Here is a 72,089-nt window from a genome sequence, read left to right on the forward strand (position 1 = left end):
TTACTATACTTACAAAATAAACGATACAAGATTTAGTAGCATACTCTAAATCAATACAGGTATTGTATCCAGTCACTTTGGCAGCAGTAGTTGAATTATAATGAAAACATTTAACTTTCTTTTTCAGAAATTGTTTGAACACTTCCTTTCAATAGTTTACAGGGGCTTTTCCAGCCATGAGTGCAAGGTTTTGTAGTGTATCTGATCAGATAATTAATTTTCCCAGCCTTCTAACAGAGAGAGGCAAACTTGTAGCACGTGATGAACACTTCATTGTAGCTCAGTTAAGGATATGTGGTTATTTTTAATTTATATATCCTATTCTCGGCCTATCATCACAGATATGTTTAAAAAAAAGTACAGTTTATTACGAACGATATATGCTCCAGTGTTTGGTTAATTCAGTGTATCAACACCAAATGAAGAAACCACTGAACCTGACGGCAAATCAAATGATGATGCATGTACTATAAGGGAACATATAAAAAAAGAGTTTAGTAATTGTAAGCACTGAAAAATATTTGACATAAAGATACTGAGAATTAATTAACTGTAATGATCCCAGTTACCCCACACAGTGGTAGAAAAGTGTAGTCTCATCATCGAGCAAGAACTACTGACAATAATGCAGTGTATGTTTTATTTACCATAACCCACAACAGCCTTGGACAGCACAGTGTTTAGCTGGTATTAGAAGCAACCACGTATCCTGTTTCGGTTGTACATACCCCTTGTATTATTGGGGATGTATTCCCAGCTGTACAACACCCAGAGGGGAAACCTTTTTTTGCCTTTTTTTTTTTTCTTTTAACCTATTGAGGGCTATCAAGTCAGTCAAGCAAAATTACAAAGGTCCATTTAATTTAAAATAAACACAATAACCTTTTCCTGAGTAAAAAAAAATTCAGTATTCCATCAAATACTCTCTTTCTCTCCTCAACTTTTTAATAACTTAGTCTATAATGAAAAAGGATGAGGCATCTAGAGAAGAAAACCAGCACAGTGACTATATATTTCTATTTTACAGACACAGCTCTCCAGAGTTTTATAGATTTTGAACCCATTTGCTTCTTACTTTGGCCAGCTTAGTGTATTTGTTCTAGAGATTAAGGAAATGCTGAAATCAGTTTCTGCTCATGTTCCTGATGAACAGAGAGAGCTTCATTATATGGCAAGGAGTAGAGTTTGGACTTGCTGCACAATGGAAAGATTTAACGTAACAGAGAAGGCAAGTACTGAAATGTCACATACACTGTTTAAATCAGTCACTTCTGCAGGGCTCAGATGGAAAACTATTAGCAGTTTGCTGTTGGGCTACTGCTAGAATTACTAGTGCTGCAGAAATTATATTTATCAACAAAATGGCTGCAGAGAGAGAGGGGGGAGCATGAACCCAATTTTGATTTAAACTGTCAAAGCTCAGATTTATCAACCAGGCATGTGAACAGAACCTAAGATTTCAGAAGTCAAAAGAGTCAAACAATTCCTTTTAGAAGTTACATGCCTGCATGAAAAAATAGTTTTGTAGTGATGGTATAGGATAGCAATGTCAGAGAAAAATACATATGATTATTACAAAATAGTCACTGAAAGATTATGTAATATAGTCATCCATTTTCTCATTGATAAAGTGCATTTATCTAGCCTGAGAGTAAGTTCCACATTGATAAAGGAATGCTAAAGCACTTCACCAATATAGATTACAGGAAATCCAGAGCTGTCCTGAATCCTATAGCCAGTTGTCTCAGCAGAGACTCAGGACACTTCTGAGAAGAGCATCCCTCTGCCGGTCCAGTTGAGGTACTCCATTCTAATTCAGTACATCATTGGCAAGGGTCACTCAGCAAATCACCTGTCCAATGCTATCTGAAGATTCCCACATTGATGGAAAGAGCCACTTCCGGTTTACGATGCTTAGTAGCTACCTTCCCCTCAGAGAAAACATCGTTCTGTAAACGCTGTGCTTGTCGGCTATAAGAAAATCACATGGTGATATTAGCATTCAGCTGTAGTGCTAATAGTGTACTTCTAGGAAGTTGTAAATCAATTTGGAACCTGATTACTACTTTGACAAAGATGACACTGCACTCTGACACTTGCTAATTGTGTATTTAAGTGTGCCCCAGATGAACAAAGGGCTGATTTTTCCATTGCTCTGTATCTTGGGAGGTCAACCTGTGCAAAGTGGGTGAAACATGCTACAAAATCAGAATGGACACACAAAATGCAAGCTAGGGGAGAAGGGAAGGTTACTTACATGTAACACGAGATTCGTCAAGATGTGTGGTCCCTATCTGTATTCCACTGAGGGTAATGCATACATACCATGCACCTAGAACTGGATTTTTTCAAAGTGGCAATGTCTGTTGGTCTGTGCACGCGCCCCTGCATTACCTCGTGATTTCGCCCGAGGCGATAAAGGATGGGGCAGATCGACCACATCTTTAGTTCCTTCTCTACCTACCATATCCACAGCAGAGGGGAAGGAGGCTGGGATTGGAATACAGCTAGTGGCCACACATCTTGAAGAACCTCCAGTTACAGGTAAGAAACCTCCCTTTCTTCTTCAAGTGATGGCCCCTATTGTATTCCACAGAGGGTGATTAACAAGCAGTACCTAGTTTCAAGGAGGGTGCCAGGAAGAGGACGGAACCATGAAGGGGCGGACTGCTGCATCGAACACGGTATCAATCACAGAATCATGCACTAGCGCATAATGAAAAGATGTGTACCGAACTCCACCTGGTTGCCTTACATAGGTCCGCAAGGGGTACGTCCTGGACCGTGGCCATAGACGATGCCTGTGCTATTGTGTAACGGGTCCGGATCCACCTTGTGGGGACTATCCTGATAGTTGATAGCAGAGCGTAATGAATCCTGAGACTCACTTCAAGGTTCTCTGGATGGAGATGGCCTGCCCTTTAGTTCTCTCTGCTCCAGCAACAAACAATCTGGAAGACTTCTGGAATGGTTTGGTTCTTCGCAGGTAAAAGGCCAGAGCCCTACCAAAATTGAGGGAATGAAGCTGCCATTCCTCATCTGAGGTATGTGGTTTGGGAAAGAAAGTGGGTAGGTGTATAGGTTGATTGAGGTGGAAGCAGGAAACCATCTTTGGTAGAAACTTGGGATGTAGGTGCATAAGGAGACCTTGTTCTTATGGAATGTGGTGAATGGGGGATCTGCCATCATAGGCCCCAGTTCACCAACCCTCCTTGCAGAAGTAATCGCAACTAGGAAGGTTACTTTCTTAGAGAGAAGAGAAAGACAGCTAGGCCAGAGGTTCAAAGAGGGGCGGGGCTTCCAAGATCTGGCAAACAAGGGGTGGGTGAAGATGGAATGCCTTTCCACAGGAGGCTGGAAGACACTAATGATTGCAACGTGCACTTTGATGGTGCTGAGGGCAAGCCCCGAGGCCTTTAGAGACAGAAGGTAGTTCAATAGCACAGGGATGCCCAGGACTTCGGGGGCATGACCTCTATATTGGGCCCAGGCAACGAAATGAGACCACTTGGCCTGATAGGACTCCACAAGGCGATCCTTTCTGCTATTGGAGAGGATATCACGGACTGTTGGCAAGCAGCCTTGTGCTAGCAGAGGCGTCCATCCAAAAAACCAAGCTGTCAGGTGGAGTGCCCTTGGATCAGGGTGTCTGAGTTTGCCATCGTGTTGAATAAGTAACTTGGGGAACACTGGTAGTGGGAGCGTGGGATGCTTTGACATGCAGAGAAGAAGAGGGAACCAGAACTGACAAAGCCAATATGGGGCAAGCAGGATGACTGTCGCCCTCTCCCGTCTGAGTTGGCGAAAAATGAGTGGTAGGAGTGGCAGTGGAGGGAAGACTGTTGTTCCAGTCCAACTAGTCAACGATCAGTGCGTTCCCTATACAAGTGGGTACCAAGACCTCCCCTGGAGCAACTGGTGTTGGTGTGAGATGCAAAGAGTCTCTGGTCAGAGTTCCCCAGAAGCTGAAAACATCCATGAACTGCATTGTGCAGCACCCATTTGCGGTTGGTTGCAAAGTTTCTGCTGAGAGTATTGGCAATCACATTCTGGGTTCCTGCAAGGTAGGCTGCAGCCAGGAGTATATGATATGACATGCACCATTTCCAGAGGCGTACCACTTCCGCATACAGTGCTGGGGACCATGTGCCACCTTGCTTGTTTATGTAGTAAACTGCAGTGGTGTTGTCAGACATGGCCAGGACATGATGAGAACAGACAGCTGTTAAGAATATGTGGCATGCCTTGCATACTGCTCGTAGTTTGAGAATGTTGATGTGCATCCTGGCTTCTTGGGCAATCCAAGTGCCTTGTGTCATACGATCTCTCATGTGGGTGCCCCAGCCCTCGGATGATGCATCCGTTATAATTGTAAACACTCGGTGAAGACAGGAGGAAAGGTATCCTGGAGCAAACCTGGAGTGGGTTTGTCCACCACTAAAGGGAACAGATGACTTCCGGTGGAATGGTGAGAGGGATGTCCATGTATGGGCACATGGGGGAGTAGATTGTAGCCAGAGTTGTAGATAGCGGAGGTATAGATGAGCAAAGGGTGTGATCTACATACACGCTACAATGTTAGCGAGGAGGGAAAGGCAAGTTCTGGCTGAGACAGAGGGACTGAAGTCACCAAAGATGATCAGGTCCAGTAAGCGCTGGAACCTGTCTTTTGGCATATAGGCATGTGTGGAGGCTGCATTGATGCACGCTCCTATGAATTCTAGGAATTGTATATAGAGCAAAGTAAATTTTTCTACATTGATGCTCATTCTTAGGGAAGAGTAAAACAAGTTGGGATGTCAATTCCTGAGCTTCTTTTCTGGACTGTGACACCAGCAGCCAGTCATCTAGGTACAGAAAGACAAGGACTCCTTGTTGCTGGAGGTGACCCGCTACCATAGAGAAAAACCTTTGTGAAGACTCATGGGGCAGTTATAAGTCAAAACGTCATGGGCAGCAGGTGAACCGTGGGCTCAGGGAAGCTAGTCCCTGTCCCTGCCTGTCCCTTCCACCTGAGGCCCCGCCCCACTGCCCCACTTCCCCTGCTGAAGCCCACCTGAGGAGTGTAAACAGGATTCGCTCCTCATGACTAAGCCTGCGACTCTTTCACGGAGATTGCAGAAGTCATGGATTCTGTGACTCTCCCCCCCCACCCAAACTGCTTCCCAGAGTCTTAGGCACGTGGGGGGGGGAGGGGGGTGGAGTTTTGAGGGGTGGGTTCTGGGCAGCATGAGTGACATTATTGGCCTGCTGGGAGGATTTGAGGACTGGCACTGGCTCAAGGTAAATTGAGTTTGGAGACCCCTGCTCTAAACTAGCTTGGAATTCAAAACGATCCTGGTAGCTTATCTGTGGATTTTACCATCTGTCCATAGTGTAAGAACTCGTATATGGCCATTAGCACCAGAAGGTTCGAGATCCAGAACTGGAGGTTGGCTGAAGAGAAGGTCCAGTCTCTTGCCCTCTTGGTCAGTTGGGGTGGAGCGTGGGTGCTGTTGTATAGCAAGCTGCATAGGAGCCTGAATCACCAGGGAGTTGGGCAGAGGAAGAGAGAACAGGGACTCGCACTCTTTGGGTGGGACACAGTACCTTTTGTCCGCCCCTTTCGCAGTTGGAGGCACACATGGCCAGGGTCTGCCACACAGTGGGTATAGGTTGCAGAATGTCCTCATTGCTCAGTAGGGCCACTCTGGCCAGTATCGAAGTATGAAAAATGTCTAATAGGTGGCACTGCTTGTCCTGCATCTCTTCCCACGGTATTTCAAGGGCATGAGCTATCCTATGTAGTAGGCTCTTGAAATTGATGGTAGCTGGCTGGGGGAGAGGGGGAGATTGACAACACAGTCTCAATCCAGGGATGTTGAGGGACTTCCTCTGGATCTGCCAGTACGGCTGATCAGGGCATCATCTAATCCTGGTTCTGAGCATCTACTTAGCGAAGAACAGGTTGGTGATATGGGAGAGTCCTCCTGTATTGAATGGGACAGTTCTGAAGGCAAATATTAGGGCCATGAGCGCCAATATGGCCAGCCTGGTTGATTCTGGCCATACTGTTACAGCTGTGTAGTCCAGAGATACCAGAGGCTCCTGGGTTAAGGTAAGGGAGGGTATTGCCATGGGACCTTCTGATAGTCATGTCTTCATTACGGAAGTGGCGGGCCATATGTAATGTCTGGGCCATCAGACTCCATGGAGGAATTGGAGTCCTGCATCAATGGTGGTGCGGACGGACCCAAGAGTGTCGTATGAACACAGCCAAAAGGTGGAATATTGTGTACGGAGATGGGCCCCTCTTAGGAGGAGAGAATACTGGGGCACGCAGAGAGTGCATGTCTCCCATTGTCAACAGTTCATGAGGCCCGGGAGTGGTTGCAAGTCTCCTTTGAGTCAACCGCACCCGATAGATGGACAGAACCAGGGCCAGTAAGATTCACTGGTTCCAAGACCGGCATTCACTGGATGCCGGTGGAGCTGGTGCCCGGGTGTGCTGATCCATAACCAGGACCGGTGGATCTGGCGAGCAATGCAGGCTTTTGTCACTCTTGTGGGTCTTGGAGCATGGTGCCCCTTCTTGGCCAGAGCTCATGGACAGCAGAGCACCTTTCTTAGACCTGGAGGAAGAGCTACTGCCATGTTTATGTGCGTGCGTCAGTGACTCATGGCTCGACTCTGGCATGGGTGCATAGCACTGGTACTGGTGGAGCCAGTCTGGGGTTCCGTGGCAGGAGGTGTACTCTTGGAGTGTTCAGGGTGATGTATGGAGGGGAGGGAGGATTCCCCGGCCCGGGTCTGACTATGGCCTGATGGTGACCTCCAGGAGGTACTTCTTAAAGTGGAGGGCTCTGCCTTCCCGTGTATGGGCAGGGAAGGAGAGACAGATGCTATATCTGAACATAGTGTGGGCTTCCCCCAAGCACTACAGACAGTGCTGGTGTTCATCGTTGGGGGAGAACAAAGAAGGGCAGGAATCCTGGCCTCTCTGTCATACTCCAGTACTCAGAGGCGGGTTGCTGGAGGCAGGGAATTTTTTGGCGGGGAACCACCAAGGCAACGTTCTGAGTTTGGAGACTTGAAGACTTTCAAAAACAAGAAAAGTACTACATAAAACAACAAAATCCTGACTACATAAAGAATAGAAACATTTTTTTGAGAAAAGTTTGGAAAATGCATCACCAAGGATGAGAGGACAGCTGAAGCTCCAACTTGGACCATACGGTAGTGAAAAGGAACTAAAGATGCGGTCGGTTCACCCTGCCCTTTATCACCTCAGGTGAATCCACGGGGCAATGCAGGGGCACATGCACGGACCAGCAGACACTACTACTTTGAAAAGCTCTGGGCACATGCACATTACCCTCAGTGGAATACACCAGGGACCATCACTCGAAGAAAAACTGAAGCCCCACATGTTGAATGGGTTCATGGTGCAGACATAGTATTAAAAACAAGAAGTTTTTGAATTACTTTTATTCAATGCACCTCCTTTGGTCCTGTCAGGACTGACGACTGTTACTAGGCGTTGACTATCCTTAGTTACATCTTCTGCCTCAGACAAAATATCAAAGCACTAAAAATCTGTGAAAGCTGGTAAACCCCTTTACATATCTGAGAACACAAAAATACTGTAATAAATACCTTTTCTTTTTTTCCATTGCAAGCTGCCTCTGCGTCTCCTTTCCAATATCATCTCTCACAGTACTGAAGTCCTTACCATCCTCAAGTAGGAGATTCTGTTGCCAGAAGGTATTGAGTGCATTAGTTTATTTTTAGTTCTCATAATATATTATATCAGCCTCTTAGTAGTTTAATATAGTTCATTTGATTGAACATTTTTTTTAAAACTTACAATCTTTGCACCAAACCACCTGGGTTACTGAATCTGAAATAATACAGGGTGGTGGGATCCCCACAGTACCCTACGCACTCTTCCATTAGGCTGGTAACGAGCATTAGGAGAGGCAGCAACAGGAACAGTGCCCTGTCCCCACTCTCACACAAAGTTGTGACAGATGTTTATATGCAGTCTCTGTCATACCCATGCAAAGGAATACAGAAGAATGAGGCAGAAATCAGGACACAGTGGATATTATTACTGTTGAAGCTACGTGCTTGTTCATTAATACAACTGGCTGTTAAATCCCAGCTATTTTCACAATTGTGTTAATTCTTAAGTTTACCTTTACACCGATAATGTCTCCATCTTTCAGGTGAAACGGTGCTGACTGCAAACTCTCCTGTTTTTTCTTCCGTTTCCTCTTTGAAATTTGCTGGGTCTGAATAAAGCCAAAGTATCAAAAAAAGTGTTCACATGTCCTAAGCCTAGAGATTTCAGAGATTCTTAAACTGATTTTTGTTGGTTTCACCTTCTAAGGTATGAGCGGCAAAGAGTCCTGTGGCACCTTACAGACTAACAGATGTATTGGAGAATGAGCTTTCGTGGGTGAAAACCCACTTCGTCGGATGCATGTCATCCGACGAAGTGGGTATTCACCCATGAAAGCTCATGCTTCAATACGTCTGTTAGTCTATAAGGTGCCACAGGACTCTTTGCCGCTTTTACAGATCCAGACTAACATGGCTACCCCTCTGAACCTTCTAAGGTATAAAATTCCTGGGGGCAGCTGCTCTTCAGCAACTGAAGAGTCTTATTTATTCTTAGAATTGCATATGTACCTATGTCAACAAGTTTTCCTCCAGAGGTCCCCGTACCCTCATTCACCATGAGGTTTCCCACTTATCCTTCCTCTTCTCCACACACATACTTTAAATTTCCCACATCCCTCCAACAAAGGAGGTCTAGATTACACTGCATTTATAATCAGTTAACTACAAAAAAAACCAGGAGTACTTGTGGCACCGTAGAGACTAACAAATTTATTAGAGCATAAGCTTTTGTGGGCTACAGCGCACTTCATCGGATGCATAGAATGGAACATATAGTAAGAAGATATACATATACACATACAAAGAAGGTGGAAGTTCAGTATATTGAATCTATTTCCCCATGTTAAGTATCCTCACACCTTCTTGTCAACTGTCTAAATGGGCCATCTTGATTATCACTACAAAAGTTTTTTTCTCCTGTTGATAATAGCTCATCTTAATTAATTAGCATCTTACAATTTGTATGGTAACTTCCACCTTCTCTGTGTGTGTGTATATATATATTCTTATAATAATAATATATTCTTATTATATGTTCCATTCTATGCAGCCAATGAAACGGGCTGTAGCCCACGAAAGCTTATGCACTAATAAATTTGTTAGTCTCTAAGGAGCCACAAGTACTCCTGTTCTTTTTGCTGATACAGACTAACACAGCTGCTACTCTGAAACCAGTCTTATTAATCTCTCCTAATAAGGAAGCCATTCCGTACCCCTAATCGTTTCTGTTGCCAGTTTCTGTACCTTTTCCAAATCCAATATATCTTTTTTGAGATGGAGTGACCAAATCTGCCCGCAGTCTTCAAGATGTGGGCGTACTATGGATTTATATAGAAGTAATATGATATTTTCTGTCTTCTTATCTATCCCTTTCCTAATGATTCCCTACATTCTGTTAACTTTTTTTTTATTACCATTGCACATTGAGCAGATGTTTTCAGGAGAACTATCCACAATGACTCCAAGATCTCTTTCTTGACAGGTAACAGCTAATTTAGATTCCATCATCTTGTATATGTAGTTGGGATTATACTTTGCAATGTGCATTACTTTGCATTTGTCACCACTGAATTTCATCTGCCGTTGTGTTGCCCAGTCACCCAGTTTTGTGAGATCCCTTTGTAACTCTTTGCAGTCAGCTTTGGACTTAACTATCTTGAGTAACTTTGTATCACCTGCAAATTTTGCCACCTCACTGTTTATCCCTTTTTCCAGATCATTTATGAATATGTCGAACAGTACTGGTCCCAGTAGACACCCCTGGAAGACACCACTGTTTACTTCTCTCCATTCTCATAATTTATTCCTACCCTTTGTTTCCTATCTTTTAACTAGAGTACCTGGCAATGCTTTCAGGATCATCTAATGATCCTTAATTTAACTTAATGACAAGTCTTTTGTTTGTTATCTTAATCACCCTGCCTCTGTTCATAGACAAACTCCTTGCCACAAAAGTGGAAGCTGTGAGCAGCACAGAATTCATCACATATCACACTCAAGTTGTGTTGCAGTTAAGAGCTCTGTCTGGGGTTAGGGTGAGCGATGTGAGCAGACCTCAGGTATGAAATGGCGTGGGGGCTCATAAATGGCACCCCGGTTCTACTGGCATAGGATGTAACTGAACTCTTATTGTCAATATTGTCTTATTGTCCACTGAAATCAGTAAGAGTTGGATCAAGCCCTTAAAGAATAACCAACCCCATTCACTTCCAAATCCACCTGATGGGTAATACTGAATGAAATGTGTGTTCAAAACTATTTAAACTTTCCTACTTTACTTTTTTATTAACAGTCTCTGCACAAAGTAAAATTGTTGGCATCTGTCATTCCAGTCCCAAATTAGTTCCTCTGTCATTTCAGATCTTACCCAGCTGGAGACTGTCATCCACTCAAACTTCTCAGGGAAGTATTTTGCAATTTCGATTTTCTCCACAGGGAGAGAATAGTGAGCAGCAAGTCTATGCCTCAGTGCCCATGCTGTGCATTCTTTGGAGATATCCCACACCAAATCCACAGAGTGGTAGTAATCCCTCTCCCCAGGTATGCCCATCTGCACCCGAAGCAGCAAGTCACTGGGGCTGTGATCAGAAAAAATAAAATAAGGGGTAACAAAGTTCTTGCGAATCAAGCTTCCAGGAGCCATGCACATTCCTGATCAATTCTTTTCCTTCTAAGGAATAGTTCTGCTGGGAAATAAGAAGTAAAATAATCTGTGTGTGAAATAAATATCCTAGAACAAAGCACTGGCTGGAACCCTGACTGAAAGTTTTAAGTTAAGAACTGCTAGATTAAGTCTCATCTAGTAACGTACATCAATAAAATACTAATAGGAATTTGTAGTACTTACCCCAGATTCTCTTCCTTCTGTAAAGGCTCAATACAGATTTCTGTTCTGCCTCCCAGTTTATATTCACTAATAAAGAAAGACAAATGAGTTTTATTAAGATTACACCTTGGTTTTGTTTTTTTAATATTTAAAAATCATGTGTTATAATTTGACAAGTTACAGTTTAAAGGGATGGCAAAACTATCTTATGTTGAGTTGGAAACTAAAGTCATAGCCTGTTTGAAAGCAACACGAGGAAAAAAAAAATCCAATCAGGTGCATACTGCATTTCAAAAATTCTAAAGAAAAAGTCAGCATAACCAATAAACGTAACCTGATAAAAAAACAAAAACAAAAACATGATATTCCAGATGAAAAACATCTAATTTATAACAGTTACTCAACTCACAACACTGAAATTACCAGGAATGGGTTTTCTGTTAATACTGACTGAACTGGTATATTTCTCCACCAATCCATCTCACAATCCAGTCATGTAGCGTTGCAACAGACTGAAGGTTGAGTGTTCAATTAGAAACCTACTTGAGTTGTTGCTGGTTGTTTCGTAAAAGCTTGCCTGGGCGCTTACTTTCCAATGTCCAGGCTCTGAGAAACTCGGGTGATGGGACACTGAGCTCCTGGAAGAATGGCAAGGTCATGGCCTGAAAAAACCAAACATCTCTTCAATAATTTTAGTTGCCAAGATGTAGTAATGCCACACAATGTAACCCATTTGACTGATCCTCTGTGCAGTATTTAAGCAATTAGAAATATAGAGAATGAATTTACACAGATCTACTTCTACTCTATTGTCCACTTAACTACTGTCTGGTGTGGACTACAAGGGGCGGATTTCCTTTTCAGCCCCAAAACAAATCTGAGTGAACTCCCTCCCCAACATTCCTCAGTTTAACATATAGTTTCTGAGATTCTTTGAAAACACTTACAGACTCGTTTATATTTTGGTTTTAAAAGTGAATGAGATGAGACATGATCACTCCAGCCAGATGCAGAGTAAGCTTTCCCTACTCTTCTGCAAAAGGTATATCAAATGCACACCGCTGTTTCCATTCTGAGTTGGTTTCTTTGATGTGCATAAAGGATGTAAATGTTCAGCATGGCCTTTCATATTAGTCGGCCATACGAAAAGCGTTTGGCTGAAACCAAGCTGTTCCAGTCTAACCTAAAAGTGACATGTAATATGGAGCACAGTTAAGATGATAGTCACCCTTCCCCATGCAGTGAAAATGGAACAACCAGTTGGGTGAATAATGTGCCCTTTGCAGTGGAATTTATAAAAATCTATTCAGTTAGTTATGTTTTCTTGTCCAAAAGCTTGCTACAATTGTTAAGGCATCAGGAATAATTACTAAAATGCATCTTAGATTCCACTCAACAGGGCCAAATCCACATCTTCCAAAATGACATAACCAGGCCTTCTTAGCACCAAAAGCATTTATTGAATCATTAAATTCAACATATGAAACAAAAAACTAATACAGGAACAATGTAGAAATGGAAAGTGGTTCTTTTGATAGTGTTTGTAGAGGTGTGTGTTTCTCTTATTTATCACTTTTACAAGAACAAGATAAAAGTAGGCCTGCAAACCATAAAAGGTAAAGTTCAGATGAAGTGCAGCATGACGCTAGCAGCTGGGAACATGTAAAAGGTAGAATGGCAACTGCAGGAAACAGATACTAGGAAAATGTCTGAGCTACATGCTCATATTGCCTGTTGGTACTTACCACTGAACATGGCATATAAGCAAATGCCATATCAGAACATACTGGAGATGAGGGGAAAAGGAAATAAAAAATATATATTAATATAGCTCACTCACAGAATCACAGTAGCATGGTGATATACAAAGAATAGTATCTAACCTGAATTTTCAGATCCTCCAGAAAAGCTTCTCCAGAGATTTCCACATTGCCTGCATAACAAAGCCCGATGTCTGACTGGACATATGTTGGGGAATCTTTAAAGAGATCAGTAGATACAGTCAAAGAAAAATGACATTATATAACCACATGTATTGTTCTATACAATCATAGAATCATAGAATATCAGGGTTGGAAGGGACCTTAGGAGGTCATCTAGTCCAACCCCCTGCTCAAAAGCAGGACCAATCCCCAATTAAATCATCCCAGCCAGGGCTTTGTCAAGCCTGACCTTAAAAACTTCTAAGGAAGGAGATTCCACCACCTCCATAGGCAATGCATTCCAGTGTTTCACCACCCTCCTAGTGAAAAAGTTTTTCCTAATATCCAACCTAAACCTCCCCCACTGCAACTTGAGACCATTACTCCTTGTCCTGTCCTCTTCTACCACTGAGAATAGTCTAGAACCATCCTCTCTGGAACCACCTCTCAGGTAGTTGAAAGCAGCTATCAAATCCCCCCTCATTCTTCTCTTCTGCAGACTAAACAATTCCAATTCCCTCAGCCTCTCCTCATAAGTCATGTGTTCCAGACCCCTAATCAGTTTTGTTGCCCTTCGCTGGACTCTTTCCAATTTATCCATATCCTTCTTGTAGCGTTGGGCCCAAAACTGGACACAGTACTCCAGATGAGGCCTCACCAATGTCGAATAGAGGGGGACGAACCCGTCCCTCGATCTGCTGGCTATGCCCCTACTTATACATCCCAAAATGCCATTGGCCTTCTTGGCAACAAGGGCACACTGCTGACTCATATCCAGCTTCTCGTCCACTGTCACCCCAGGTCCTTTTCCGCAGAGCTGCTGCCTAGCCATTCGGTCCCTAGTCTGTAGCTGTGCATTGGGTTCTTCCGTCCTAAGTGCAGGACCCTGCACTTATCCTTATTGAACCTCATCAGATTTCTTTTGGTCCAATCCTCCAATTTGTCTAGGTCCCTCTGTATCCTATCCCTGCCCTCCAGCGTATCTACCACTCCTCCCAGTTTAGTACCATCCGCAAATTTGCTGAGAGTGCAAACCACACCATCCTCCAGATCATTTATGAAGATATTGAACAAAACCGGCCCCAAGACCGACCCCTGGGGCACTCCACTGGACACCGGCTGCCAACTAGACATGGAGCCATTGATCACTACCCGTTGAGCCTGACAATCTAGCCAACTTTCTACCCACCTTATAGTGCATTCATCCAGCCCATACTTCTTTAACTTGCTGACAAGAATATTGTGGGAGACTGTGTCAAAAGCTTTGCTAAAGTCAAGAAACAATACATCTACTGCTTTCCCTTCATCCACAGAACCAGTAATCTCATCATAGAAGGCGATTAGATTAGTCAGGCATGACCTTCCCTTGCTGAATCCATGCTGACTGTTCCTGATCACTTTCCTCTCATGTAAGTGCTTCAGGATTGATTCTTTGAGGACCTGCTCCATGATTTTTCCAGGGACTGAGGTGAGGCTGACTGGCCTGTAGTTCCCAGGATCCTCCTTCTTCCCTTTTTTAAAGATGGGCACTACATTAGCCTTTTTCCAGTCATCTGGGACTTTCCCCGTTCGCCACGAGTTTTCAAAGATAATGGCCAATGGCTCTGCAATCACAGCCGCCAATTCCTTTAGCACTCTTGGATGCAACTCGTCCGGCCCCATGGACTTGTGCACGTCCAGCTTTTCTAAATAGTCCCTAACCACCTCTTTCTCCACAGAGGGCTGGCCATCTCTTCCCCATGTTGTGATGCCCAGCGCAGCAGTCTGGGAGCTGACCTTGTTAGTGAAGACAGAGGCAAAAAAAGCATTGAGTACATTAGCTTTTTCCACATCCTCTGTCACTAGGTTGCCTCCCTCATTCATTAAGGGGCCCACACTTTCCTTGGCTTTCTTCTTGTTGCCAACATACCTGAAGAAACCCTTCTTGTTACTCTTAACATCTCTTGCTAGCTGCAGCTCCAGGTGCGATTTGGCCCTCCTGATTTCACTCCTACATGCCCGAGCAATATTTTTATACTCTTCCCTGGTCATATGTCCAACCTTCCACTTCTTGTAAGCTTCTTTTTTATGTTTAAGATCCGCTAGGATCCGCTAGGATTTCACCGTTAAGCCAAGCTGGTCACCTGCCGTATTTACTATTCTTTCGACACATCGGGATGGTTTGTCCCTGTAACCTCAACAGGGATTCCTTGAAATACAGCCAGCTAATAAAATACCTTGCTAAATACAATACAGCTAATACAATACCTTGCTAAATAAATACAGCCAGCTAATACAATACCTTGCTAAAAATCATAACAGTTAATGAATGGTCAATTCAGTGTTCAATAAATGTGAGATTTCACTTTCATTTGTTTAATTAACCATCCTCTCTCTAACATTATTATATAATTTCATAAAACCTCTAATACCTTTAGTAGGATGCAAAACTGGAAAGAATTCAGCCTGTCTTAATACTGCAAATTTCAGCTTATGACTGATTACTGTCAACCACAAATGAAAAAATTCTTAAAACCTCAAAGGCAACATTGAACCAATTACCTCAAAATGAGTGGTGTGTAAGATTTGCCTCCTTATAACTTCTTAATTAGAAAGAAAGTATGTGCTTACTAAGTAGATCAGAAACCAAGACAGAGTGTAAAATAACATGATTTTCCCCTCTGCCAATAGATGTTAAAACGGTGTTCAACAACACAGGTACTAGGACAAGGAAGCCCCAATGAAAGCTATTATCTGAACAGCATTCCAAGAAGATTGGTACAGCTCCACATCTTACATAGCAAGAGTGGGATATATTATTTAGTGACCAGTTATGCTAATTTTGAAGCAGGGAGGAGAGTAACAAGAAAAGACAGAGAATACTGAGTTCTTCTGTAATGCAACAGAATTCTGTACTGAAGAGGAGGGTTTTTTCCTTCGTTTGGCAGCAGGAAGAGGTGGAAAGTAGCTTTGGTTTTTTCCAGTTTGCATTATTTCTCCACCTTATTTTATTCCTTCCCCACTTCATTTAATCTTCCTACCTTAACTGGTATTGTTTGATTTTATCAATTTTAAACGAGCAAACATTTCTAGAAGAAAGCAATATATGCATCACCCTTAGTAGCTATGCCTTATTTACTCACCCATCATTTTGCAGCTTATGAAAAGTTACATTTGTCAGCAATACTTTGGGCTCATCTACACTACCGCACAGTTCAGATTACAGGGGTGTGAACAGCAACCAGCACTGAAGTGCTGTGGGTGCAAACTAGAAGGTTCCTAGTTCGCATTAATGTAATCCTCTTCAAATAGGACTAAGTTAATGTAATGTAGCTTTCACATGGGAGGAGTTACAGAGCTGTACGTTGCTGCACACTGATATTCACACCCCCATAATCCAAACTGTGGGGCAGTGTACACAGCTTAAGGATTGTGGTTAGATGTTCAGCTGCATCTGTGTGGGTTTTTTGTATGCTGCCCCAGCTCTGCACAAACAGCCAGCACAGCAGAACTGGAGTGAACCGCCCAATAACCACAAGATCCGTTAAGGTAAGAAGGCACCCTGCCAGATTTATTGTCAACAAAGTGCGGTAATAGCACCTGGCAGACTCTATGAGAATACTAAGACATGTATGCCCATGACAATGGACGCAACTCAGTAAATGGCAGGACTTTCCATTCCCCCCTCAGCTGGACAAAGATACTCCCTCTGAAATACATTTTTATACCCTAATACAAAGAAGTTAGTACTGGCTCTGACACAGTTAGTTACTGCCCCGAGGTGGCTAGTTATTACCCATCACCTTGTACACGTTGGTTCAATTAAAAATTTTTATTACGTATTATCTTTTAGGAGGGATCAGTGTGTTCCTGTTATTCTTGGGAAATGTTTATGTACCATCCTTAATATTGGAATGTTTTGGTACAACTTGATATCAGGATGTGTTTGCGTAAGTACTTTGTGCTTAGCACCTCTTAGGAATGTGTATTTTTGCATTACTAGCCCTGTTCTTGCCAGATTCTGTGAGCAGGTCCTACCTAATACCAAGCCTCTAATACAAGGGCTTATGTCTTAGGCTCTCTTCCTACTACAAGGATCAGAAGAAGACTGTTATAACCCATAAAACATCAGGCCCTTCAAGAAAATATTCTACAAATATTGTTGCCTACTTGGTAAATATGGGATGGCCATTTGGTTTTGCAAAAGGCAACTTTCTCTACTCAAGAAGTTCATGGAAACCTTTATTTCTGAACACCAAGAACTCACCTCCTGCTGGAGATACTCGCAATGCCCCCATCATGCAGGTCATGCAGTTCATTTGATCCTGCATGCTCTCCTGGTGTCCAAAGTGCATCAAAGGCTTGTACCACCAGATAGGCACTTTCAAGAATCCCTGTACAGTGAATGAAAAATAACTTACTTGTAATAGTACAGAAGTTTGATTTTTGCATCAACAGAGAAGAAGAGTATTAATCTGCAATGTTAATTTTCCATTTTCATTGTTTTTCTAATCTCGTTTTGTGTAAAGGACTCCTGCACGGGCCTCGGATTCTAGCTTGTTCTACCTGTATAGGGCCCAGGGAAACGGTTAGTGACAAAACTGGTAACAGGATAATGATGTCACCCAGTTTTGTCTCCAATAAGTGCAATGAACCCCTTACTCAGAGTCTTGTAGAGACTGAGACATGGTAAGAACTAGCTGACTGAGACTTAATTAATATAAGACCTAAGTGACATTGCTAGTTTGGGGAAAAGCATCAGACTGTATTTCAAAGATGACATCTGCCCCTCTGACAGGGGTGTTTGTCCATCTTTGGTGACATTGCTTCACATTGTGGGGCTCTGGTTAGACTCGTAACTGCCCTTAGTTGATCAGGAAGTGGAAATGACCAGGATGACGCTCTCTGTCCACATCTGACCAGGAGGTTGCAACCATATCTTTCTGGGGCAGACCTATCATCACACACTTCTTGGTCACTTCACTTCAAGCCTATTGCAATGCGCTCCACACATTTTAAAACCATTTGTGAACAACCAGATAAAAAATGTGGTGATCTAAGTAGTGTCTCTCATCATGTGCACTTTACTGTGCAGAGATCTGGACTGGCTGCCTGTTGGTTACCGAGTGGAGTTTCAGGCTTTGTTTTTGATTTATACAGTTCTAAATGGCTTAGGATCTGCCAAACTGTAGCATGACACAAAGTGAAAATTTTACCTTGGGTGGCAATTTCCCTTCAGTTATGACCAAAGTATCTCCACTGCAGACATTAAGCTCCTTCAGTCTGGCACCCTGAGGGAGCAGAAAGCATACTGTATTTTGTTAAGTGAATGAGTTTTTTCACTTGTAAAAAGCGTGCTGGGTGTGCAGGCCTTAAAGCCACAGGGGCTTGTTTTTCCATACAAGAGCACTTTAAACTTCATCTGGCTGCTGATTACTTGGAGACTCAACAACTATTCAGATGCACTAGACGGAGCAGGAATTTGGAGTACTGTGTTGTGCCACCACCTGACCAAATATCCACACCAACATACAAGTCATCCCTTTATATGGGTCTGTGTTGCAAGTGTAACAGGTGTCCTATTGCTCTCTGGTTCCCATTTCCTCTGAAGCTCCCTAAGTTATCAATACATAATAATACCTAGCGGTTATCAGTAGATCTCAAAGCTCCTAACACACCAAATCCTAGGCTTCAAGAAACAATTGTATGGAAAATCTTTAACAATAGCCACAGCAGATCACTACAAGGCAAATACTTCGTGTGTTACATATTCTGTGTGTGTGCACACATTCTCACTCTTGCCTAATCACCAACAACATAAAATAGGATGTGATCTCCAATATACCACAGACCGAGGAGCCCTTAACATATCTGCTTTTTAATGTAAAACATAGGGTTCTCTTACTTCCTCACTTAATGCCTCTCCAGCTTCATAGCACCAATCAATTCTTCTCAAATGCCAGTTGTCACCTGCAAAAAGCAGAACACTGAAAACATGCAGCAAAATATCACTATTACAAAAGAATATGTAAACACACTCTTCCCAAGGGTAAGGAATTCATACATTTCTCAACTTTGACAAAATGTTAGAGATAAAATGGATGCCAAATTTAAATTAAAACTAGTTACAGATACCATACATGCTCAACTCCCTAAAACAATTTGTTGTTTTGCAACCACATTTTCCCATTTTATAAATGTTTCTCTCTCTTCCCCTAACCAGAGGAAACTAATAATAATGACCAGGAAGGAGTATAAAATTATTGCTCAGGCATGCAGGAGTGAAATTAGGAAGGCCAAATCACACTTCGAGTTGCAGCTAGCAAGGGATGTTAAGAGTAACAAGAAGGGTTTCTTCAGGTACGTTAGCAACGAGAAGAAGGTCAAGGAAAGTGTGGGCACCTTACTGAATGGCAGAGGCAACCTAGTGACAGAGGATGTGGAAAAAGCTAATGCACTCAATGCTTTTTTTGCTTCTATTTTCACGAACAAGGTCATCTCCCAGACTATTGCACTGGGCAGCACAGTATGGAGAGGAGATGAGCAGTCCTCAGTGATGAAAGAAAAGGTTAAGGACTATTTAGAAAAACTGGATGAGCACAGGTTCATGAGGCTGGATGCACTGCACCCGGGGGTGCTACAGGACTTGGCAGATGTGATTTCAAAGATAATGGCCAATGGTTCTGCAAACTCATGGCAATCGGGGGAGGTCCTGGTTGACTGGAAAAAGGCTAATGTAGTGCCCATCTTTAAAAAAGGAAAGGAGGAGGATCCGGGGAACTACAGGCCAGTCAGCCTCACCTCAATCCCTGGAAAAATCATGGAGCAGGTCCTCAAGGAATCAATTCCGAAGCACTTAGAGGAGAGGAAAGTGATCAGGAAAAGTCAGCATGGATTCACCAAGGGCAAGTCATGCCTGACTAATCTAATTGCCTTCTATGACAAGATAACTGGCTCTTTGGATGAGGAGAAAACAGTAGACATGTTATTCCTTGACTTTAGCAAAGCTTTTGATACGGTCTCCCACAGTATTCTTGCTAGCAAGTTAAAGAAGTATGGGCTGGATGAATGGACTATAAGGTGGATAGAAAGCTGGCTAGATCGTCGGGCTCAAACGGTAGTGATCAATGGCTCCATGTCTAGTTGGCAGCCGGTATCAAGCGGAGTGCCGCAAGGATCGGTCCTGGGGCCAGTTTTGTTCAATATCTTCATAAATGATCTGGAGGATGGCGTGGATTGCACCCTCAGCAAGTTTGCAGATGACACTAAACTGGGAGAAGAGGTAGATACGCTGGAGGGTAGGGATAGGATACAGACGGATTTAGACAAATTGGAGGATTGGGCCAAAAGAAATCTGATGAGGTTCAACAAGGACAAGTGCAGAGTCCTGCACTTAGGACGGAAGAATCCCAGGCACTGCTACAGATTAGGGACCGAATGGCTAGGCAGCAGTTCTTCAGAAAAGGACCTAGGGGTTTCAGTGGACGAGAAGCTGGATATGAGTCAACAGTGTGCCCTTGTTGCCAAGAAGGCTAATGGCATTTTGGGCTGTATAAGTAGTAGCATTGCCAGCAGATCGAGGGACATGATCATTCCCCTCTATTCAGCATTGGAGAGGCCTCATCTGGAGTACTGTGTCCAGTTTTGGGCCTCACACTACAAGAAGGATGTGGAAAAATTGGAAAGAGTCCAGCAGAGGGCAACAAAAATGATTAGGGGGCTGGTGCACATGACTTATGAGAAGAGGCTGAGGGAATTGGGATTATTTAGTCTGCAGAAGAGAAGAATGAGGGGGGATCTGATAGCTGCTTTCAACTACCTGAAAGGGGTTTCCAAAGAGGATGGCTCTAGACTGTTCTCAGTGGGAGCTGATGACAGAACAAGGAGTAATGGTCTCAAGTTGCAGTGGGGAAGGTTTAAATTGGATATTAGGAAAAACTTTTTCACTGGGTGAAGCACTGGAATGGGTTACCTGGAGAGGTGGTGGAATCTCCTTCCTTAGAGGTTTTTAAGGTCAGGCTTGACAAAGCCCTGGCTGGTATCATTTTGTTGGGTATTGGTCCTGCTTTGAGCAGGGGGTTGGACTAGGTGACCTCCTGAAGTCCCTTCCAACCCTGCTATTATAGGATTCTCTGAATAAGATATAGAAGAGAAGTGAATTGTCTGCTTAATAAAATGCTGTCAAATACAAAGAAAACAAAATTTTAAAAATTGATAAAAATTAGTTTTCAGTTACAAAGATGTTAAGCGTTACTTGTAGATATATTTTCAAACAGATGTACAATTAAAGTTGATGATGGCCTCTTAAAAATGAATACAACTGTTGCTGTAAGAAAAGGGTATTTTTACTACCTGCAAAAATTCAGGGCTGATTTGCACTAGTTCTGGGATTATAATACGTTATAGATAGATAGAAAGAGCAGAGTGAGCACAAAGCATTACGGAAGAGCAGTTATGTTTGTTCTTGAATTTTTCCTCTGAGGAAAGTATTATAAAAATATTTATATATGTATGCATTTTAAGGTCTAAAATTTGACCTTTCTAACTAAAACCCCTAAATCCAAACAGAATTATTTTAATAAAGTTCAAGAAAAAAAGCATGTCCAACAGTCTTTTTAAGTGAGGAAAAAAAGAATCCAAGTGATCTGAAACACACATTTTATTAGAAAGAGAGCACCTATACATGAAGTTCAAATTAAGGCCTATTTCAGCTTTTCAGGGTGATATAAAGTAACACACAAGAACACAGTACCATTTCTTTCATGGCAGGGAAATCTACACTTACAGAAATTAATGAGGCTAACGTTTTTCAAACATGAATTTACCTACTGGGTGGTGTGTACACACACACAGAGAAGTTTTAGTTTGGCTCCTTAATGTGTATCCTAATACAAGTAAATGAATGTAGATGAAAATGTTTTTTGAACATGAACTTTCCTATTATCTGACTTGTGTTTAAATTTTCAACCTTCACTTTACACTAACATAGAATGTTGCATTTAATACATATTAATTTCAGTGCTCAAGACAGAGGAAATGATGGTACGCTCCTTTTTCTCTCCTTTTTTTCAACCAGCAGCAATGAAAAATGCTGTACTGACAAAACCACCAATATAGACAGTCAATCACTAAATAGCTTCTGCATGCTCATTTCATTTAGCACCTTTAATAATGGAATGGTCCAAAGCACATGTTCACAGATGCAATTTTACCATTAATTTCACTTTTACAGTTTGCTTTGGCAAAGTGATTTAAAGATCTCTCTTTATTTATTGTGATCACTGAAGTCAAGGGTGAGTTTTTGCCCAATTTAGACTGGCATGAACTTTATTTCCAGACCTTCATTCATTTTCTCCAGCCTCTATAAATCCTCTCTCTCTTTCATTGCATCTCACAATGATGCAAATGAGCTTAATTTAAACAATTACTTTTTAAGCTTGTAGGGTGTGCAAACGAAATCTGGAAAACACTGAACATATTAGACAAACTACCTGGTACAACTAACCTGGTAACCCAGATTTCTCCAGCATTAAGTTTAGACACTGAAAGAAAAGAAAAATAGATGGTGATATTTAACTCCAGTACATAAATTGAAAAATAATTTCATTTACAAAACTAGATTTTCCAACATGTGACCAAGTCACAGTCTGGTTCCTGATCTGTTACTATCTTAATGGATAGAACAACTGCACTCAAACCCTTACTTGATGCTTGTTGGAAAGCCATATCTGGGCCCTTAGAATGTAAAATTGTTTTCATGTATAAATGTATACATACAAAATTTTAATATTCTATAAGAAGCAGCTTTCACAGCCTGTCAGAAAATAGACTTGTGCTATCAATTTATCACTTCTATGAGAGAACTTCTGTTGTGTAGGAGTTTGACACGACAACTTCCTCCCACAGGTTTCCTTTACTAAAATAAAGCCAGAATCTTAAAAAGCCCAACTCCCTCTGATTACTTTTAGTCTAACTATGTGCATGGTAGATACTAAGAGTTTATGCTAGTCGCAATGAGAACTGCTGTGGCAGCAGCAGGGCACCTGCTATGGGGGTGGGCTGGTGATAGAGAGAGAGAGATTTTTTTTTTTTTTAAAGTGTCTTCCAAAAGATTTTGAACCCACATTGTGTGTGTCCTTATGTTCAGCACCAACACTTTGCTTTGAAAGTCCAGAGGAGCAGCATGTACATGTTTTAAAGACACGATAACTCCAAAACACATGTTAAAGATATTAAACATTAGAGCTTCATAACCACAACAATTTAAAACATATTTTAAAGCACTGTTTGATATCAAGACCCGTATCCACTTCCTAGTTTGGAGCAAGGTGCTGCTCTGAAGCCAACTCTAGCAAAAAGAGTCAGCCACTACCAAAAGCTACCTTCTTCCTCTTCCACAATAGGCTCTGCTCACAGACCTTGCTTCAGTTTTTAAAATGACTAATTCTACAATAAAATTGCAGATCCAGCTGCTTACACCCCACTTAATCGTGATCAACCCTGTCATAGTATTACATGGTCCCACATGACTAATAAAGTGACACTACTTGCAAAGATGATCACATGACCATGTCTAAGCCAGCTGGATTCTGATCAGTCCATGGGCAGTATCCTTTCCCCACCATCTTTAAGGAACTCAAGACATTTCTCTCCCCTTTCCTACTTTTGAAATTTTCCCCAATAAATCAATTTCCCCGGGGGCACCTGCTGTAATATGGGTGCTATTTTGAAGCAATACACAGTAGCAAGCGAGAAGTATCCAGGTGTAGAGGAGCTGGCATTGGAGTGCTAAAGTATCCATGCAAAATGAAAGATATCTGTAAAACTCCAATACTTACCTCTCTCACAGATGCAGTCTCTTCCACTATTATCTCCATCTCTGGGCCTCCCTGCAGATCACTCCCAACAACAAAATACAAGAAGAGCTAAGAAAAGGATAGCATGTCAAGTTAAAGCTCAGAGATCATGCAGCATGATTTTATATACACATATAATAGATTTACATGATTTTTATTCCAGAATAAGGCTAAGACAGACTACTTACAAATATGGGGTAGTCTATCATAATTACTTATCTAAACTCTCAGAAGATATAGTTAAGAATGAAAACAGGGTTAAGTTTTCTTTGTATTCACTGCACGTGCATGTTGGTTAATTACAGCAGGGTTGTCTCTCTAACAAAACAAACAGCACTGAAATCCTCTTGTGGCAAAACATACAATAGGCAGATCAGGTACATCTTACAGTTAAAAATGAAATAAGGCAGGGAAGGTGCTGAGCCGAGTAAATGACAATGTTCCTACTACCCCTAAGTCTCTAAAGTTAGTAAGCCAATTTGCATATTTCGTAAAAGGAATGAGCATTTCTCCTATACTGCCATTAACTCTACGAAGTGTTATGATGAGAAAATACAAATGATGAATATTGGAAAATGTAAACATGATCAAAGCTCTTTTGCGCCAAGTCCTCTTTCTGTGTATCCCTACTCTTTTACCTGAGTGGAAGTTGGAGCTTTTCCATGACACAGTCCCAAAAGACTTCCCATCTTTAGTTCTGCTTCTTTGACAGTATAATCCTCAGGCACTTTAGAGAGGAGAAAAATATGGAAAACACAATAAAAGTTTGTTTCCAAAAAATACTAGTGTTGCCAGCGTGGTCATGAAAGTGATGATGCAAACACTTAACTGTTAATATATTTATTCATGCTTAGTTATCCAATCCATTCTAAAATCCTCCTATTGTGTATCAACTTTAATTATTTAACAATATAAACATTTAATTTGTAATGTTTATAGGAATATATGTTGTAAATCCATAAAGAGGGACTCTACTTTTCCTGAAACAGTTAGCAAGCAGCCTTAAAAATGAAAGGAGCTATGGACTCATATTTTTAGCAAGATTCAAATTACTCTATTTTCTTTATAAATTTATTTACATGGCTTACTTAGTGAAAACTAATAGTTATTTTCATCTACATACAGTACATTGTATTGGGTAGCTGTTCACCTTTTGTGCATTTCTGCAGTGATCCAGCATCCAGTTCCTAATGAATACATGATTGGTAGTACAGTATTTAATATTAGTGAATTTAGATGCAAGTAATAAAAAAAGACAAATGGTTTATTTATCTGATAGCGGAAATGCTAACAGACAAATATTACTATTGGAAAAAAGGCTCCTGTTTTAATTAAGTATGGGAACACCATGAAATGCTACTCATCACTTTAATGTGATATTAGACTTGTATATAGGAGCTGGGTGAAATTGTTACAATGAATAGTTTATTTGGCCAACCTGAAACCATTTGGCAAACACAATAAGAATTCATGAATAGATTCGACATTACTGAAAAACTGAAATATTTCGGTAATATAAGAACCAAACAATTTCATTTCAACATTAGCAAAACATTTCGAGTTTTTGGGCTGGAGTCACAAAGCAGCCTGAAGCAGCAGCGGTGGCAACCCCACAGCCCTCCTTTTAACGTTTAGTCCAGTGACAAGGGTCCAATTCACTCTCTTCCTGACAGGGAGAAGTGATTTGAACATTGGTGTCCCATACTGCAGGCGCATGTCCTAGTCATCGGCTGATGGGGTATTTTGGGGTGGGTCTCTGTCCATCTCTTCTCTCAAGCTGCTCCACTTTGTATCAACAGTAAGAGAAGAACCTGGAACTTGGGTCTCCAATGTCTTAAGAGAGCAGCCTAGCCACCACGCTACAGAATAACTCTCACTTTCTCCCTGGCACAATGACTATCCATTGTAATTATGAATGACTATGAACTTCCACTATGAATGACAGTGAATCTATTATTCACCCAGCTATATTTGTATGTTCTATTAAATGAGAAATATAGCAGCTATGCATCTTCTCCTTAATTTTATCTGACAGATTACTAAAGAGGCTTACCTGGAGAGAGAAGCTTCCCATTTCTGTTAATAGGTCTGAGACAGCTATCGTTCACTACAATGGAGGAAAAAGGAGGACAAGATGGACTAAATAGATTAAAATCAAATAGAATTTGGCTCAGCTGTTTGGAGTGATAGAGGACTGAAAATTAACAGACTAACAGGTTTAGCTAAGTAGAGGCATCTCATAGTAGAAAATGTTTTGTCCCTAAGGTACAGCACTAATATCACAACTTGATAGCACTTCCCAGAGGTCAAGAAAACACTGCTAGCCTTGTCTCCTGGCTGGACATTACTTTCCCTTTTTAAAAAGTCAGCTACCTCAGCAATAATGGCCTGAATATTGTGATTGGCCAAAGTTCCCAACTTTGGATACACATTTTTAAAAATGCCTTGAAATAAATCTTATAGGGAGGGACAGAAAGTATAAGTCTTACAGGAAGGAAATTTACCAGTCTCAGAATTGCTTTCATTTGTGATGTGTTTGTTTTGCTTTTTTAAACAAGATGACAAGTTCTTGGACCTGCAAAAAATGGCTTCTAGGAAAAGTAGTAGGTGGATATAAATAAGGTACTCCTAACATACGTATGTTTTCAACAGTTAGTTTGGTACATTCTAGTATTTTTAGCCAGGAAGATTTGTCATTTTATTCACAACTAAAGGAGTCTCAAATCCTTTACATCCTGCAGCAGAGAAAAATTATTAAAAAGTCTTAATACTAAAGACTAACTCCCATATCTCAAGTAATCTCCCTTTTGTAAACTATAAAAGCCATCCAGCAAACAGAAATAACCATATTACCAACAAAATAATTATTGAACAGTTATTTACCTAGATCTTCCCCTAATTGCAGCTCCTGTATTGCTTTAATTTTGATATCTGACATCACCTAAGAGAGAATTATTAGTGACTATGTAATATAATAGACTATGCAAAAAACAGAATGCAAGCTGTGTGTGTGTGTGTGTGTATGTATATATATGGAATTCAAGCACTAAGAAAGACATTACTCTTCATTTAAAGTGCATTAATTTCTCTTTCATTTTGCTGTAGCATTTTGCAAATTGGTAATATATTAAGGCGATATTTTCTCCTATTTACATAGTCACATTTTGGGATTTTTAAAACCATCAGCCGCAGCCCTTCCCACCCTCCCCCCCACAAAGTGAATATAATATCATCAGACTACAGTGCAAAAGAAAATGCACCAAACAAAGAACTAGAAACTGATGCACTATGCTGCACATAATGTTTAATATTCTTTCTATAGCATTCAACAATAATGGGAGAAAGAGCAAGAGAAGTCTCAGAGGATTTATATCTTATGATAAGTTTAGGAAAGTGAAGTTGTAGTTAATGTAGTAGGAGATTAAGAAGACAACTCAGGTGTATAAATAACGTGGGTGATGAAATCATAGAAAATAGTTTGAGGAGATGGGAATAAGATTCAGAAGATGGTGTACAGAAAGTAATTAACATGTAAAATACTCATAAAAGAAGCAATAAAGGATGCAGACGTGAATATGTTAGAAAAGAGAGGAATTACACAGAAACCAAAATCTAAGTTGAATAATTAAAATAGCTTTAGATGAAATGCACAAATTCCTTCTGTTCTTTACTGTTAAGATCGTGCTAAAACACACTAAAAAACACAGTCCACCATTTTTTCCATCGTACCCTTGTAACAAGAACTATTTTCTTCATAAAGAGATATTTAAAAGTTTTGTTCTCCAGCACAGTCTCATGCAACACATTGTTTTCATGATGGCCCCTAGAAAAGCTGTTGTGGACTTTTACTACAGTCTACCTCAGTGAATTTTAGTCTACATAATGCATCACAACCTAAAGAAATTAAAAAAGTTTCTTCAAAGCAGACATGCATGTGCCTGTCTCAATTACACAATGTTATTCCGGCTCTTGTGGGTGACAATGCCAAGCTTGCCACCCATGCTGTTTTTCCAACATAAGCCAGTGTACTTAACTGAAAATTCCCAAGATGAAATCCTGGTCTCACTGAAGTCAATGGGAATTTTGCCACTGATTTCAATAGGGCCAGGATTTTACCCCCTGTGATTAACCCAACTGAACTGAAGAAGCTGTGCAGAGTAAGGGAAGAATTCTGTTATATCCCTGAACAGTTGTAACTCCTTTACTCACTGTTTCAATGGTTGCAGTAATTTTAACTTGCTTCTCTTCAGCTTCCAACTGGCAGAAATTTTTAACTTGTAGCCAGCTGATATCATGTGTAAAAGCAGTCAAATTGCCACTTGCCATGTTCACCAAGCTGCAAACAAGATATATTTAGAGTGCAGATTTAGGTACTATATGTAAGTGAAGAATACAAGGAAAAGGTACATTACTTATACTGAGGAAGACTGCTAAATGCCACAGTGTCTTATTGTTTATATATGAACTAGGTCTTATTACTACACTTATAACATGGTGACACCCAAAGGTCCCAGTCAGTATCCTTCTGTGGTAGGTATTGAACAAACAGAAATAGTTATACGGTAAATTTTTCAAAAATGCCTTAAGAACTTAAGGAACCTAATTTCAATTTTCAAAAGGGATGTAGGCAGTAGGGAGTCTAAGGGTATGTCTACACTACAAAATTATGTTGACCTAAGTTACAGCGACGTACAGCCACCGCAGTAATTAAATCGCTTTTGCATGTCCATGGGGGGAAGGGGTAGCTCAGTGGTTTGAGCATTGGCCTGCTAAACCCAAGGTTGTGAGTTCAATCCTTGAGGGGGCCATTTAGGGATCTGGGGCAAAAATTGGGGACTGGTCCTGCTTTGAGCAGGGGGTTGGACTAGTTGATCTCCCGAGGTCCCTTCCAACCCTGATATTCTAGGAGTCTATGAGTCCACACCACACTCCTTGTGTCAGTGGGGCACGTCCTCACCAGGAGCGCTTGCACCACTCCTGGTGAGGACGTGCCCTGCTGACACAAGGAGTGTGTCATTGACACAAGCACTGTGGGATGGCTTCTGAAAGGCAGCAACAGTCAAAGTAAAGCAACACAGTGTCTACACTGACACTGCGTCAACCTAACTAAATCAACATTGATTCTACACCTCCCATGGGGGTGGAGTTATTAAGTTGGCATAGTGGGCAAGTTACATTGACAGGTGAGACATTTTAGTGTAGTTGCTTACAGAGTTAGGTCCATGTAAGCTGCCATACGTCGACCTAACTCTGTAGTGTAGACCACGGCTAAGTCTCATTAAAAGCCAATGTTATTTTTAAGTTATTTTTAAAAATGGGACGTAGGAGTTTCTGGGCTGGTCTACACTAGAAAGTTAAGTCAACCTAGCTATGCCATAGGTATGAAAAGTTTACATGCCTGAGAGATGTAGGTAAGCCAATGTAATCTACAGTGTAGACAGTGCTAGGAAGAACACTTTCCATCTCTGTAGTACGAGTTTATGCTACAACGGCAACAGCAACGTGTCTAGTGCACATATACCCTACGTCAGTCATTCTGACAAATTTTACCCACAGCCCCTGTACTAAAAGAGCTACATTGACCTCCAGAGGCCCAGGTTTCTATTTGTTTTTATACACAAAGGAAATTAATTTGGTGGGCTTAAGCCAACATGATCTTACTAGATAGCAACCATACAATTTTTCCACGATCAAAACTTCTTGCTCAGCAAAATGGCAAGTGGTGGAATATCAGTAGCATTCCATCTAAGAGGGATGATTAATGAGCCAATCTGCTTGTGTAAATTTACTCAACTCCTGACAGATCTTGCCATTTGCCAATTGTTTTTGTCCTTGTGGTTTAAGGCACTGGTGTAGGACTCAGGATATCTGGGTTCAATTCCTGGGTCTCTCCAAAGACTTCCTGTATGACCATGGGCAAAGTCACTATTCAGTTCAGCTCCTCGTCTGTCTGAAGAGGACAATATTCCTTTTTCCAACCCTTTACCAGCCGTGTCTATTAAGATTTACATTCTTCAAGGCAAGGACTGTCTCTTACTCTGTCCATATAGAGTATCCAGAACAAAAGGGCAGGCCCCCCGTGCACTACCATAACAATAATGAGTAAAATACAGCCAGTATGACCAAAATTAAAAAAAAAAAGTCTTTGTAATTAACCCAATAAATGTTTGAAACTGAGGCATATATTACTATGTATACACCAAATGTAAGTTTGGACACATGCATTAGTATTAATTGCACTTCCCTCCTAAGAGGAAAACCATTTTGTGCTTAAAACTGAACTTTTACTTTTTGCCCTTTAATAAGTGCTAGTTAAGTAGTAGTGTTTTACAGCAAAGCACCGGGTGTCACTACTCATAACTGTTCTAGTTATAGTTTCCATTGCAACCTTGTTCTCACATCTCCATAACCGACACTAGTTTGGCTGATGTTTGTACATCTGGTCTTTGACCAAAATGTGAAATCTGTTTGCTTGACAAAACTCCGTAGGGTTTAAGTGATGTATTTTGTGGGGAAATATACTTTTCTGCATTGTAAAAATATTCTAATCATTCTGAGTACCATAAACCACTTGAAATTTAAGTCTTGGTATTAATATAGTCCCCAATGGAGAACCTGTTGCTTCACTTTTTATATTTAAAATGTTTAAAAACTTTACTGTAACCAATAAGTCAAAATTTACACCATGGGCACTTGCAGCTGAAAATTTCCATATCTGCAGGAGTGCACTTAACTAATTGCATTTTCATGCACAGAGCCTTCCATATAAGTGCCCATTTGGCTGTTTCAGAGAACTGAAAATGTCTACTCACAAGTCCAACACAGCTGTATGCTGCCCAGGACAATTGTTACAATTCTCCTCTCCCACCACCACATACAAGCTCCTTAAAGATATCCTATGAAGTCAAATGCCAATTAATTTCCCATTCCTGATGTTGCATTAAGTACTTAAACACCCATGAAATTCCAGAAGCGTTACCTCAGCCAAGCTGCATACATAAAGAGCTTCTTATTGCTCTTTTCCATGTTAAAATGTAAACCTCTCTTCTTCACATACACCCTAAATGCACAAAGGATGTTCAGCATGGCAAAGTTAATGTTGCTGTAGCAATCATAACTTTTTGGAATTCCCCCAACTTCTAAGCACCCCCATTACACAACCCTGAGATCATCACATTAATGGTGGTGGCAAAAATGACTAACAAGAATAGCAACAAGAACATGTAACAATGTAATTCTAGTCAAAGGAATTCTGCTTTGTTAACTGCCTCCTAACTTTGAAACAAGTCCTTCACAGGAAAGAAACACAATTATGAAATTTACCTTTGGTCATGGCTATCTAAAACTAATATTGAGCTTCCATCTGTCAGGCCAACACTTCTGACTGTCTTCTTCATATCCTCCTCAGGAACGACCTTCCAATTCTCCACCTCTTTGTCAGATCCCGACCTGTTCATTAAGATGATCCCTCCTGGCAATGGTAAGGCTTTCCACAGGGTGCTCAGTTCTGCACTGCATGGAACGGCATGCTGGGATTCGATGAAATGCTGACCTTTTCCTCCTTCATTATAGCCCGCCAACCGAAGAACATTTAGGAGCACGGGTTCATGGTCAAGACCTGATAACACCTCCATACCACCAACCTGTAGGAAGCGTGCAATATCTGCAGATGAAGGGTAATCAACAATAGCAAGAGGCCTACAAAGTATGGATGGTTCTAGTTGCTCAGTCATTCAGGACAAGGAAGTCTTGCTTTTTTCCCCACCTCATTAGAATTAAGCCTCCCCCTGACTGAATTCCACCTGAACAGCTTGCTAAAGAATATCAGAGGTGTCAAGAAGGGGATATAATGCTAGGAGGCCAGGGATTGCTGTAACTCTGCATCCATCCTGAAAATACTGGTGGTAAAGGAAAAAAAATTGGGACGATAATGGACCCATTTAATCTTTTAGCACAGAAATCTAGAGAATACCTGCAGCTATATTACCTGGATCTGAACACTAACATACTGAATCTAAGCTTCAGTCAGATGAATAATCATTGTCAATCCTCACTGATTTACCCCTTCAAGATATTTATGAACTACACACTTTTATTCAATACAAAAATATATAAGAATAAGACCAAGGCAGCCCAAAAAATTAAAGTTGGGCTATTTTTAAGTTTAGCAAGGGAACAAAAATAAATGTGCATGTCAAGAACAAAAGCTGAGACTGTTAACATAAAATTTGTTTTCATTAGTTATTGGATACATCCTTAATATACAATTTTTTAAAACGTGAAATTTTAATTGGAAATGGAGACATATTTTGCAACAAGGTTTAAAAGATTCCCTAGTATCTTACTCTATTATAGAAAAATAAAGTATTGAGATTACAGAAATTAATACTTTTGAGGGCAAGCCATCTCCTACTACTACATAACTGTTGCATTTTAGGTGCTGAAACAAAGCAGAGGCCTTTATGTTCAAAAGAAGAGAACAATCCACGGAGAGTGTGCTGTGTTCAATGAATTATTCTTTTATATATGGTATCAATCACTGATGCAAATTTAGCTGTCTGCTGGATGTTGTGCAGCTGAGCAAACGTTTGTTACTGCATCATAAACTGACCTAGCACACAGCAAACTTAAAAATCTGCTTTAGCTTAATTGGTATGGAATTTTTTTCCCCTCCAAAAATCTATACAGTAATCACCTAGGAATCTCATTGACTATCACACACTGTAGGTGGTACAGTCTGTTTACACATCCATATCCTACCAGGAAAATAAATGTACCTTGAGGTAAATGAAGGGTATAGTCACAAGCAGCATAGAGAGAGCCATCTATGAACGAGGCTGGAGCGGCATCACTGATGCCAAATATCACCAGCACTCCTCAAGAAAGTATTAAAAGGGATTTAAAATGACCAGAAACCTTTTTGAAGATTAAAAATCAGATTCTCAGGATTTGTAGAATATGATTTATTTTCCTGTTGTCTTACCTCCTTGCCATTCCACACGAAGACATCTGCTCCATCGGCAAGTCCAATGCCACCCAGTGTCATCTCATCTCCTGAAAAGATCAAACCATCAAGATTTTCCCAATAGGTAACACCCATGTCAGCTGGCAAACTAGACACAGAATAGACTTCATTCATATTTGGATGTTCTATCTAGATGTAAAGTTGCTATGAAGAACAGATGCAGAAGGCTAAGTTCAGGGCCCAGTTGTGTAAAGTGATCCAGGCCCATATGCCTCTGAGGAGTCCCACTAAGTCAACAGAACTACTGATAGACATAAGGGTACACCTAGGCAAATCCTTTTGCAGGACTATGACATTAAACTCTATTTGACCAATCTGTATGGTCAATAACTTCCCACATGAGATTTAAAAGTACATTTTTAAATTTAAGTAATAATGCTAAATGCTGAAGTAGTCATGTACTGTATCCTTACAGCCAGTATTTGACATAGATGTGCTTAATTTTTGCACGTAACTAGTTTCACTTTCTTACCATAATACAGATTAAATGACAATTACTTTAAATCTACAAGGATTACATTAAAATTTGCAAGAACACTTACAACAGTTTTTTGTTTAGCTTCTGTTTTCTGACATTTATGCTATAAAAATTACTTGAGTATTTTTGGCAAAAACCTAATTTTCTGAGGCAGACAGACCAAGGCCTATCATAAGAACATAAGAATGGCCAATCTGGGTCACACCAAATGTCTATTTAGCCTAGTATCCTGTCTTCCAACGTGGCCAATGCCAGGTGCCCCAGAGGGAATGAACAGAACAGGTCATCATCAAGTGATCAATCCCCTGTCGCCCATTCCCAGTTTCTGGCAAACAGAGGCTGGAGACACCATCCCTGCCCATCCTGGCTAAGAGCAACTGATGGACCTATGCTCCAAGAATTTATTTCATTTTCTTGAATCCTATTATAGTCTTGGCCCTCACAACATCCTCTGGCAAAGAGTTCCATAGGTTGATTGTGCATTGTGTGAAGCAATACTTCCTTTCGTTTGTTTTTAACCTGCTGCCTATTAATTTAATTGGGTGACCTCTAGTTCTTCTGTTATGAGGAATAAATAACACTTCCTTATTTATTTTCTCCATACCAGTCATGATTTTATAGGCCTCTACCATATCTCCTTTTAGTAATCTCTTTTCCAAGCTGAAAAGTCCCACTCTTATTAATCTCTCCTCATATGGAAGCTGTTCCATACTCCTACTCATTTTTGTTGCCCTTCTCTGTACCTTTTCCAATATATCTTTTTTGAGATGGGGTGACCACATCTGCATGCAGTATTTAAGATGTGGGCATACCATGGGTTTATATCCAATTAAAACCTGAAGCAATAGATATTGTATTTCACGTAACAAGTCAGATTTTTAAAAAAAATCTGTCCCAATATCTAGAATGACAAAGCCATATAAAGTTGTAAGTGTCAAGACTAATGAAAGCCAAATTGATTACATCTTAACTGAACTGTGTATTGTGGTATTTATATACATAAAAAAAAACCTTTCCTCTTCAAGTTTTCACTTCCATGAAGAAAAGGAGTACTTGTGGCACCTTAGAGACTAACCAATTTATTTGAGCATGAGCTTTCGTGAGCTACAGCTCACTTCATCGGATGCATACCGTGGATACTGCAGCAGACTTTATATACACACAGAGATCATGAAACAATACCTCCTCCCACCCCATTGTCCTGCTGGTAATAGCTTATCTAAAGTGAAAAAACCTGGATTTGTGCTGGAAATGGCCCAACTTGATGATCACTTTAGATAAGCTATTACCAGCAGGACAGTGGGGTGGGAGGAGGTATTGTTTTATGATCTCTGTGTGTATACAAAGTCTGCTGCAGTATCCACGGTATGCATCCGATGAAGTGAGCTGTAACTCACGAAAGCTCATGCTCAAATAAATTGGTTAGTCTCTAAGGTGCCACAAGTACTCCTTTTCTTTTTGCGAATACAGACTAACACGGCTGTTACTCTGAAACACTTCCATGAAGACATTCAATTTAAAATGTCCAGTCCACTTGTTAGCTACTGTCCTGCCTCTCAGATCCTGTACCTTTTTAACTAATAGATAAATGCTAATAAGACAAACATTCAAACGGATATCACAGTAAAATCTTACATGTCTGCAAATCACAGAGACCTACACTTTCATCCTGCTTCCCACTAAAGGCTTCACAGAAGAGCCACTATAAGGATCATAAAACTGTATTATGTTTTAATATTATGTTATTTATTATTTGTATTATCGTAGTTCCTAGGAGTCTGAGTCATGGACCAGGTCCCCTCCATCGTAGGCACTGAACACAGATGAAAAACAGCCCGTCCCACACAGCTTACAACCTAAGTGAAGTTTGCCATAAATAAGATCAAGACTGAAGAGACTGCAGTGGATTTGCAAATAGGTCAAACTGAACACTGAAGTTAATAAAATGTAATAATCTATTTCTCCAATAAATTAATAAATGAAACATCTTCAAAATTCCCTAAACGAGGTACAGAGCATGTAAATAGACAATGAAGCCTTGTTTTATGCAGATCTTACCATCAAGTGTTTGGTAAAGATGAAGTCCTGCTGGTAGAGACTTTGCAGTACTGAGAATGATGTCTCCTTCCCAAAATTCCAACAGCTAATGGGTATAAATAAAACAACCAATTGTGAAAAAAAGCAAAAGTTTAACCCCTCAAAGTTTCAAACTGGTTGTAAAGGGTGAAATCCTGGCCTCCAAAATGAAGTTGAACAGAGTTTTACTAATGAATTCAATGAGGACAGAGTTTCATGCATTATATTTACATTCTTTCTGCAAAGCAGATAAGCAGTATGCTAGAGCACTTTTTAGTCTTGCACTCAAATATTTTTAGCCAACTGTCACAAATGATTACCTAGCCAACAAAGTTCAGATCAGGCATTTGTGCCAAAGTTTGAAAATATTTTGTCTGCACTCTACAATGAAAATAAAAAGTGACTTGAGTTCTAAAACAAAGCCATTTTTAACTCCTGTGCTATTTGTGAAACTGAACCTGACCACTCTCTGGGAATTGTGATGTTTCTTTGGTTTACTGGGGGAAAAAAGAGTTAGATTTCCCAGTTTGATAGTTTCAAAAAAATTCTAGGACTTCTTTTCAGCATATGCTAACTCTAATTGCTGAGTATTTTCTTAACTCTTTTTCCAGTCCAGGTCAGCAAGCTCCCTCCTAATATGCAGTTGGAAACAGCAATACCCAGATTGCAGACACAAAACGTCAAGAATTAGTCAGGTGGTTTTCAAGACTTCAATCCCCATCCACAGTGTACAAGTCTGTAGGTCAACTTTAACGTTTATTTTCATTACGATGGTAAAGGGCTTGTTTCATCATTTCCATGGCTTCAGATAGCAAAACGTCAAATACTATAGAAAATTTCTTCTTGGCATACAAAGCACAGTCGCATCCACAATTTTAAAGTTGTCTTTGTAACTCAGGTAAAGATAAAATGTTTGGATTAACACTCCTAAAAAAGTAAATACCTGAAATATTGATTGTCGCAGATCTCCTAGGGTTTTTCTTTTATCAATAGTCAGATCCAGCATACTTTCCTTCTGAGAAAGCGATGGGTGTAGGGTCCCATGGTAAAGTTTATAGTGAGAGCCCAAATGGAGGTGCAAATCAATATTACTGTCTGCAGAGTCACAGTCCATCCTTTTTAAAAAAAACACATCAACAAAACGTATCAATACCAACAGGCTAAAATGAAAGGTGATTTACTGCTGACTGTTCTAGAGTTGCATTCACTCTTACAGGATTGGCACACTATGGTGTTGAGCTCTCAGATTAGCTTTATATCAGCACCAGAGCCACAGGTGGGCATGCGCACAGGCCCAGTGACCCTAAGACCACCCAGTGTCAGACAGCACACTGTTGTCATGATATACACCCAAAAGGTGACATGTAATAGATATTTGGAAAACTAGTAACTCACTGATGATTAAAATTTTTGCATGATGTATGTACAATAAACCCACAAAGGACCTCAAAGATATGTGCTGCAAATATGCTCTTTAAAAGTATTTGGCAGGCAGGGCCTAAGCCATGCCTGTTCCAGAGAAAGGAATGAGGTTCTGCCTGTTTGAAGGTGTCTCTGATGTAAATTAAGCCAGGCATCACCCAAAGAAAAGCACATTTACATGCAAGGTAAACAAAGCCCCCAGGAGAGTAAATGGAGAAAGATGAGCCCTTAATTTCAAAAGGGGACAGAGACTACACTCTATACCCCATATGACATGCTGAACCCCATGTTCATCCCGTTATATGATTATGGTATGCTGTGCACAAAATATTCCTTATAAGCTAAGTTTCCTCTAAGGTGCACAGCCCCGCAGGGGCTCAGGGCTGCGACGGGGAGAGGCACCTTTCCCTGCCGGCCCCAGCATAGACCTGTCCTGGACTTGCTGCAGCCAGGGGAGAGGCACCCCTTCCCCAACCCGGACCTGCTGCGGCGTGGGGAGAGGCGCCTCTTCCCCCCCAGCTCAAGTGCTGCTACTGGGAGAGAGAGAGCTGGGGGGAGTCCTCTCTCCCCACCATAGCCCCCGGGCAGCCTGCACCCCAAACCCCTCATTCCCCGGCCCCACCACTGAGCCCATACGCCCAGCAGGAGTCCTCACCCCTCCACCCACAATCCTCTGCCCCAGTCCTGAGCCCCCCCTCCCACACTCCTAACCCCTCGGCCCCAACCCCACCACATGAATTTTGTTCTGTGCATCAGTACGGAGGTGATGTGTCACACCTCACCTCCATACTGGTGCACAGAACAAAATTCATTCCGCACATGGGTGGGAAAAATTAGAGAGAACACTGCTTCTGAAGTATCATTTGAAAACTCAATCTGCTGAATATTATTATCCTGTTCAAACATGTGTAACACTGCACATTAAATTATGAGTTTACTATATGCTTGTTACTGAAATATGCTGTAATTCTGGGAAACACTGTCAGACCATTTTCTCAAAGACAAAGGCACCCTGGCTTGCCAGCGAGGTGCTAAAAGGCCATTACATGCTTAATCCAAGATTCACCAGCAGGGGAGTTGGAAACAAAAAATTTACAATTCATCTGAAGGACTGTTGGCAGCTTTCACAAAGGGAGGAGCGACTGACGACACACCCAGAAACACCCACAAGAATGTTTTTGCCCCATCATGCACTGGGAGCTTACCCCAACATGCCAATGGGCGGTGGGGACTGTGGAAACTGTGGGATAGCTACCTACAGTGCACCACTCTGACACTCGATGCTAGCCTTGGTACTGTGGATGCACTCCACCAAATTCACGCGCTTTAGTGGGGACACAGAAGACCGACTGTACAAAATAGCTTCCGAAAATTCGAATAGAATAATTTTGAAATAATTTCATACTGTAGACGTACCCTCAGTGTTTCTCATCTGCTAAATTAGGATAATGATATTTTCCTTCCTTTGCAAAGCACTTTGAGATCTACAAATGAAAAAGTGATGATGATGATACTACATACCTTCTCTTCCGCAGTTCGATGTTGGCAGCATCCATTTCATTCACGAGATGGCCAGGAACCCGATATCTTGGATTTGCTTGTGCTGTGACCAAAAGCAAGCTGGTTAGTTTGGATTTAGTTGTATAAAGCCACACTGACAGGGTTAGAAGATGCTCAAGGCCAGGCCACCAAATATGGTAATCTTTTGAAGTCTTTAATGAAGAATGTGGTGGGTTCTCTTAAATTACATGTAGATACAATATGCACATTTTATTTCTGTTTCTATTAAGTCTTACTTAATGAAATACTAGATGTAACTGTTATAAAAATTGTTGCTTGTATTTTCATTACAATAGTGAGGTAATTTGCCAGTTTGTGGAAGATGCTGGAAAATCTTGGCATCTGGAGACCATTAGCTGCCTAATTTATCACTACCATTCACACCACCCCATTAAAATCTCCTGCTAACCCTTTCCTCCATTATGTAGTGAGAGGATTTTTCTATTCCTTCTGAACAGAAAATATATACAAGAACTCCACTGCTGGGTTGTTCGGTTTGTTTGTTTGAAGTAAAAGTAATTTTGTGGAGGGAAGAAGAATCTGTCATGGTTAGTATTTTTCATACCTTCAGATGGTCTTTTCAACTGGGATTTTCGATAAAACAACATGTAGGCACTCTCTTTACCCTGAAATTGTTTCTCAATATCCTTCTCCTTAATGGGCTGGACTTTTGAATCATTCAAGTCAAACCAATGGGAACCAGAAGCGCTGTCCTTTAGTACTGTACATAGACTTTCTGAAGTCCACTGGACATCATTGTTCTGAGAAGAGCTTTGCAGACCTTGTCCTTGGGAATCTGACCCAAATTGGAGCTTATGGTACATCTCCTTTAGACTAACCTTATTATCATCAGGACTAAGTCGAAATATCTGAGAATGATTCTGCAAATACTGAAAAGAAAGAAAAACAGTACTGTTATAATGAAGGAAACGTCTATTACTTGTGCAAAGCTGCATCTGTCACCTGCAAGCCTTTGCATGGCTTGACCCCCCTGAAATAACACCCACTTTTAGGCATCTCTGAAAAACCTGCTTCTACCATGCTTCCTATAGTGTGTCATCTTGATTTGTATAGAAAACCCCTTTTGTTGCTCCCCTCCCCCTCATGTGTCAATCCTTAGGCTGCAAGCTTTTCAAAAGTGCTTTGCTCCTGCCTTCTGAAGAAGAATGCAGAAAGTGTAAACAGAATACAGCTTGGTTCATTAGCACACTGTAGCTTTCACAGAACTTGAACCCTGGTCTCTCTCAGCTTTTGCCATAGTCCTGCTTACCTGACACCTCCTAAAAAAGTCTACAGTGAGAACTACAGGAAAAAAAACCTTCAGTAAATTAAAGTATGAAATAATAAAGATAGGTTAGGGACTGACAGCCCAAACAGGATCCCGAAGTGAATACAGAAAACTAAGAACAGCTACTTGGCAAACAGACATAGTAAACACCTTTGTTAAAAGAAAAGGAGTACCTGTGGCACCTTGGGGACTAACAAATTGGTTAGTCTCTAAGGTGCCACAAGTACTCCTTTTCTTTTTGCGGATACAGACTAACACGGCTGCTACTCTGAAACCTTTGTTAAAGTAGAACTGCACATAAATGACCAAAGGACGGGGTTGTTTCCTAACTCCCAGAGTTTTCCCTATTTAGTTTTTATTTATTGTATGTCATTTTGTTTTCTTCTTGTACGTGTTTCTCAGCAAGTCTCCAGAATAAAACCCATGTTGCAAGGTTTTTGTTGTTGAACTAATATCGTTCCTCAATTTAAGAGAGGATCCTCTGTTACAGTGGCCTACCTCTGGAGACAAACAGGATAGATAAGTAACATGGCAGAGTGTTGACAAACAGCACTGATATCAAGCCCAGCAAACAGACAAATTGAAGTGGAATGTTGGGTGGGGAATAGGGCAGCAACGGGGAGAGGAAAGATGATAAACCAGAACAAGATTTTTCATGGATGAAAATTAACACTTTATACCACTGCACCATACCAAATCAGAGCTTGTGGACTTTAAATTTGTCATTCATCCATAGGACTAGTGTTTTTTGGCCTTTATATTTCAGGAGCATCCAGAGGTCCCAACCTTGATTGTACCAAGTGAAGTACAAATACACAGAAAGACACTCCCTGCCCCAGTCAGCTTACAATATAAGCACTTTATATAGTAAATCCAAACCTCAGATAAGTGTAATTTCTGATCACTAACAAAAGCACATTCTTGAAGTATCAAATGAGTTGATTTCAGTGTATGTTCATACAGTCTCATCTCACACAACATCCTTTATAGATAAACACTATGACAGCAAAGTGGTAGGTGTCATGAATTTGTCTGGCCTGACAAGAGTTACACAGACTGATGACCCACCAATGGGCCTGTGTGTCACAACTCTTAAGAGGAATCATTCAAAAGGTTAAAATTAAGTTCAAACTCAAAATTCAAATGCAGCAGTTTCCTTTACTATTGCAATGCAATTCTTGAGCTGGCAAGCCTGAGAATTTACTACAAGTGGTAATTTTTTGGATGGGTTCTAAACTACCAATGAGTAGGATTCAGAATAAGAGTCTCATTACAATCATGACTACTGAGTTGCTAATTCAAGTGTACTGTATTTTTTAAATCACCATTAATATTTCTATATGTACTGACATTTCTAAATACATTGCTATATGCATTTTCATTCATATATTAGACTTACATTACAGATTGCCTGCTGGGAAAGGAGAGCCACTGTTTCTCTTATTGTTCTTAACATTTGAAATTTTATAAGAACACAAGTTTAAAAATTTTTCTTAAACTGAAAAATGTGAAGTGATTTGTTAGTAATAGGTTTAGCTAAAATTTAACTAAATGCACCTGTTAGAATTTTACTGTTTTTCTTACCTTTCGTATTGGTCCATATTGTTTCCTGTATTTTTTGTTCCAGGACATTCCTTTTTTCTCCAATAGTTTCTGCCCTAACTGATCCACAGGAATTTGTTTAGATTCTTCCTAAAGGAACACAGTTAACAGACTTTGAGATGAAGAAGTGGTGGGAAAAACCTCAAACACACCAACCAAGAAGTATGCAATAAACTAATGGGTTTTGCTAACCTTTGCAACAGCTTGGGTAAACTACTTAAGGCTACTAATGGAGTGGCCAAACTAGTATTCAGAGAAATCCAGTGGATGGCTACTTTTATATTAAAAATCAACTTCACACTTTCAGTCTCATGCTCCTTGCTGAATTACTAGGACAAGTTTAGATTCTTTTCACTTACCCGCCCTGTGTATTTCCCCCCCTGCCCTTCCAGATCAGTAATTAACAGGGAGCAGTAAAGATCTGTTTACATACCATACCTCTGATAAAATCCCTTTCAGGATTGTCAGTGGATTCTCCATTTCTTTGGAATTTTCAGTATCTTTCTGAACCTTCTCTTCAGTCATCAGTTTGCTTTCCTCCTCCTGAAAAAGATCATTGATGGGGTCCTTACTACAAGGCTATGGAAATAAAGATTAGTAAATACTATTATTTCAAACAGAGACCTGTATTTTCCTTTGGCTTTCTAGCAGATTCTTTTCTCTTTCAGAATTATGGGTAGCCATGCATAACTGTAGCAGTTAAATGTGGAGAAAATGTCATTAAAGAGGTCGTATCAGACCACACACACACTTACTCACCAACAGGGTTGCCATAGGGGCAGGCATCATACTGCTTGGCTGCTCCACTCCCCCCACCTCCTTTTTTTTAAAATTAACTTGGATGCTCAGAGGAGTGAAATACAATTTCCACACTGGGTGGCAAAACACTTTGGTATGCAAGGCTGGCCCTATTACTTTTGTCTATAGAAGGCTCCTGATCACTCAGTTACTGCCCCTCCTAATTTCCACATCCTTCCCCAAACCTCATGATGCAGCCTGTCAGATGAGATGTCAAATGTTATATTCAAAGACTGCCAGTGCAGACAAGGTTCAGTGAACGGAAATTCCATGAGCTTTTACAGTGTAACAAAATAATTTTTGAAGAGGACTATCAAACCTCATACTGTATAGGACATTGACTTTTATAGATGCTGAGGTCACTGGCAATTTTTGATATGGGCTGGTCAGCCTCACAGATGAAGCTGACACCTCTAAAAGGCTTAGCTCACTGACCCCTCTAAAAGGCTTAGCTTTGTAAATTTGATAGGCCCCTTGGAGCTTAAATCCCTCTCTAAATCATATGATGTGATCTAACTCAGCAGGATAGCGAATAGACAACCAAATCTAGTCACAAGGTTTGATACCGTTTCCAGTCTCCAATTAGAAGAAATCATTCCTTGACTGAATAAAGGGTCTCTTCACATCAGCTGAGCGCATGACAAAGGCCATGAAGGACAGCTTGAGTAAATGCCTCACTAGACTATTTTTGTTGATACAAAGTGTACTTAATGCTTTAGTACAGTCAATGTTAGTACAATACAATGTTTTCGACAACCAGGAGAAAAGCCATACAAAATGAGTGTTCTAGACTTACTTTCAATTGCCAATTTCCTAATGCATCAACATCTTTGATATAAACATGGTAGTGTCCTCCATAGCAGCCACCTTTGTGTATAATAACAGAGAAGAGCTCATACATATACTCCAAATCATCCAACTGAGTCTAAAACAAGAGGAAATTAATAAAGCCTGTAAGACTTTTACACAACTACAAGGAGGATTTTACACTGTGGACAAAACTTCAGGTGTTTTAGTGGGGAAAAGGATCAATCAATGCAGTTCTCTGTTATCCACCATTATTCCAGAGCTAAAGATACATTTGAACCAAGCCAAAAATGCATTTAACTACATTAGAAGTAAAATATTTTCAGTAACAGTGGTCAACATAAAAGTACGTTTTATTCAACTGCTGAAACATGCCAACTCGGCTCTCCCTGAAATTACTATTCATATTTATTGAAGTATAGTTAGCAGCTCCATTAGCTAATATTGTGTTGAATATTTCAATTGAATGCTGTTGAAATACTTTTCTTTGGAAACAAAAATGTTTATCAGAAACAAGTTTACACCACTTACTCCAAGTCATAGTTGCAATTTTCTGGAAAGTTACAAGTAAATAGTTTAGAAGTTCTACATTAAAAGTGACTTCTTGAGAAATGCTGGTGGGGGGGAAAGGGGGAATGTCTAATTTCACTGACCCCTCTAAAAGGCTTTGTTAACTCTTGAAACGTTGCGGAGCTTAACAAAAAAACTCACATGTAGCCTAACCTTTACAAAAATTAAATTAAAGCAAATAATAAGCTCCTCCACCAAAGAATGTTGAAAAATTCTTCCTCAACTGCCAGTTTGCAGAACTTTAAAGACCAAAACCATGGTGATTAAGATTTTAGGAAAGCAGATTTTAAAAAAGTGTGTCTGCAGTAAGTATATTATTTACATAGTTTAAGGACTAAAGATAATTACGTAAAGGCTTTGTTTTGTTAATAACTATGTTTTGGTTATATGAATGTCTAATATGACTATTCATCTGTATAGATTTCTAAGAGTGCATAAACTATCATGGTGTGGCAATATACAACTGAGTTTCTATATAATGCTATTAGATAATACCAATATAAAAATTAATGTAATGCAACAACTAACTTTCAGGTAATGAGGTTTTTGCCTGGGAATGTTCAATTAAATTTTATCTATTACTGATTTTTCCCATTTGTCAGTACTACACATTTTCGCACCACAAACGCTATTAAGAGATCTCTTTTGGAAGGATGGATTGCAGACAGAGGGAAAGCCATACAGTTTCTTCTGTAAATAGTCTGTGACCTGACCAAAAAGGTAAAATAAAATATGGCTCATCCTGGAGATAAATTTCCTACATATTCAGCCAGAGAACAAATTAAGACAAAATTGTTCAAACCTGCTCACAAAAAGGTCTGAGGTTAATCCTGATAGGGAACGTATAGCAGCTTGTTTCCTTGTATCGTTCACACTTCTCAAAGTCAAAGTTAAACCTCAGGAGCGAGATAGTAAGAAAGGGCGGCAACTTACGTAGTTTAGCAGACTGTAAAATGAATAAAAAAGTTTTAAGTATGAGTTTATTACTGGAAAGAAGCAGAATGTCCTCCATTCTAAACACACAACTCTCTCAGGCTGTCAGGAGAAAAGTTTCCCAGAAGGTTTCAATAGAAAGCAATCAGCCATTATGGATTTTGTAAGAGGATATCATCCATTAAAAAGAAGATCCCAAAGGTAATGACAGTGGAAAGTAAAAATTAAAGCAAACTATGTAAAGGAGAATTCTGAATAGCACATCGAAAGATGTTTTTCACCACATTACATATTATGTGAAACGGTTACTTGTCATAGAACAGATGAACATATAGTGACTAGTTCTAGTAAGTGCCAACACAATCACTAGTCAATTCTTTGACACTTTCAAGGGAGACCCAAGTAATAAGTAGTAGATGTTATACCACCTTTTATTCAGATCCACTCCTTGACAGGTCATCCAGTACTGCACTAGTCTAAATGTTTCTCCTTCCCTCTGACTGGTTATGAGGCCCATCAGAAAAACATCTCTGACTCCTTCAGGGAGTTCAGACATACCAGTTTTGAAAGACAGAGCACACAGACAGCCTACAGTTTACAGTCTGCTGAGATGAATGAAAGCGGTTTACAGTCTTTTAGAGATGAATAATCCTGCCCTCTTCCCCACAGAGGAAGAAGTGCATGCAGGAGTTGCGGATACAATTAACTGCACAGGGTGTGAGGAATGGTTTAAGGAGCTTGAGCTGGGGAAGCACACCTCCTGGACAGCACAGGACAGTCCTTTAAGGGCTCCCCTGCACAGTATGCTGGGCAGTGGTGATTCAGGGTCATGGGTGACTGATCCACTGCTACATGGAGGGGAGGGATAGCTCAGTGGTTTCAGCATTGGCCTGCTAAACCCAGGGTTGTAAGTTCAATCCTTGAGGGGGCCATTTAGGGATCTGGGGCAAAAATTGAGGATTGATCCTGCTTTGAGCAGGGGGTTGGACAAGATGATCTCCTGAGGTCCCTTCCAATCCTGATATTCTATGATTCTATGGATCCACTGGCCATTTCCCATCTTGTGCCCTTCACAGACATTTACAGTCAGGTGATGTTGGTGTAAAATGCCACCAACCATGATCTGACTCGAAGATTCAAGAGTGCAGTGATTCTCCGCTTGTCTAGCTCTTGTACAAGTGGAGTTGCACTGATTTGCAAATTCAGCATATCTGACAAAAATAAAGACACCATAATTTTTGGTATTAATGTTTCGACAAGATTGCTGGTTTGAGCTTGCTACTTACAGAGCAGCTCTCAGACACCTCTAAATGTCTGTGAAAACGTAATTACATCTCTACGCTGATATAACGCGGTCCTCGGGAGCCAAAAAATCTTCCGTGTTATAGGTGAAACTGAGTTATACCAAACTTGCTTTGGCCTTGAGCATTTCGGTTATTAATAGTCACTTCCCGCCCCCTGACTGACCCCTCAGAACGCCCGACCCATCCAACCCCCCCAGCTCCTTGTCCCCTGACCACCGCCTCCAGAGACCCCCTCGTCCCTAATCACCCCCAGCACCCCAGCCCCTACCCAACCCCACTGTTCCCTGTTCCCTGACTGACCCGACCACTATCACAGAATCATACAATATCAGGGTTGGAAGGGACCTCAGGATGTCATCTAGTCCAACCCCCTGCTCAAAGCAGGACCACTCCCCAACTAAATCATCCCAGCCAGGCCTTTGTCAAGCCTGACCTTAAAAATATCTAAGGAAGGAGATTCCACCACCTCCCTAGGTAACGCATTCCAGTGTTTCACCACCTTCCTCGTGAAAAAGTTTTTCCTAATACCCAACCTAAACCTCCCCCACTTTAACCTGAGACCATTACTCCTTGTTCTGTCATCAGCTACCACTGAGAACAGTCTAGAGCCATCCTCTTTGGAACCCCCTTTCAGGTAGTTGAAAGCAGCTATCAAATCCCCCCTCATTCTTCTCTTCCGCAGACTAAACAATCCCAGTTCCCTCAGCCTCTCCTCATAAGTCCTGTGTTCCAGTCCCCTAACCATTTTTGTTGCCCTCCACTGGACTCTTTCCAATTTTTCCACATCCTTCTTGTAGTGTGGGGCCCAAAACTGGACACAGTACTCCAGATGAGGCCTCACCAATGTCGAATAGAGGGAAACGATCACTTCACTCGATCTGCTGGCAATGCCCCTACATATACATCCCAAAATGCCATTGGCCTTCTTGGCAACAAGGGCACACTGTTGACGCATATCCAGCTTCTCGTCCACTGCTGCCAAGCCATTCGGTCCCTAGTCTGTAGCAGTCCATGGGATTCTTCCGTCCTAAGTGCAGGACTCTGCACTTGTCCTTGTTGAATCTCATCAGATTTCTTTTGGCCCAATCCTCTCATTTGTCTAGGGCCCTCTGTATCCTATCCCTACCCTCCAGCGTATCTACCTCTCCTCCCAGTTTAGTGTCATCTGCAAACTTGCTGAGGGTGCAATCCACGCCATCCTCCAGATCATTTATGAAGATATTGAACAAAACCGGCCCCAGGACCGACCCTTGGGGCACTCCGCTTGATACCGGCTGCCAACTAGACATGGAGCCATTGATCACTACCCGTTGAGCCCGACGATCTAGCCAACTTTCTACCCACCTTACAGTCCATTCATCCACCCCATACTTCTTTAACTTGCTGGCAAGAATACTGTGGGAGACCGTGTCAAAAGCTTTGCTAAAGTCAAGGAACAACATGACCACCGCTTTCCCCTCATCCACACAGCCAGTTATCTCATCATAGAAGGCAATTAGATTAGTCAGGCATGACTTGCCCTTGAGGAATCCATGCTGACTGTTCTTGATCACCTTCCTCTCCTCTAAGTGCTTCAGAATTGATTCCTTGAGGACCTGCTCCATGATTTTTCCAGGGACTGAGGTGAGGCTGACTGGCGTGGAGTTCCCAGGATTCTCCTCCTTCCTTTTTTTATCCACACCCCCACCTCTTGACAGGCCCCCTGGGACTCCCACACCCTATCCAACGCCCCCATTCCCCATCCCCCGACCGCCCCGCCCCCAGAATCTCTGAACCATCCAACCCCCCTGCTCCCTGTCCCCTGACCACCCCCCGAGACCCTCTGCCCCTTATCCAACCCCTCCCGGCGTCCTTAACATGCCACTCAGAGCAGCGTGTCAGAGCCAGACACGGTGACGCACTGATCCACCGGAACACACAGACCCGCCCCCCACAGCGCTGCTTTACTGTGTGTTATATCGGGGTAGAGGTGTACTTCCGTTGCGCAAAAAAAAAAAAAAAAGCGGCTTTCCCATACAGAAAATATTTGAAACTATTCCTAAATATATTAATGCAGATATGAATCTAGGTCAATATTTATCATTGTACATATACACCATATGCAACATGCACTTTATATTTTTAGTATCTGAACACAACGATATCTGTTAACAAATTCAATTAATACTTAACTTGTAAGTTGACGTATTTTGCAAATCACATCTACTGATATATATTTCAAATACAAAATTAACCCATTTCATATGTTCTTTGTTTTAAAAGTTAAAAGAAGCTTTCATATAGTGTACAAGATGCATTAAACATGTATGGCTCTCGCCCTATAAGGGTGGCAAGTCAGCTTTTATAGTAGTTAACCTGCCTGCTCAACACAGGGAAACTTGAGATTGTTTTCCCTTTTGCTGATCAGTGCATTTCCTACTCCTGGGGGAATTCTGTGCCAATAAATAAAAAATTCTGCATAAATATTTTAAAATTCTGCAAATTTTATTTGACAAAATAGCACTACATAATCATGCCAGTTTCAATTTTGGTAATTATTTCAAAATACCTGTGAGCAAGCATATCCGTAACAATACAGACACACACAAAAATTCCCCCAGGAGTAGAGAGTTAAAAAAACCCTTATGACAACCCAGTTCCTGCTTCTCTGCCTCCCCATGCCGGCCCAGACACTCACACCTCCTAGAGCCCAGGGATCCAGAGGGAGAAAGCCTGATGCTGGGTCCTGGGCTTGCACAGAGTCTCCTGTGCACCACCACCTCCACCCTTTAGGGTGTGCTGTGAAACCTCCAGTTCCCTCCCCTCCCGCCAGCCTTATCTTCTAGATGCGAACTAGGCTCTGACAGGTCCAGCGGCCCCTAGGGGCAGTCAGCATCTTTGCAGCCCATTTCTGTGGGAATGGAAAAGGAAACTCTGCGTGCACATTAATTTCTGCAAAATTCTGCACTGTGCAGTGACGCAGAATTCCCCCACATCAAAGGATAGAAATGTTGGAGGCTCAAAGAGGTTCAGCCAATGCATTTACACCTGTTTTACCCACATGGAGGTGCAGACAGGACCAGAAGAAGCATGAAAAGAGCAGAGTCTACTCCAGCTCCAAGATCAGAGTATTGGTCAAAAAGCAGCTTCATGGTTCAGAAGGTATGTCTACACTGAGACAACTTGGAAGTATATTTCTGCATTGGTGCAGATCCACCACCAGCAAGAGTGGAAGTGCTAATGTACAGCAGGCATAGGCATTTAATAACTGGTTTAATCTAATTCTGTAAAAAGTGCTAGGAAACACTCCCATTTGCCAGGGAAATTTTAGTAACCTTTGAGGAGAGGATTTGTCAAACCCTGCGCAGAGCCATCAGTCTTAGCTAGAAAGTAAGATTCGTTCATAATCTACTTTTAACAAAACTGTTTGCACCAGCCAGTTGTGGTCTTCTGATCTACTCCAAGTTGTTTAGCCGCAGCTTGTCCTAGCCCCTCTTGCCTCCAGCCACAATGGGCATTATTTTGAGGTAAGTGAAGAGATCTGCTCTTCTACACTGACAGACTCATTCAGAAAAAAATCTTACAATTTGCTAAGCCTGAATGAACACTTGGATACTAACTCAGGCTAAACTATTATGTGTTGCAGTGGTGCTGTAAATCACTGGAAAATTATTACTGGATGATGAATTGATATTTCATACCGCCCAAACCTTACCCCATCCATCCAGGACCTAGTAAGAAACTGCAATAATGTATATGTTAACACAAGATATAAAGTATTTTAAAAATTTTCTATAACCATTCTCATACCAGAGGGGGGGGAAAATGAGAGGTCTTTTCACATGTTCTCTGCTTAAGGTGACTGCTAAGAGTTTATATATTAATCAATTTGGCAAAGAATGCCAAAGCCCTCCCTAACGTAAAGTACCAATGCCAATCTTATCCAAATTCCTGAACTGCTGTCAAACTGGATGCTATGGACCAGCTAACCCATTACCTTTGCTGCTTCAACCAATTTGTTGCACGCTCCACATCGATACAAGTTATCATTTTCAAAATATTCCTCTTCCACATACATGTTCCACAGGGCCTCCTCCAAGCCAGATACATCCTTCACTGCTACCGTTAGATCTAAAAAATCCTCCTATACAATAGTACAGCAGAGAACCAAAGCCAATAAGTTGTGTAAACAGATTTTGATATTTGGTATACTACAGCACATTTGCATGCAGGCACAATAGCAGATTTGCTACATATAAAGAAACACATTAACACAAGTCATGCTTCTGGATTAAGGGAATCTCTCTCATCAGCAATACTAGTATTTATTTCAGCAATACTAGTATTTTTTAGGATTTTTTTTTTTTTAAAAAAACTGTTTAATTCCTCTGTCATAATTTAGCTTCGTAAGAAATCCTAGTTGTAAAAAACATATCAGATTAGAAAAAGTAAAAATAGATTGTAAAATGTGAATGAAAAATGGAGTTTCACTGTAGTAACATCATTACTTACATCTCTAACCATATCTACCATATGCGATACACAGTAACTCAGCTAGAAACTGCCATAGTGCTACTGTTTTCTTCTGATGACTTATGCCCTCACCTTAGGAAGAGCTTAGAAAATACCAGTCAAGGCTCAGTATGAACAAATACGCCTTGAGTATTTTCCATGTGTTTAGAAGTCTACAGAGTCCTAACCCATAAAAGCTGCATGGTTCCAATAAATTGATTATTAGAATGGTCAAAATATTTAATTAGCTTGGAACACTTTGTGAGGTTAAGCAAGCATTTACACGTACAGAAAATTTAACATCTTCAATAAACCGTAACCTGCTTAACAAGTTCCCAACAAGCTATGCTATTAAACACAAACAAAGCTATCCTGGAACATGCCTAGGAATTTACCTGTCTCTCACTGACATTCTTGCACTCCTTACAAACAATCTGGTTAACAACAGTCCCATGGTACAACCGATTAATAAGGTCATGGCCAGAAGTCCCCACAAGGGAAGTTTCCAAAGCACTGAACAGAATCCGATTTAACTCCTGTACATCATGTTGTCTCATCTCCTGCAAGACAACATAGGACACATTTTTAAGGAAGAGTTTATTAGTGCAGTCTGTTGCTTTTTATATTATGATGACTAAAGCATTTTCTAAAAGCAATAATCAAAAGTTACATTGGACACATAACAAAGGCCTTAAAAGGAAGCAAGATACAATGTGAGAGATGCCCACTACCAAGAGAGAAATACTGTGCTGACTTAAAAGTTTGTTTTTTTCTCTACTTCTTTCCAGCCTTAATTTACTTCCATTATTTCTGCTACATAACATAGCATAACATAGTTCTGCATAACATAGTCCAGGTCATACACTCTACTCCCACTGAACTCAGTGGGACTATTCCCTTTCATAAAGTATATGCCTAATTATTTAAAGGACTTTGAGCCTTAAGTCATCAGGCAAACAGTATCCTGCAAAAAATGAAAAACCACAAAAATATTTTTAAAATATATTTTATATCTGCAGAGACCCATTTTCTTGTTCTCCACAGGAAACAGTCAGTATGTGCTGTCAGTGGGGATACAGACAAAAAAAGAATATTTACCAAATTAAAAATATATTTCCCCAGCTTGAAAAATTCTAAGAAACTTTCTCACGTATCAAAATATTTCAAGTGTCCAAGAGTCATCCTCTCTCTCTTTTGGCAGAAACTCTTACAAGCTGGGTCCTTACAGATACCATATTGTACCTCATTGCTGTTCCATCCAAAGCTCTCAGTGAGGTCTGTTGTAGATGCAGCCTGCTGATCTAAAAGCAAAAGCTGAGCAAATAAGCGTTGTAACTGTAATGGAATTATTCGAACCTAAACGTTTGAAAAAAAAAAAAAAAAAAGGTTCAGGAAGCAACTTCAAAACCAGTACTTTAAATAAAATGAATTAGGATTTAGCACAGAAGTGAGAATAAGCCACCGTCAACCCAGTAGCACTTATGTTCTAATTATAACTTGGCCTACTTCACAATTCTATAAATATGGATAAATCTTTCCAAAATCTACATAATTGTTCATCCTTCTCAGTTAAGTATCTCTTGAGAAATTCAAATTTATTATTTCAATGGTGGTAAACTAATATACAGAAAGAAGATTAAATTTAGGTTAATGATTTTATTATAAACAAGTAACTTTCTTTTGTATTTTTCCCGTTTTAGTACCTCAAAAAAAACCCAAAAGAACATGGTTTTAGATTTAATTAAATCATAGCTAGGACAGCTATTGTAGCTTTGATTTACAAAGAAAACTCACTTCACCAGCAATTTATATTCCCAGTATGGTCAGAAATTGTATTCCCTCTTGATTCAACCCCACACTTTTCTAATCAACCTACAGCAGAGGATAATAAGAGTAGATTTTAACACCTTTACATCAGGTTTATTGATATCTTCCAGAGAACCAAGTTCTTCAGGGCCCAGGGAAAACAGTGCTTCTGTAATGGAAAAGGAAACATGACTTTAAAATAAAGAAGCTTTACATTCATATGCATCATATTTTAGTTTATTTCTATGAAAAGTTAACATGCTGTACAGTTAGCAATCAAAAACATCCCAGGAAGTCCTTAAATACCTTAAGAAGTTTATTCCTGAATGACATTTGCACTTTTTTGTACCAATTTATTTTCACCCCGCCCAAATTAAATATCAATATTAAGAAACATACAAATGGTTAGATGTCTTCAAACACTGCTTCTTCATAAGTTAATGGTTACGTGAAAAGTGAATGAGCGGCAATAGCCAAAGTGAAATGGCACCCTATTTTAAAGAAGTTATAAGCACATTTGTGTCTCTATGATGTGAATTATACATAAAATATCAAGACATGCTATATGCCTTTTTGCAGAGGAGAGAGAGATTAACTTTATGGACCACCTGCTCTTTGTTTTCATCTTGGCTGCTACAGCTTATCTGGAGTGAACAGTACTAAAGTGCTTTTGAAATTGGCTTTCCATTGGTAACATTTTATAAATAACTGACAACCGTCAATGCAGAATTTCTAGTAAAACAGTGTTAATATGACATGTTGCTGGTAGGGGCAAAAGCAGGGACTTTTGCTCTTTTGGACATTCAGAGAGCTTTCTACAGATTTGACTGGACTTTCTCTGTTCTCTTGGTTTTTTACTCCAACCCTCCTCTCCCTCCACAGTATCTCCACCTCAGCTTCACTCCATACTTGCCCCTCTTCTCTCCTGTCCTTCCCTTTTCTTTTATTCAGCATATCCTAAATGAACCCCCACCCCAAAGAAGGGGGGGAAAGCGTGGAACACAGTGTTTACTGCCATCACATCTTTCACTCTGCTGGCGTGTTCTACTCCTCCTTCCACCCTGGGTCTGTCTGGTCTATTTAGCTTGACAGCTGTGTGGGGGCAAGGACTGTCTTCTTCTCTGTGTTTGTACAGTGGCCAGCACAATGGGGCCCCACTCTTGGTTGGCCCTTAGGCACTACTGTAATAAACATGGTTAATTTTAAAGTTACTTTAGAAAGTTAAATTTTAAGATACCATACCTCTAAATTCTGGCGTGAAATGCAAAGTCTGGAGAAGGGAATTGAGGTAGCAGGTCCCGCCCTGATTTTTGATACCACTTAATTTGGTGAACTCCCTTGGAGCAGGAGGCTCAGTATCTTTGGACTTTGGTTTCTTCCCTTTTCCACATTGATTATTTGACACAAAGGAAAAGTCCTCTTCAAATAAGTCTCCAAACATTGTGAAGCCACACTATAGTCCTTCAGAAATCCAACAAAAATCACCATTTAGCACAAAAACTGCAATATTAATTGGTTATGCAGTACATGCTAATTGAATCTTGAACATAGTGTTTTCAGAAGTTCTCAGCCTTGGCCTAACTATGTCAACACTGAAATCACTGATGCATCCATTCTATCTAGTCATCTACTATAAATCACAAAGATATCAACTTTTAGCTATAAATCAAGATAATTTAAAAGTTGTTATTGTTTTTGTACTTTTTAACATCCACAGATTTCAGTTCCTGGACATTTCATAATTTTATTCCAATCTTAGTGACCAAAGCCTTGTCTATACACAAACTTGCACCAAAATATCAGCTTTTATTGATACCTTTGCGGTTTAGTTTCAAGTCTTTAGGTGGACACTTCTTTTGGAATAAAAAACACCCTATTCTGATTTTGGTAAAAACAGGGCACTTCTTCCAAAACATGCACAGACTTGTAACCAGTGGTGAGCTGGAGTCAGTTTGCACAGGTTCGCGCAAACCGGTTGCTAAATTTTGAAGCAGTTTTTAGAACCGGTTGTTAACCCACTTCCCTGCAGGGGGCGCTGAGGCTTTGATGGGCTCCGGCCGGGAAGTGATGTAATTCCTCCTCCGGCTGCCGGGGGCGCTGCGCTGCAGGAGCCATGTGGGCTGCCGCCTGGCCCTGGACACAAGCCCTGTTGCTGCTCCCCTGGCCTTGGAGCTCCTGCTGTGTGCTGCTGCTCTTCCCGTGAGTACCCACCACCCTGCCTGCAGCCAGCCCCCGTCTCCAGCCACCCCCCCACTCCCTGCCTGCAGCCAGCCCCCGTCTCCAGCCACCCCCCCACTCCCTGCCTGCAGCCAGCCCCCGTCTCCAGCCACCCCCCCCCTCCCTGCCTGCAGCCAGCCCCCGTCTCCAGCCACCCCCCCCCACTCCCTGCCTGCAGCCAGCCCCCGTCTCCAGCCACCCCCCCCACTCCCTGCCTGCAGCCAGCCCCCGTCTCCAGCCACCCCCCCACTCCCTGCCTGCAGCCAGCCCCTGTCTCCAGCCACCCCCTGCCCTGCCTCCAGCCACCCCCGCACCCCTTGCCCGCAGCCAGCCCCTGCCACACCCCCTGCCCTGCCTGCCACCAGCCCCTGTCTCCAGTCACCCCCTGCCCTGCCCGCACCAGCCCGTGCCGCACCCCCTGCCCTGCCCGCAGCCAACCCATCTCCAGCCACCCCCGCACCCCCTGCCCACAGCCAGCCCCTGCCGCACCCCTGCCCTGCCCGCAGCCACCCAGCCCCTGTCTCCAGACACCCCCGCACACCGTGCCCTGCCTGCAGCCAGCTCCTGCAGCATCCCCTGCCTGCATCCAGCCCCGGCGCACCCCTGCCCTGCCCGCACCAGCCCCTGCCGCATCCCCTACCTACAGCCAGCCCCGGTCTCCAGCCCCTGCCGCACCCCCTGCCCTGCCGGCAGCCAGCCCCTGCCGCACCCCCTGCCCTGCCGGCAGCCAGCCCGTCTCCAGCCACCCCCGCACCCCCTACCCGCAGCCAGCCACTGCCACACCCCCTGCCCTACCCGCACCAGCCCCTGCTGCACCCCCTGCCCTGCCCTCAGCCAGCCCGTCTCCAGCCAGCCCTGCATCCCCCTGCCCTGCCTGCAGACAGCCCCTACCTCCAGTCTGCCCCTGCACTGTCTCCAGCCAGCCCCACACCCGCTTGCTTCAGCCAACCCCGCACCCTCCTGTCTCCAGCCAACCCCGCACCCCCTGCCTGCAGACAGCCCTGCCCCACGCCCCTGTCTGCAGCTGGCCCCACGTCCACTGGTGCCCTGCAGTTCCCAAGGCAGTTACCCTGCACATCTGCTTCAATGAGGGGGGCAGGGAGCAGCTGGGACCCACACATGTGCACACACTCGGGTGACCAGACAGCAAGTGTGAAAAATCAGGACGGGGGTGGGAGGTAATAGGAGCCTGTATAAAAAAAAGACCCCAAAATCGGGACTGTCGCTATAAAACTGGGACATCTGGTCACCCTAGCACACCCCCAGGGAGTGACAAGGACCCACACATGTGAAACAGAGCTCATTTCTAGTTCAGGCCCATCTTTTTAAAAAAGAACTTTAGGCAGGGTTAACACACACCTGTATTTTCCCAGACAGGTCAGGCTTTTTGGTTCTTAAATCGCCGTCCGCGAGGCATTTTTAAATTTTAAATTTAAATTTTAAAAATTCCTCCCGGGAAAATACGGACGTATGGAAACCCTGCTGGCACAAAAAATACATACTGGGGCACACCCCTTACATCAGAACTTTTCATAGGGAACCGGTTGTTAAGATTTGGGCAGCTCATCGCTGCTTGTCACCAAACAACAAACGGGATCAACCAACACCAAGGTCGTTACTTGGCCGCAGGAGCGCGCGTGGCGCTTGAAAGGGTGGGCTTCGCCAACGCCACGCCAGTGGAATGAGGCTCGGCAGAATCCGATTTCTGGTTTTGTTACAACCATGGGTTCGAACAAGCACTTCCCCCCGCGGCGAGGTGTTCCCTCTCGGCTGCAGGGGGAGGGAGGCCTGACCGCAGTGGGCGAGTGGCCGGGGAGGCGGAGGAGATCCTCGCCGGGCGCCCCTTAGAACACCAACCGCCCCGCTCGCGCCAAAGCCAACCGCCCTCAGGCGCTGAGGCCAGGGAGGTCTCGCGCAGCGCTTCGCTCCCTGCCGCGCCTCTCCACGGCGAGGACATCCCCCCTTCCCCGCAAATCCCTCCCCAGCTCCGCCCCAGTCCCCGCGCCGCGACGGTGGGACGCAAACGCCCCGCTGAGGGGTCTCGTCCCCGCGCCGCGGAGGAGCCAGCGGAGCGGCCCGGCGGGGTCCCGGTGCCTCAGCGCCCCACAGCCGCCCCCGCGCCGCGACGTGACGGGGATGCGTCTCCGCCCCTCCCCCACCCTGAGCTGCGGCTTCCCCGCCCGAGCGTGGGAGGTCCCCACACGGCAGGGAGGTCCGAGGGGGAGTCTCCGGGCTCGCTCACCGCTCACAGCCGGGACGCGGAGCCACGCTTGCGCCGCCACCAGCACCGCGGCCAGCTCGCCGCCGCCATGGTTGTTTTGGCTCCGTTATCAGCCGGCTCCCGCGGGGCGCGATGGGAGTTGGAGTCTTTCCCTCGGCACCCGCATCGCCGCCTCCCGCAGCCCGGACTACAAGTCCCACAGGCCACGCGCCAGCTGGAGTCAGCGGCCTCCGCTAGGGAAACCGGCGAGTGGGCCTGTAGCACCCTCTGTAGAGGCATATGACCGGAAGCGGCGGGCGCAAGGCTCTCTGGGGGGTGTAGTTGACTCGGAGTGGTTGCCGCAAAGCCCGCTGGGAGGTGTAGTTGCCTGGGAGTAGTTACCGCAATACCTGCTGGGAGATGTAGTCTCTCTGGCGAAAGGTGGCTTCTCTGTGAGACTTAATCTAATGGGGAGAAAATTTCAGAAAATGTGGTATAAAGACTCATAAAATGCCACCCATCCCTTGTCATCGCAGGTTTCAGAGTAGCAGCCATGTTCGTCTGTATCCGCAAAAAGAACAGGAGGACTTGTGGCACCTTAGAGACTAACCAATTTATTTGAGCATGAGCTTTCGTGAGCTACAGCTCACTTGTACTCCTTTTCTTTTTGTTCAAATTAAGTGGTTCATCAAGGAACACTTGGTTGACAATGTTTAATCCCCCCCCCCACACACACACACACACACACACTGTTCCTCACACATTCTTGTCAACTGCTGGAAATGGCCCATCTTGATTATCCCTACAAAAGGTTTTTTTTCTCTCCTGCTGGTAATAGCTCACCTTAACTGGTTTCAGAGTAACGGCCGTGTTAGTCTGTATTCACAAAAAGAAAAGGAGTACTTGTGACACCTTAGAGACTAACCAATTTATTTGAGCATAAGCTTTCCTGAGCTACAGCTCACTTCATCGGATGCATACTGTGGAAAATACAGAAGATGTTTTTTTACACACAGACCATGAAAAAATGGGTGTTTATCACTACAAAAGGTTTTCTCTCCCCCCACCCCACTCCCCACAGGGGGAGAAAACCTGGATTTGTGCTGGAAATGGCCCACCTTGATTATCATACACATTGTAAGGAGAGTGATCACTTTAGATAAGCTATTACCAGCAGGAGAGTGGGTGGGGGGAGAGAAAACCTTTTGTACTGATAAACACCCATTTTTTCATGGTCTGTGTGTATAAAAACATCTTATGTATTTTCCACAGTATGCATCCGATGAAGTGAGCTGTAGCTCACGAAAGCTTATGTTCAAATAAATTGGTTAGTCTCTAAGGTGCCACAAGTACTCCTTCATCTTAACTGGTCACTCTCATTATAGTGTGCGTGGTAACACCCATCGTTTCATGTTCTCTGTGTATATAATATCGTCCTACTGTATTTTCCACTGCATGCATCCGATGAAGTGGGCTGTAGCTCACGAAAGCTTATGCTCAAATACATTTGTTAGTCTCTAAGGTGCCACAAGTTCTTCTTCAAGTCCTGTTCTTCTCATCACAGTGGAGGGCAGGCACATGCTATCTGCATACACCACACACAAAGCCCTTACCAAACATTCCCTAAACAAATTCTCACAGGCTCTGGGTCTGCCTCTCCCAGTTGTTGAAACTAGTATGTATCAAACACAAGTGTTGCCAAGTCCTGCAGTGTTATCGTGAGTCTTGTGATATTTAGTGATTTTCTTAATGACTCAGCTCCTGAAGTCGGGAGGTTGCAGTAGAATCTCATCTCCCCATCCCCCCACAATCCCAAAAAAGCCACTGCGAGAGTTTTCTAGCACTGGAGGTTGGAAGCAGAACTTGAAAGCGAGAAGTAAATATACCAGAAGGCAAATAAAAAGACCCAATGTTTGTTTATTTTTAAATCATGTTTTTTAATCCAATCTCATGATTTTGGGATGCCTGTCTTGTAATTTTTCAGTGCATGGGGTTGGCAATAATCAATTGCTGACAATGTGTGTGCTCTGTGCTGTACAAAATGCAGGAATAAAGATGGTCCCTGCTCCAAAGAGGTTATAATGCGGAAGGAGTTTGCAGTGTAGAATCTTCGATTTACTAGCAAGGGCTATTCCAAAACAATCCACAGTGCATGGAAAATACTTTTGTTGAACCAAAATGGGGCTCTCCCTCTGTCACTTTCATACCTTTTTGAGTGTGGATTGCGATGTTATTCCTGCAAGCCTTCAAGCGTCTGTGGCAGAAACTCTGAGCCTGTGCCTTGAAAATGGTCCAGTGGCCTCTTTAAAATTATATTGCATTGGATCAGTCTCCCTTACCCAGGCTCGCTGCAACTGAGCCAGCAGAAGGCCCTATTACAGGACTGTGATATGCAAGACACTCTCATTGCTAAAGGGATTAGGGAAAACCTATCTAAAATTACCTCATCCTTCCCAGAGACTAATTTACTATTGAGGAAGTGAAATAAACTGGAGATCATTAATGGAGCACTGCACCATTTAACGGCAGATAATTTAAAAAAGCAAGCCTCCTCTTAGGAACAATGGGAGGCAGTGCTCATTCTCAAAGAGGGTTTAGTTAAGGACACTTTCAGCCCCATTTGATTGGGAACAATAGGACAAGACAGGCATATGGAAGTCTCTGTAGAAAAACATTATTTGTCAACCTCCACTGAAGGACAAATTTCAATTACGAAGGATAACAGCAAAAATTACTATTAACCTTTTTAAAAAATCTTCAACTGCAGCCAATACATGAGATCTCAATGAGCTATAACTAGATAAGAAGTTTGGTGAGCCTGTGTTATTTTTTACGATGATCAACTGAGGCAAAAAAGATTGTCTGCTGCCAAACCCACTCTCCTCCCAACATGAAAACACCTCCTCTCAAGCAATGATGCTCCCATTATTAGACTCCATCCCCTTAAACCAGGGATGGCCAACCTGAGCTTGAGAAGGAGCCAGAATTTAATGGTGTATATTGCCAAAGAGCCACAGTAATACATCAGCAGCTCCCCCACCCCGCTCCCAGCGCCTCCCACCCACCGGCAGCCCTGCCAATCAGTACCTCGCCCTCCCTTCCCGCACCTCCCAATCAGCTGTTTCTTGACATGCAGGAGGCTCTGGGATGGGAGGGGGAGGAGCGAGGGCACTGCAAGTTCAGGGGAGGGGGTGGGAAGGGGTGGAGTGGGGGCAATGCCTGTGGCAGAGCCGGGGGGAGCAGTGAGCACCCCCCAGCACACTGGAAAGTTGGCGCCTGTAGCTCCAGGCCCGGAGTCGATGCCTAGACAAGGAGCCGCATCTTAATTTATGAAGAGCCACATTTGACTCCGGAGCCACAGGTTGGCCACCCCTGCTTTAAACAATATCTCACAGTGAAACAATTCTCCTTCCCTTAAAATCATGCTTACTCTTCCTATCAACCATGCTGCCCCTACCTATTTGTACCTCTCCTGCTAGCAGAGTGGGCCCTTGGTCTCCCAGCTTCTCCACCCACCCCTTGGCCCCTGCGTGTCCTACCCTACCCTTAAAGTAGCCACTCTACTCCTTTGCCTGCTGAAAATCTGCCAGGTCCCAAAGCTGTTCCACCTCTCCTGTTGTGTTGCAGGAACTGTTGTCTCTGGACTCCTCTACTCAGCACTGCCCAAGGGGAAGAGATGACTAGACATTGCAGGCTTCAAGTGAAACTTCCAGATGTAAGCAGTCTGAATGAGCTCTCCTCTGACATCTAGTGGTGAGCTGTGGAAAAGACTTCAGGAGCTGATCTTGTTTGCATAGACACACCCACCCTGTGTAGATGCTTAGCATGATGGGATTCCTTCCCCAAATGATCACTTGTGGCTGATGTTGGATCACCAGTCTCCTTGTTATTGGGGCAGGAGTAGTAAAGGGTTGTTATCCTTGTTGTGTGAACCAAGGGCAGCAGAACTGTACCTGGCATACCCTGATGAAGGAACTCACCCTCAACTAAATGGCACTCGCTCGGCAGGGGACATGGGTTCCAGAGCACAGCGAGTTAAGAGAAGGTGGGGATGAGCAGTAGTGTCTGGTGGTGTAGGTTTTCTTTGAACTGTTATCTGTTTATAGTACAATAAAAGAGCTAGTTTAGACTTAATGGGGAATTTTATTTTATGGTCTAGAGCTGAAATCACTGATACCTAGGTTAAAATGTTAGACTTACTTTGAGATAGTGTCTCTATTGCAAGAAACTGCCTTATGTGCCCCAGTAGTAAGGCTCCTACCCTTAACAGCTGAAATCACTGAGAGCTATGTTAAGGGGGGGGCTAGCAGGGCAACTGGTGGAGAGGGCCAGAGCAGAGCCTTGTGGAGAGGCAGGGCATGGCAATCAGCCATTGGGGTGATGAGCGAGTGCCCAAGCAGCGGAACATATAAGGTGCCTCCTTATCCCCCTCTTCCACACAGGGTGGGAGGTGAACTGTGCCGATGAACCTCTGAACTCTGGGGCTGTGCTGACCAAGGACAGCAACTGTGAGTGGGGTACTGAGAAGGGATAGGCATGCAAAAGGGACTTTTGGGTTGCTGGATTTAAGAACCTGAGGGGAAAAGGACACTGCCCAACTTACTTGGGGGTGGGTCTTTTGCTCATGGTTTATGCTTATGAACCCTAGTTGCGGTGTTTTCCCAAATTAATGCTGTGTTACTTCCCTCTTTTTATTACACTCAGACTCTGTGGTTGCGCGAGGGGAAGTATTGCCTCTTAGAGGTGCCCAGGGGGTGGTGTGTAATTGTCCCAGGTCACTGGGGGGTGGGGGCCTGAGCCAGTTCTGTGTTGTATTGTTGAAAAGGAACCCTTAGACACTGAACCCGGCCATTGTCGCTGCTGGCTCCACCTGGCAGAAGGGTTACACCTAGAACTAAGAAGGATGACAGGAAATATCACTAAAGCAGGACTAATCCAGTACATTGGAACTGTGGTCACCATAGGGAATGAGGATGTCCCAGTGTGCATGGGGCCATATGGCAGCATCCGCAATTCCCAGCCATGTTTCCAGTAACTTGGGTGCTATAAGATAGCTGGCAAGATCTTCCGTGAATATACCATCACAAACACAGTTTGGCAGGGTAATAAGTGAAGAAAGCAACCCCATGCATAAGAATAGGTGAAAATCTTCTATTCAAACTTTTTTGTTGATGGAAAAATTGGCATTTGGCTAAATGAAATTTGTGGTGTCTACTTTCCATGGAAAATTTTGATTTTGTCAGAAAACCAAGTGCTCAGAAAGAGAAATATTTCATCCAAAATGCAAAATATGACAAGTTGGCTTTGCAGCCATTGTGCCTAATGGGAGTTGTAGCTGAGTTTCGTCATGTCCCCATTTTCCTCTATGAGTAGGGCTCTCCAGCCAGACTACATCTCTCAAGACGCACTCGCTTCTCCTCTCCAAGAGGGAACCCTGATGCATTATGGGAGATGTAGTCTGACTAGAGAGTCTGGCCTACAGAGGAGAATGGGTGCATGATAAATCAAAATTAAAACTTCTATGGAGGCACTGAGGCAGTACTCCCTAATTGGAATACTTCTGTTCTGGGCCAAAATACTTGAGTTTTAGATTTTTTTTCATAAAAAAGTGTAAATTTTCCACAGAAACAAACTCCATTTTCTGACCGGACTGCCCAAAAGTTCATAGAAATGTAGGGCTGGAAAGGACCTCGAGAAATCATCTAATCCATTCTCCCATGCAGAGGCAGGACCTAGACCATCCCTGACAGGTGCTTGTCCAGTGTGTTCTTAAAAACCTCCAATGACAGGGATTCCACAACCTCCCTTGGAAGCCTATTTCAGAGTTTAATTATCTGTATAGATACAAAGCTTTTTCTAATATCTAACCTAAATCTACCTGCAGATTAAATCCATTACTTCTTGTCCTACCATTAATGGGCATGGAGAATAATTGATCACCATCCTCTTTATAACAGCCCTTACCATATTTGAAGATTGTTATCCGGTCCTCCCTCAGTCTTCCTTTCTCAGGACTAAAATACCAAATTTTCTTAACCTTTCAAATTTATCTGCTTTTTTAATTTTTCATAATTTTTGCTGTTCACCTCTGGACTTTCTCCAGTTTGTCCACATCTTTCTTAAAGTGTGGTGCCCAAAACTAGATACAATTCTCCAGCAGAGACCTCACCAGCGCCAAGTACATTGGGACAATTACCTCTCATGTCTTACATACAACAGTTGTGTTAATATACCCTAGAACAGGGGTGGATAAACCTTTTGGCCCGAGGGCCACATCTGGGAATACAAATAGAATGGCAGGCCATGAATGCTCACAAAATTGGGGTTGAGGTGCGAGAGGGAGTGAGGGTTCTGGTTGGGGGTGCGGGCTCTGGGGTGGGGCCCAAAATGAGGAGTTCAGGCTGCAGAAGGGGGCTCCGGGCTGGGGTTGGGGAGGGGGGAAAAGGGGTGAGGGCTCCGGCTCGGGGTGCAGCCTCTGGGGTGGGGTTGGGGATGAGGAGTTTGGGGTGCTGGAGGGTGCTCTGGGCTGTGATCAAGGGGTTTGGAGGGCGGGAGGAGGATCAGGGCAGGGGCACGAGGTTGGAGCATGGAGAGAGGCTCAGGGGTGCAGGCTCTGGGTGGCGCTTACCTCAAGCTGCTCCCGGAAGCAGCGGCATGTTCCTTTTCCAGGTCCTGTGCAGAGGCATGGCCAAGCGACTCTGCATGCTGCCCCGTCCACTGCAGTTCTCGTTGGAGCACCGGAGGGGGCCATTGGAGTGCGTAGGAGCTGAAGGGAGGCCATGCCACTGCTTCCGGGAGCCACGTGGAGCAGCCCCCGACCCTGCTCCCTGGCTGGAGTGCCGGAGATGGGCAAGCCCCAGACCCCACTTCCCAGCGGGAGCTTGGGGGCCTGCTTAAAATGGCTGGTGGGCTAAATCTGGCCCACAGGCCGTAGTTTGCCCACCCCTGCCCTAGAATATTAGTGTTTTTCACAACTGTATCACATTGTTGGTTCATATTTAGTTTGAAATCCACTATGACCCCTAGATCTTTTTCAGCAGTATTACTGACTAACCACTTATTTTCCATTTTGTATGTGTGCATTTGATTTAGCCTTCCTAAGTGTAGTACTTTGCATTTGACTTTATTAAATTTCATTTTGTTGATTAAAGGCCAATTCTCCAATTTGTCAAGGTGTTTTGAATTCTAATCCTGTTCCCCCAAATTGTTGCAACCTCTCCCAGCTTGGTTGCATCTGCAAATTTTATAAGCATACTCTTTACTCCATTATTCAAGTCATTAAAGAAAATATTGAATAATACCAAACCCAGAACAGACCCTTACAGGACACTGTTAGATACACTGTCCAAGTTTGACAGCAAACCATTGATAATTACTCTTTGAGTATGTTTTTTCAACTAGTTCTGCACTTACCTTGTAGTAATTTAATTTAGATCATGTTTGTTTCCTTATGAGACTGTCATAGGGGCTGTGTCAAAAGCCTCACTAAAGTCAAGATATATTACATCTACAGCTTCCCCCCAGCCACTAGGCCAGTAATCCTGTCAAAGAAGGAAATTAGTTTGTTTTGCATGATTTGTTCTTGACAATTCCATGTTGGCTATTACGTATCACCCTATTATTCTTCAGGTGCTTACAAACTGATTGTTTAATAATTTCTTCCAGTATCTTTCTAGGTATCAAAGTGTTGCCGGCACCCAGTGCCGAGAGGCTGAACAACAGCTTGAGTTGGTTCGTTACCCGGTGTGCTGCACCCAATAATCACAACGGGGTGGAGAAGCAGAAAAGTTTATTTGCAGCTGCAAAAAGGTACAGGGAGAATAAAATCTCAAATCCTGCACAACAGAGCAGGAAGTTACACAGGCTTTTATACATCCTTTTTCCCAGCATACTTATCCAATAGCAAGCTGCCTCAAGTATCCATATAGCCAGCCAATCCAGTTCCCAGCTAGTGCCCTGATTCTCTGTATGATTTGTTAAACTATACATAAAGCTGCTTTATTCAGCATTGTTCTTCCATGTCTCCCCTGTTTGGCCTTGCTTAGTTTCAGGCAGTCTGACTCTGCAACATATTGTTGCAGATTCTCAGCATAACTGCTGTGTGTGCCTCCAGGCGGGGGCGGGCAAGGACACTTGGGCCTAGTACGCAGAGCTGCTGCGAGTGCCTCCAGGCAGGAGGGGGGGGCCCAAGGACACCGGGGCCTAGTGCGAGGGGGCTTCATCGACACTCGTGGTCTTCCATCCCCTCGAGTTACCTAGTGGCCATGCCCCAGTGTTCCCAACAACTCCCCCCTTTGAGAACACTCAACAGCCTTGGCTCTGAGTTTTCTCACTTGGGCTACTTATTTCTTTACAATATGACTTTGCATAAACACTTTGTGATAGCCCTGAAGAGAATGACTTATTAACTTTTGCAAAAGGGCCCTGACACATGATACTGCACAGCATAATACCAGTAATACAAGCAATACAGGAAAGAGAAGTTTCAATAGCAGGCTAAATAAACCACCAAGCCAAGACGACAAACCCCAGCCTGAAAACAAGGTTTGCAACCAATCATTCTCTGGGGCAGTATAGGCAACCTGTGCTCCGGCTCGGGCATGGGTTTCAGCCTGTACCACCTTTTCATAGATCTCGTAACTGCTATCATTGACATATACACAACATCGGGGCCCGACGAGGGCACAAACCCCTCCTTGGGATGCCAAGAGATAGTCCAAAGCCAGCCTGTTTTGGAGGGAAAATGTCCTGAGCTGCTGTACCTCTTTATTTAATGTTTTTACTGTTGACCCTAAATCACTAACCGAGTCCTCTAACTCTAAGGCCACCTTCTCAAATACCATCTGCAGCCTTATAGTATAGCGGCCTATGCATGCCATGGCTGGCCCGGAAACCAGTGGCGCTATTCCCAGTACAGAGCACCCTACAAGCTTCTCGGTTGTGAGGGGATTCTTCATATTGCCCTCCAATGCCGTAGTCAGTCGCCACAGGATCTTTTCTCGTGACTCAACAGAGGTGTCTCGGGCATTTCTCATCTTTCCTTTGGGCAGTGTGGCAGTTATGGAAAGATGAGGAACTCCATGAGCTATATAACAGCTACCTGTCCAGTTGGCTGGCAGCACCTTGTAAGCCTTTCGGCCACATACAAAATAGTGACCCTGTAGGGCCCAGTAAGGACTGTTTCTTAAGGGGATTCCTGGGATATTTAAGGCTGCTTTGGCTGCTTTTTTAAACAATTTATATGCCCCTAAGGGGGCATCCCATCCTCCTGATTGGGTACAAGTGGGGGCATTTCTAATTGTGCCGTTCAAATTACACTCGCCATAGGGACCACTACAAACCCACCATTGGCTTGCTACATTGGAGATGTTAACTGGATGGCAAGTTATATTTCCAAACCCTTCTTTTTTGTGGTAAGATTATTTGTAAGAGTTTCCCTAAAAGGGGAGGAACCATTACACCCACACTGCTGGCCTCCCCTGTTGGTCTTTATCCAATACCCATCAGCCCACTGTGTAATAACACAGGAGCTCTTTTCCACAGGATGCCCATAGGGATCAGATTGGTTTCGGGTAAAACATAACACTCCCTCAGTGAGTACTGCAACTGAATACTCCTGGTCCTGATAGGTGGCTTGCTGTAAACAGGTCTTGTTCCAGAACGGCAAGTCCGTTCTTTCCTGCTCTTTGGTGGTGGCTAATTCTGCTAGGGTCAAGGGCAGCATGCCAAGGGGCATTCCCGTTTTGGGGGATAGTGGAGTTGGAGCACATACCCAGCAATCAGTCTGGTTTGTTAAATTAGCAACATGGTGCGCAAGCAAAACAAAGGAGTTATGCTCCCGATATGCACAGTTTGGAAATACCAATACAGAGAATAACAATGTTACCCAATTAATTATTACCAGAGTCTTCCCAACCCAGGGTCTCCAGTACCCGGGTGGGCCCATTTTAGCATTAAGGTGCCCGCTATTTGTGTCTTTTAAACAGTAGCTTTAGCCCGAGATCGTCACTAGATGAGGAGTCAGCAGGTTGGACGGTCCACTGTTCTGCTGACGAGGGGGCGGGTACTGCCTTCAGACGAGAGTGATGGATCCAGTTCTTGTGTCCCTCGATCTTTGGCGCTGTATGGGAGATCAGCAGGACGGTATAGGGTCCTTTCCACTTTTCCTGGAGAGGCTCGTCTTTCCAGGTGCGAACAAGCACAGAGTCACCGGGCTGTAAGGAGTGAACGGGAGAGTCCAAGGGGAGAGGCTGGGAATCCTTGGTATACCTGTGAAGAGACAAGAGAACAGCAGACAGGGAACACATATACTGTGACAAAAAAACATTACCCAACTCCCATTCCCCTGACAGAACCGGGGTGCCATTCATAGGCCATGCCCTTCCAAACATAATTTCAAAGGGACTGAGCCCTAATCTACCCTTTGGGAGAACGCGGATACGGAGTAGGACGAGGGGCAAAGCATCAGGCCATCGCAGTGAGGCTTCTTGGCACACTTTTGAGAGATGCCGTTTAAGGGTCTGATTGGTACGCTCCACTACCCCACTGGCTTGCGGTCTCCAGGGCGTATGGAGTTTCCGGGGGATCTGTAAGGCATGTGAGATGCTTTGAATGATTTTTGACGTGAAGTGCGTCCCGTTGTCAGATTCCATCCACAGGGGGAGTCCAAAGCGAGGAATGATCTCCTTAACAAACTTGAGGGCCACTGTTCTGGCAGTGCAGTTACGGCATGGGAAGGCTTCTGGCCATCCGCTGAACCGATCCACTATAACAAGGAGATATTTGAACCCTTGGGTTCGGGGAAACTCAGTAAAGTCTATTTGCCACACTTGTCCGGGGCCCGGAGTGGGTTCTAGGGCAGCTGGTGGCACAGGATGTCCCGGTCGGGGGTTATTCTTTTGGCAAACTAAGCAGTTCACTTGTACCTGGGCAGCCAGGGGTCGGAGTCCGGAAGTGATAAAGTATTTTCCCATTAGTTGGATAAGTGCTTCCCTGCCAGCATGAGTGGTTTGATGTCATTTCTGCAGCACTGGCCGGATTAGGCCCTTTGGTAAGAGGACCTTCCCTTCTGGGGAATGGAGCCATCCCTCCTTTCACAACAGCATAACCCGCCCTCCTTTGTCCATCTATTACAGTACTGCTACCATCAGTGTACCACTCATAATCTGCATTTGGGAGGGGTACATCCTTTAAATCCGGACGGCTGGAGTACTGGGCATCTATGATCTCTAAACAGTCATGTTTCTGTTCCTCTGTTTCTGGCAAGAGAGTGGCTGGGTTAAGGGAGGGGCAAGGCTGTAAGGTGACTTCAGAGTTCTCTAACAGCTTAGCCTGGTACCGAGCAATCCGAGCCTGGGTGAGCCAAAGCCCTCCCTTTGCATCCAATAAGGCTCGGACCATATGGGGAGTATAGATTTGCATAACCCCTCCCAATGTTAGCTTCTCGGTTTCCTCAAGCAATAGGGCTGTAGTTGCGACCGCCCGTAAACATGCCGGCCAACTCTTTGCAACCTGATCCAATTGCTTAGAAAAATAAGCCACGGGATGTCTCCATGCTCCTAACAGCTGTGTGAGCACTCCTAGGGCCACCCCCCTTCGTTCATGTACATACAACTGAAACGGCTTAGAGAGATCCGGCAGGCCCAGAGCTGGGGCTTCCATCAGTTTTCTTTTCAGGATTTTAAATGCCCTATCAGCCTCTGGGGTCCAATAGAAGGGGTAGATCCACTCCTTTTACACAGTCGTACAGGGGTTTAGCCCACAGTCCAAACTCTGGGATCCATATCCTGCAAAAGCCTGCCATACCCAGAAATGCCCTGAGCCGCTTACAATTATTTGGAGAGGAACTTGACAGATAGATTCCTTTCTTTTTTTTCGCTTGAACGCTGACGCTCCCCTTGCCTTAGCTGTAACCTGATCCCTCTCCACCTCAGACAACAGGGTTCTCAGGAGGATATTACAGTCGTCTCAATCGGCTTGTGACTACTGAGGCACCCCTCAAAGACTGAAATAAACCTGCTTGCGTTCGTTGAGAATTCCCCAGCCTGTGTTTTAAAAGCTGCTAAGTCTATTGGATTGAATGGCACATGGGTATAAACTTGCATAGTGGTAGCCTGACGTCCGTCTGCCCCTGGGCAAGCCACAACAGTCTCGGTAAGCAAAGGATAGAGTCCCACCAAGGGGGCAATCTCTGTAACCCGAGGCATCCTACCCTTATACGGTGGGAGTGTGGGGGCCGAAGGGGACACCGGCTCTGCCATTACAGTGGGGGTGGGGGTCTGGGGACTAACATTAGCTACTACCGAACCAGTCGGAGTCAGATTACAGCGCTGTAAAATATCTGGTCGAGTACATAAAGTCAGAAACAAATGCGCATACATATGTTCATTCCATTTCCTTGTTCTCTGACAGAACAGGAGTAACTGAAGGATCGTGTTGTAATTAATTGACCCTCCTGGTGGCCACCACTCCTGGTCCTCTAGTTGATATTGAGGCCAGTCAACTGTATAGAATCGTTTTAATTGGCTCTTAGTCATCGGATCCGCACCAAATACCTTCCAGTTTGCTAGAATGCACTCTAGGGGCGTACACCGTGCCCTAACCTCTGAGCTCTGTCCCTGTCCCATACCTACAGGGTAACTCTGGGCGTCCCCAGGTTCCAACAGAGCATATAATCCGGATTTTAAAAGGTCCCTATCTTATCCAAGGGACCGGTTCTTCACCGTGGCCTGCAGCTGCTCCTCCTCCATGTCTAAGGGACCGGTTCTTCACCGCCGTGCACAACAGCTTCTCCACTATATGAGTGCGTTGCACCGTTGTGCCCTCTGGGGTCGATCAAATCGCGTCTCCTCCGAGGCCCCCGATGAACTCACCGGTGCGCGCTGGGCGTCGGTTCTCGCCGCAATCCTCTACCTCCAGGAGGGGTCCGGGCAAGGCTAAATTGCAGCCTCGTGGCCCACCCAGGGACGCCAAAAGCTGTTGCCGGCACCCAGTGCCGAGAGGCTGAACAACAGCTTGAGTTGGTTCGTTACCCGGTGTGCTGCACCCAATAATCACAACGGGGTGGAGAAGCAGAAAAGTTTATTTGCAGCTGCAAAAAGGTACAGGGAGAATAAAATCTCAAATCCTGCACAACAGAGCAGGAAGTTACACAGGCTTTTATACATCCTTTTTCCCAGCATACTTATCCAATAGCAAGCTGCCCCAAGTATCCATATAGCCAGCCAATCCAGTTCCCAGCTAGTGCCCTGATTCTCTGTATGATTTGTTAAACTATACATAAAGCTGCTTTATTCAGCATTGTTCTTCCATATCTCCCCTGTTTGGCCTTGCTTAGTTTCAGGCAGTCTGACTCTGCAACATATTGTTGCAGATTCTCAGCATAACTGCTGTGTGTGCCTCCAGGCGGGGGCGGGCAAGGACACTTGGGCCTAGCACGCAGAGCTGCTGCGAGTGCCTCCAGGCAGGAGGGGGGCCCAAGGACACCGGGGCCTAGTGCGAGGGGGCTTCATCGACACTCGTGGTCTTCCATCCCCTCGAGTTACCTAGTGGCCATGCCCCAGTGTGCCCAACAAAAGTAAGGCTGACTGGTCTGTAATTTCCCAGGTCCTCTTTGTTCCCTGTTTTAAAGATAGGTACCATGTCTGCCCTTCTCCAGTCCTGCAGAATCTCAGCTGTCCCCCATGAGTTCCTGCAGATAATCCTAATAGTTCTGGGATAGCTTCAGCTAGTCCCTAAATTACTCAAAGGTGAATTTTATCAGGCCCTGCTAACATAAATACATTTAACTTATCTAGACATTTTTAACCAGTTCTCTCCTTATTCTGGCTTGTGTTTGTTCCCCCTTGTTAATATTAATTATGTTAAGCATCTGGTCACAATTAACCTTTTTGTGAAGATTGAAGCAAAATAGGCATTAAACACCTAGACCTTCTTGATGTCATCAGTTATTATCTCTCCTTCCCTGCTAAGTAGAAGATCTAAGCGTTCCTTTGTCTTTCTCTTGTTCACAATGTATTTATAGAACGTCTTCTTATTGCCTTGGGGACATTATCTGGGTTTCTGGCTGCGTGAACTATGCTGACTGACAGTCTACCAGAATTTAATTTTCATCCAGGAGGCATTAAGTTCAGGTCCTGCAGAGTGTCTAAGTGGGGCCTGAAAGTCTCTTCTTATTTACAATCTTAAAAATGCAAATGGCTGCCTGGGATTTTCCATTAGATTTTCTGTCAGCTTGCTGCAGCTACGACAACCATCTCCCTCATGCATCCATCATGGCTGCAGTGATTCCTCACGAGATCCAGCAGGTTGCAATGGTGCTAGCAGTACTGAGGGTAGAGAGACTCTCTCCTCCTTTGCTCCCATCTCCCTACGGTGCCCAGCCCAGCATAGAGCTGCTCATGAGGAGACGGCAGCAGCTATTGGCTGTTCTGAGGGCTTTGCTTATACAGGCTATGGAAATGTGGTTTCAAGGGGAACGGGCTGGGAGCTTCACTTGGTAGTTGGTACCCCATCCCTGCACTTGAAATGCCTACCTCCAGACCCTGTCCCCCTGCGGGGGTGATTCTCAGGTCACTCTAATTTCAGTTTGGATCAGTCTTTCCAGAACTGCATAAGCTAGCAACATGTTAATTCATCTCTTGAAATGATTCAAAGCAAAATCTATTACAATTGTACATTTCATTAGTACTGGCCATGTATGAATAGTGTCTTTAGCACACTTGAAGGTGGGTCCTGAAATGGTTTGCGTTACTGAAAGTGGGTGTTTGTTGTAAAATGTCTGAGAACCACTGCCTTAAACACTAGGGGCCAAATTTCTCCCTGGCTGAACTCCACTGATCTCAGTATCTATCTGTAAACACCACCCTGGGCACACTGATGCAAATACGAGAAATCTTTTCAAGGGTGAACTTCTGTGATCATTCATAAGATCATTTTGGCCCTCCCTCAACAGCTTTAAAAATTCCTCTGACCATCATTATCTGGAAACAAACTAGATCTAATAATCATTCACTAGATCACATGGAGAATGCAGCAGAAGCCAACAGTTAAAAATCTTTGTGTTTGCTCCTGAAATTTGTTTTCTCTTGAAGAAGGAAGGTTTATTTGGGTTTTGAGTTCCAACAGAAAGATGTTGACTGCCCTTCTCCTTCGCTATCAGCTTGCTGCATGGATGCTTCTCCTGATGATTGCTGGCTTTTCAGAAGGTGGGAAGCTGGTGGTTGTGCCCATGGATGGAAGCCACTGGCTCAGCATGCGTCAGGTAGTGGAAAACCTCAGTCAGAGAGGACATGAAGTGGTGGTTGTTGTACCTCAAGTAAATTGGCAGCTGGGAATAACAGGGAACTATACCTTGAAAACATATCCAGTATCTTATACAAAGGAAGATATGGATGTAAGCTTACAGACATATGTTGATGCTCACCTAAAGGGACAACCATTTCCATTTAATGTTCTATCAATACATAACTCTTCAGTAGCAATTTTCAATCTGATATTTAGTAACTGTAAGAATTTATTTAACCACAAGGAACTGATGCAATATCTGAAACAAAGTGACTTTGATGCTCTCCTCACAGATCCCATTTCTCTTTGTGGAGCACTAGTTGCTAATTATTTTTCACTCCCATCTGTGTTCTTCATGCGAGGATTACCATGCAATTTACATTACAAAGCGAATCAATGTCCAGATCCTCTTTCTTATGTCCCAAGAATTTTTACAATGAACTCAGACTACATGACATTTGCCCAACGATTGAAAAACGT

General features: G+C 43.0%; 1 protein-coding gene across 5 annotated transcripts; it reads right to left on the reverse strand.

Annotated features, from left to right (window-relative positions):
• Positions 1-621: 621 nt before the first annotated feature.
• On the reverse strand, positions 622-56,449 carry USP40 (ubiquitin specific peptidase 40). 5 transcript variants are annotated; one of them, XM_077830581.1, is made up of 32 exons: positions 56,367-56,449; positions 53,150-53,368; positions 52,009-52,076; positions 51,344-51,457; positions 50,497-50,661; positions 49,587-49,733; positions 44,176-44,319; positions 42,793-42,921; positions 41,637-41,741; positions 41,181-41,288; positions 38,874-39,198; positions 38,270-38,351; positions 36,270-36,441; positions 35,309-35,393; positions 32,731-32,801; positions 31,071-31,390; positions 27,957-28,083; positions 26,631-26,688; positions 25,801-25,854; positions 24,386-24,474; positions 23,730-23,816; positions 22,397-22,433; positions 18,797-18,861; positions 18,108-18,182; positions 17,159-17,285; positions 12,874-12,968; positions 11,534-11,652; positions 11,012-11,077; positions 10,532-10,742; positions 8,178-8,273; positions 7,636-7,730; positions 622-1,971 (listed from the first exon to the last, which is right to left on the reverse strand). In XM_077830581.1, the coding sequence occupies exons 2-32, from the start codon at positions 53,346-53,348 to the stop codon at positions 1,863-1,865; spliced, it is 3,744 nt and encodes a 1,247-aa protein (XP_077686707.1). In that variant the 5' UTR covers positions 53,349-53,368; positions 56,367-56,449; the 3' UTR covers positions 622-1,862. The 5 variants fall into 5 exon arrangements, 3 of the variants coding, with proteins under 3 accessions (XP_077686707.1, XP_077686708.1, XP_077686709.1); XM_077830582.1 differs by having other exon boundaries at positions 53,150-53,360; positions 56,367-56,433; XR_013347572.1 differs by lacking the exons at positions 622-1,971; positions 7,636-7,730 and having other exon boundaries at positions 11,580-11,652.
• Between the last annotated feature and the right edge of the window lie 15,640 nt (positions 56,450-72,089).

Source organism: Eretmochelys imbricata, chromosome 11, assembly GCF_965152235.1.
Source record: "Eretmochelys imbricata isolate rEreImb1 chromosome 11, rEreImb1.hap1, whole genome shotgun sequence".
NCBI classification, from domain to species: domain Eukaryota; kingdom Metazoa; phylum Chordata; order Testudines; family Cheloniidae; genus Eretmochelys; species Eretmochelys imbricata.

Excerpts from the sequence above, each read along its gene's own strand:
- USP40 (XM_077830581.1), bottom strand. The coding sequence starts at position 53,348 with ATGTTTGGAGACTTATTTGAAGAGGACTTTTCCTTTGTGTCAAATAAT. Across the intron at positions 49,734-50,496 it reads AGAATGTCAGTGAGAGACAG|GAGGATTTTTTAGATCTAAC; the intron begins GTAAATTCCTAG and ends ACTATTGTATAG. Across the intron at positions 10,743-11,011 it reads CAGAAGGAAGAGAATCTGGG|CCCCAGTGACTTGCTGCTTC; the intron begins GTAAGTACTACA and ends TTCTGATCACAG.